This window comes from Triticum urartu, chromosome 2A (genome assembly GCF_056163025.1).
Source record: "Triticum urartu cultivar PI428250 chromosome 2A, HENAU_Tu73, whole genome shotgun sequence".
In the NCBI taxonomy this organism is placed as follows: Eukaryota; Viridiplantae; Streptophyta; class Magnoliopsida; order Poales; family Poaceae; genus Triticum; species Triticum urartu.
In genome coordinates, this window is record NC_141874.1 from 146,071,548 (window position 1) to 146,143,636 (window position 72,089).

At 47.6% G+C, this 72,089-nt stretch overlaps 1 pseudogene; it reads left to right on the forward strand.

The window, feature by feature from the left end:
* The first annotated feature begins 25,201 nt into the window (after window positions 1–25,201).
* Window positions 25,202–49,356, forward strand: LOC147984320 (uncharacterized; annotated as a pseudogene).
* Window positions 49,357–72,089: the final 22,733 nt, after the last annotated feature.

Here is a 72,089-nt window from a genome sequence, read left to right on the forward strand (position 1 = left end):
ATAGGAAAAGCCAATACTATCAAGGAGGGATGAGGTGTTGCTTAATGAGTCTCTTGCTCAAGTGCTTAATGATATGCTCCAAAATCCTCAGCTACTTTCCCACTTCCACATATGACCTAAACCCAAAGCCAAACTCGGACCTACCGATTATTCCTATCCAGCGCCACCGAGTTTCACCTGTCATAGCCACTGCCAGAAACCCTAATCAGTTCGGTCTCACCGATGGGATCTCGGTCTCACCGAGATGGGCTTGCAAACTCTCTGTTACCTATTGCAATATTTTCGGTCCCACCGAGATATGCAATCGGCACCACCGAGTTTGCTTGGCCAACTCTCTGTTTCACTTATTTCCCAAATCGGTCCCACCGAGTTTGAGTAATCGGTCAAACCGAGTTTTGGATTTACCCTAACCCTAGCACATCGGTCCCACCGAGTTGATCCAGTCGGTCCCACCGAAAATCTCTAACGGTCACTAGGTTTCCTATTTTGGTCTGACCGAGTTTGTTGTTTCGGTCCCACCGAGATTGGTAAATCGTGTGTAACGGTTGGATTTTGTGTGGAGGCTATATATACTCCTCCACCTCCTCTTCATTCATAGAGAGAGCCATCAGACTAAGCCTACACTTCCAGCATCCTATTTCTGAGAGAGAACTACCTACTCATGTGTTGAGGCCAAGATATTCCATTCCTACCATATGAATCTTGATCTCTAGCTTTCCCCAAGTTGCTTTCCACTCAAACCTTCTTTCCACCAGATCCAAATCCTATGAGAGAGAGTTGAGTGTTGGGGAGACTATCATTTGAAGCACAAGAGCAAGGAGTTCATTACCTACACACCATTTGTTACTTCTTGGAGAGTGGTGTCTCCTAGATTGGCTAGGTGTTACTTGAGAGCCTCCGACAAGATTGTGGAGTTGAACCAAGGAGTTTGTAAGGGCAAGGAGATCGCCTACTTCGTGAAGATCTACCGCTAGTGAGGCGAGTCCTTCGTGGGCGATGGCCATGGTGGGATAGACAAGGTTGCTTCTTCATGGACCCTTCGTGGGTGGTTGCTTCTTCGTGGACCCTTCGTGGGTGGAGCCCTCCGTGGACTCGCGCAACCATTACCCTTCGTGGGTGGATCCCTCCGTGGACTCGCGCAACCATTACCCTTCGTGGGTGGAGCCCTCTGTGGACTCGCGCAACCGTTACCCTTCGTGGGTTGAAGTCTCCATCAACGTGGATGTAGGATAGCACCACCTATCCGAACCATGGGAAAAACATCCGTGTCTCCAATTGCGTTTGAATTCTCCAAACCCTTCTCCTTACATTCTTGCAAGTTGCATGCTTTACTTTCCGCTGCTCATATACTCTTTGCATGCTTGCTTGATATGTATTGTGTATGTTGAAATTGTGCCTAAAACTCCACTCAAACCAAAAAGGCCTAAAAATTGCAACTTTAGCACTAAGTGTCTAATCACCCCCCCTCTAGACACATCTAATTCTAGATCCTACACCCACCTCTTGCCATGTTTAACAACATTGAAAATTGTTGGGTACTTAAACAGGAGTGAACTAAATAATTGATGTGGTGTTTCGTCAATATGTAACTCGTTGCATATTGAGCTCCACTTAATTTGTAGTGTTGGTTGTGCACTTTGCCATGCCATGCATATTTAAACCAGACATGCATCATACTTGGTTGTGCATCATGCCATGTTTATGTGATGGTTGTTTACTTTGTTGCTTGCTTCTTTCCGGGTTGCTTCTCTCGTTAGCTTCGGTTTCGTTTCGGAGTTGTCAGGATTCGTTCAAGTACGTCCATTTGTCTTCTTCATGGACTCGTTCTTCTTCCTTGCGGGATCTCAGGCAAGATGACCATGCCCTCGAAATCACTTCTATCTTTGCTTGCTAGTTGTTCGCTCTATTGCTATGCCGCGATACCTACCACTTGCTATATCATGCCTCCCATATTGCCATGTTAAGCCTCTAACCCTCCTTTCCTAGCAAACCGTTGTTTGGCTATGTTACCGCTTTGCTCAGCCCCTCTTATAGCATTGCTAGTTGCAGGTGAAGATGAAGTTTGTTCCATGTTGGAACATGGATATGTTGGGATATCACAATATCTCTTATTTAATTAATGCATCTATATACTTGGTAAAGGGTGGAAGGCTCGGCCTTATGCCTGGTGTTTTGTTCCACTCTTGCCGCCCTAGTTTCCGTCATACCAATGTTATGTTCCTTGATTTTGCGTTCCTTACACGGTTGGGTGTTATGGGAACCCCTTGACAGTTTGCTTTAAATAAAACTCCTCCAGCAAGGCCCAACCTTGGTTTTACATTTTCCTAACAACCTATTACCCTTCCCTTGGGTCGGCCAACCCAAGGGTCATCTTTATTTTAACCCCCCCCGGGCCAGTGCTTGTCTAAGTGTTGGTCCGAACCGGGTAGCCTGCGGGGCCACCTCGGGGCAACTCGAGGGTTGGTTTTACTTGTAGCTTGACCTATCCGGTGTGCCCTGAGAATGAGATACGTGCGACTCCTATCGGGATTTGTCGGCACATCGGGTGGCTTTGCTAGTCTTGTTTTACCATTGTCGAGATGTCTTGTAACCGGGATTCCGAGACTGATCGGATCTTCTCAGGAGAAGGAATATCCTTCGTTGACCGTGAGAGCTTGTGATGAGCTAAGTTGGGACACCCCTGCAGGGTTTTGAACTTTCGGAAGCCATGCCCGCGGTTATGGGTAGATGGGAATTTGTTAATGTCTGGTTGTAGAGAACTTGACATTTAACTTAATTAAAATGCATCAACCGCGTTTGTAGCCGTGATGGTCTCTTTTCGGCGGAGTCCGGGAAGTGAACACGGTTCTTGTGTTATGTTTGTGCGTAAGTAGTTTCAGGATCACTTCTTGATCACTTCTAGCTTCACGACCGTTGCATTGCTTCTCTTCTCGCTCTTATTTGCGTATGTTAGCCACCATATATGCTTAGTGCTTGCTGCAGCTCCACCTCATTACCCTATCCTACCCATAAGCTTAAATAGTCTTGATCTCGCGGGTGTGAGATTGCTGAGTCCTTGTGACTCACAGATACTTCCAAAACAGTTGCAGGTGTCGACGATGCCAGCACAGATGACGCGACCGAGCTCAAGTGGGAGCCCGATGAAGATCGTGTTCGTTGTGTCGTTTCCAGTTGATCAGTAGTGGAGCCCAGTTGGGAGGATTGGGGATCTATGCATTTGGGGTTGTCTTTCTTTATTTGGTTCCGTAGTCGGACCTCGATTGTAATCTGGATGCACTACAAAAAAATACACTTCCGTGATGATACGTGTTTGTCACAGTAGGTCACATTTTTTGTCATGCATGTACATCCATGATGATTTTATGACAGAATCAAGATAGTCATACCTGTGCTGTCGTAGAAGTGTTCCATGACATTACCAAAATTATCATCATGGAAGTGTCCACTTCCATGATGATAAATCGCGCATCACAGAAGTGCTTTCGTCAAGGGTGACCGACACGTGGCATCCACCGTAACGGAACGCCGTTAAGCTATCGGGTCGGATTTTGGATCCAATAACCCGTTAACAGCCCTGACCAATGGGAAATTTCCACGTGTAAAATTCTAATTGGCGAAGGGAACACCTGTCAGCTCGTCAGTGGGCCAGATGTCGCCCGTCCATTGGAGCAGACCTGCCTATGATACGTCGACACGTGGCCGGGCCCAACAGAGGCCCATATAGGTTAAAAAGGCCGGCCTAGTCAAAGGCCCGTAGAACTTAATCAGGTACTAGTGGGCCAGCCCAATAACGGCCTGCTTAATAAAGGCCCATTTATGGCCCGAAGCCAGATCTGGCCCGTTAATTGTTCGCCCAATATTTGGGCCCATTTATGGCCTGAAGCCAGATCTGGCCCGTTAATTGTTCGCCCAATATTTGGGCCCATTTGCGGCCCGAAGCCAGATCTGGCCCATTAATTATTCGCCGAATATTTGGGCCCAACTACAGCCCAGTGACTTTCGGCCTGTTAGAGGCCCGATGTAGACATGGGCCCATTTCTGCCCGGTGTGACTTTCGGCCTGGGAATGGCCCGTGCTGCCCATGGGCCATATATGGTCCGATGGGACATCGGGCCCACTAACGGCCCGTGCTAAAGGTGGCAACAGTTATGCCCAGCGTGACTTTGGGCCTGTTAAAGGCCTGTCGCGTAATTCGGCCCATTGATGCCTGTGCTAAGCTTTTGGCCTCTTAAAGGCCCATGATATTTGTGGGCCAACTAAGGCCCGAGATATGTTTCGGCCTGGTAATGGCCCGTGAGCTAACTGGGCCCAAAACGGCCCGATCTACATTTCGGCCTGCTGAAGGCCCGTCGACGACTAGTGAAAATTGAGGCCCAATATGCATTTTGGCTTGCTAAAGGCCCGTGGTTTCATCTCGGCCGTAACAGGACAGTACAATATTCAGCCTGTTAATGGCCCAACGCTACCTGGGCCAAACTAAGCGCTGGGTCGACAAAAGGCCCAACAAAAATATAGGCCAGTGTAAGTTTGGGCCTGGCGCAATGTGTGAAGGCCCCAATCATTCGAGCCCAAGAAAGACGTAGGCCGGCCCAATTGTGGCCCGCTAAAAACCTGGCCTGTTAGAGTCGAATGTTTCGGTCCGGTCGACTACATCTGATTTTTTTCAGATAGCGAATGATGGTAGTAACTAGTCGGAATTAAGAACAAACCTACTCTATACAATAAGGAAATTACGGCATAGTAACTAAGAATAAACCTACACTATACAATAAAGGATTTAAGGTATATTACATCCACTGGGCATCGAAGTTCGCCACCAGTGATCATAAAGCGCAACGAAGAAGCAGATTACAAAAACTGTGCACCATTACAGCGTAACAAAATAATACTGAACCGAGACCACTTCCAAAACAGTTCAAGAAAGGTTAGCCTTGCGGGGGAACTGCTGCGCAAGCTGCTGAGCAAGGCTGTGAGACCGGCCTAACATGTTGGTCATAGCTTCTAGGTGTAGCTGTTTAGCGATGAGGTTCTCATTGGTTTTCTCTGCAATCTTTCTTAGAGATAGGACTTCAAGTCGAAGTTGATTTGCAGAATGCCTTTCTGCAAGAACTTGGGACTGAAGAAGTCGAACTGATTCAGACAACGAATTCTGTGAGCTTGTCTGACTGTTAGTCTCAAGTAACTTGAACACTGCATCAAGACAAGACTTTGGGGTTGTCTTGCTGTCTTGAAGATGTTTTGCCTTCTTTGCTGCAATATATGTTGGGTTTGTCTCACAGCCTTCCGCAGACTTGTGCATGCCATCAGGCATATCACCCTGAAACAAAGCAGAGAGATGACAGGTTTTGCACGTGTATAAACAAAGATGATAACTGTTCTGTCAATTCTATCCAATTTCAAATTAGAAAATAAAGAGTAAGTTCAAAATATCAATAGCATAATTTGGCATTGTTCATAATGCGGGGAGCTTCACCACACTACTAGATTACCATGTCAACATAACAAGCATAGATGAAGGGCAAAGAAAATCATTGTATCTATTTTGGATAATGTGCATGGCATGTTGTTCATATCATCAGCCACATCAGTAAGATAAAACAGGAGATGACAAGGTGCAAACGTGGGCTGCTTCACCACACACTGGATTATAGATCCACAAAAACAAGCATACATATAGGGAGTATTAAGTAATGTGCATGGTATGAATAAGGAATTTTGTTTTACAAGTAAAACTTAGAACTTATGGTTCTTACGAACATGCATTTTGGTAGAAACAACAAACTAAACAGCAGTAAATGATAGGGAGTATGAGCAAATTAAACAGCAGTTGAGGATAAAGGCTTTAGAAGGACTGACTTACATTAACAGTTAACACCGGCTTTATAATGCCCTTCTCCATGTCAAGGGAAGGATAACTCAATAATTTTAGCACATAATCTTCTTCATAAGCATTGCTTGTACTCTACATTTTGTAGAGAGTAATTATAGATATGATAATACTGCAAGGGATAGAGGATAATGAAGATAAGATGCAGATTGATGCTACATAATCAACTACCAATCCCTGGAAGTACAAGCGTTACAGGACAAAATGTACTAACAAGAGCAATGGGCTACACTTCTGCACTGGCATTGTCTGTGTATTCTACTTGTTGGTAAGATTAAATATAGATCTGATCTTTTTTAGTAAATGGTGGGCGAGGGAGATAAGATGCAGAATGCTACAAAATGAACCAATCCCTCTTCCCATAATACAAGAGTGTTTTGAACACTGGTGTACTGTACAAAACGTTCTTATATTATGGGACGGAGGGAGTAGCTGTTAATGTAAGTACAGTGATAGACCACATTCAGTCCTTACAAGAGGACTGCAGAGCTAAACCTCTTCAAAAGCATTGGGTTGATTCTAAATTTATGTAAGAGTCCATACGGATCTTATAATGTCCACCAAATGGACGATTACAAGGCTCACATGTGCAGTGATGCTACATAATCGAACAACTATGAAAGTAAGTATGGTCATACAGGGCAAGAGGTACTCACAAGAGCAATGCAGTGTGCAATATAGTTGTGAGATTCTGTGGTCCCTTGAGAACGAATGTTCTTCTGCTAACAGTTTTCGTACAAGTGAGACATTAAGGAAAATGCAGAAATGTAGTTCAAATTGTGATGTGATATCATACAGTACCTTACACTGCAGCCGAGACCAATGTGTAACAAGATTATTCCAGTCACCGTCGGATAAATGTAGCACCGGAGACTTTACAGAAATTTTGTTCAGAGGCTTGCCATCGAAGTGCGCTTGCCTAAGGTAGGAACGATACTTCATCAACGGGTGCTTGAAAATCGCAAACAACCCTTGCTCGTCATCACAATCCAGTTTGCTCCTCGCCTATTTAAAAGAATGAAATCTTGTGTCTTCTGTCAGCGGAAACATATGCAGTAATGACCATGAATAACATTAGTACATTACTTACGCGTAAGTTGCAGAGGAAGACTGAAAATTGTTCTGTGTTTGCGGTATAATCTTTCCATGAAGGAAAGATGCGCACAAAGTTCCTGACAACAACATAAGCTTCGTCTTCTAAACTGGGAAGAAATGGAACAGGGGTCCTATTTGCTGCAATTGGGGCTCTCTCTGGTTCGAAAAGGGATTTGGCAACTGGATTTGGTGTACTCTTTGCTGGAATGGGGGTTTTGCGTCGTACAGCTGGTGCTATGTTAACTGGCATAATCATACTGTTTGCTGCAGTTGGGGTGTGCTGAGTTGGGGCATCAGAAATGACCAGTGTAGTAGGGCTAGAGTTTGCTAGAGTTGGGGTATTTTGTGGGTCAGGTGATATTGCAACTACACCTAATGGGCTATTTGATTTATCAGGTGCCACTACCTTTTCCAAATACTTTGGTTGTGCTCCTCCACGATCAGCAATCGCCCTCTTCCTTTTGAACGTCTGATACACAAGAACTACATTTGAATGGATAAATATGGTATGATGACAGATGGAATATGTACTGAAAATGGATAGGCAGGGCGTATTCACATACACGATGTGTAAACTAAGCTAATGGCAGTTCAACAAAGTAGAAGCAATGAAAAGCATCAGTTGCAAGATATGTGCGAGCAATGTAACCATGGAAAGTTAGAGCAAGTACCTTGATGGGTGAATAAGATAGGGCATCTTCCTCAGACTCCTCCACTAGGGAGCTACATTGACTTAGGTCTCCCCCTAGCTCAGAATCACTGTTAGGATCACATTCTAAGCTGAATCTGTAGGTGGAGAGCGTTTGCATTGCATTGCATCCAGACTTGATTTCAGTCCCTTAATGCCAAGGTTGACATCCATGGCATTGTTCTGCTTTATTCTTTTCATGCGCGCAAGCTCATAATCATTATGATGCTGTTCAGAATCTGAGATTCATGAAAACATAAAAAGTAGTCAGATTATCTATGGAATGCATTGCAGATTCAACTCGGAGAGTGTCTCCCTATAAACCCCTGCATATGCAAAGTTCGCCTCCCCAACCATACTGACCAGACCACACACTGAAATACAAACCCCTTATGTCTCTATAACAGGCAGGCACACATTTCAAAACTGAAGTAGGAACATTAGAATCATATGAAATTCGTATTTGAACAAATAAACTAAGCAATTATGAGTGGCGTAATGTTTAGCTTCAAGGGTGGAGTGTTGGTAGTGCAACACAAAGCAAGTAGGCAGATTGTATTCCATGTAAAAGATCGAAACCTATGTAAAAGCTGGAAATGACACTTTCTTTCTATACAATGAGGTGTTCGTTACCCACACATGATGGAAGAGATCACATAAAGAAATACTATTCACTCATGTCTACGGTTCCAGTATTTAGAAACAGGGTGGTCCACCTAAAAGAATATTGACAACAAATATGACAAGGCAAGCATAGATGTAGTGAATCAATCATTTACTTGTGAGCTTACTAGGACAAGTATGCAGAACTGTAACTGCAGTAAGAGACCGTCCAAAATCTAAATGAAGAAGTTTGTCTAGCACTTATTGTTTGCAACTAATCGACGTGAATAATTGGATATTATATCGAATGAGTAAGAAAGACAAGTAAAATTGTCAACAAACCTGGCTTGCAGTAGTAATCTGGGTCAATGTCACTATGACCAACAATCCAAAATGACTAGTTTCTGTTCCGAGGGCCAGAATTTTGAAAACCTTGTGAACTTTAGAGGTACTAAAGATTACCGAAATACATCTGAACCATTAAGTGTAGGTAGCACTGAGCACACAACAAACCCTAATGACAGTCCTGCCTAATTTGTAATGAATCAATTAGAAAATGGGTGATGAGGAGTGGCTGTTGAGTGTTGAGGACGTATCTCAGGATAAATCGGGTTGGCTTGGTGGGTGCTGCACGCCTGAGTCCTGAACGGACTGGTAAGGTAGGCACGGCGGCGCGCCCGGGCAGCGGTGACGCTGTTGGGCGAGCAGCTCCTAGCCTCCTGTTAGTACGGCGTCTCCTCCTAGAGTCATGCCGTCCGGGGACGGCAAGTCGCCAGCGAGGCAGGCGGCTGGGGGCGAGTAGAGATCGGAAGCGCGCAGCAGAATAGAGGGGAATCGGGGCCTGGGACGACCCAAAATCCCAGGGTGGGCCGGCCCATCATGGGCACCCTGTAGAGATACACACCCGAGCGGTGAACATGCATTTTCGAAACTAATTTAGGAACATTTAGCTGACCAATTAAACAACTCTGTTTTAATAATATCAGATTCGTATTTGAACAACTAAGCTTGTTTAGCTTAATGGGTAGAGCAGTGTTATTATGACACGAAGCACGTATTCTGATCGTATAGTGATCATAAAAGGGGGAAACTCTAAGCATATTTTTTAGCAAAAGAGGGTTTCCCCTCCGATTTCTATTAAAGAAACCACCACTAAACCAACATGATCAATTAAACCCTAAGCATGATCAATTAAATCGTATTATGGCTGTGCCATGGCATATTTGAAGCTGCAAACCGGAGAAATGATTGTTTGCTTCGAACTAAGAACTAAATTCTAAGAGCTGAAAAGAAAGTAGAGTAACCAAGTTAAGATCTATTTTCTGGTTGAGATCAAAAAGTTGAGGAGATATGAAGTACCACCTCTCTTGCGGCGCCGTGTAGGCATCGGGGGTGCGATGGCTGTCAGTGGCGTTGAAGCAGATCTGCGACGGTAGATGGGTGCATCGGGGGATAAGTCCCGTTGCGGTGGAAGAGAAGGTCATGTGAGCGGCCCCGACAAAGAGGATGACGGCGCCGATGAAGCGAGAGGACGTGATGCAAGGCTATTGGTCCATCGCCGTGGATGAGAAACGTCCATCTCTAGCAATGGACGACGCGGTCTTGGTAGGCGCTCCGACATGGTGGAGGACGATGGTGATGGATGTGGTGGAGGACGACGGTGATGGATGGGGTGGCGGACGGAGGCTGGTGTGGGGACGGGGTGTTCTAGCGCGGACGGTGTATGAATGGGAAAATGGAGGGAGAGGTACGGGGAACCATGTTTTTGGGACGCGCCTGTCTGAAATATGGGAAAGTTACGAACTTAGCCCCCATTTAAAATTTGGACGTCTCGTCGGTTGGGGATAGGAAGGTAATCTCGCATCTCGCCAATATTTGCCCAGAGCGATTTCGGGAGATGAGAGGGTGGTTGGCGCCCATGGTTGGCACCCACGGTGTATGAACGAGGCTAACAGGTAGGGCGGTTGTGTCACGTCTGAGTGAAGTTACAAACCTGCCCCTATTGAAAATATTTGCCTACATCGATTTCGGCCGAGTCGAGTTTGTTTTGCAGCCCACCGTGTATGAATGGGGAATTGAGGGAGAAACAGAGGTCTTTCGGACGAGCTTGAATCAAATGAGTTTTCCCGCCCATGTTTTATTCCCACCGTGTCGGAATGGGCTCAGAGGCGGTCGTGTCATGTCTAATTGAAGTTACTAACCTACCCCTATTTTGCGCAGTGGAAATCGGGCCGATGGATTGTCTGTGTAATGGGTAGACAGCAATTTCCATCTCCCAAACACTTGGCTTCGGATAGCCAACGTGGGAGTGGACATTTTGCTGCTTCTTTCGAATTTTGGGACAATAAGCATCCACGTTTACCCTGGCAACTAAATTCGAATCCATTTTGTATTCCTATATGAATCTTTATAAATCATTCTATGTGTTTTTATATATCTTCAAAAGGACGACAAAGATGTATTCCACTGTCATATATGAATATGGTTTACAAATGCCGATACTCAAATTCATAAACTAGAATCCAGTTTAAGGTGAATTCGAATATTTGGAACACTTCATGTCCAACTCAAATGTCACACGTAGCATAATGTGTACTACCATTTAGATATGTACACAAGCGATGTATCAAGATTCAAATACTGAGTCAATCAACCAAGAATGTACAGAACTAACAGACATATAAACACTTATAGAGTATATGGATCAATAATATCAACTAACATACATAAGCCAGGCCGCTGTACTTTTTTTGGCTACAACAACATCCTTTTTTTAGCCAGCATCTTGGCCCTTTCCGATGCGTGCCACTTATGGTCCATCTATACTACTACTATTGCTGAATGCACGTTCAGCCCGATTGGCATATTTGTAGGTCTGGCACGGCAATCCAAATGAAATGTCTCCGAGTCTTATCAATTAATACAGACTTGTGCTCAAATAAAATTACAAACCAAAAAAACAATTATTACATGATCTCTAAAACAAATGGTTTGATTGATTACATGAACAGACAACACAAAGGTTATTCAACTATGGAAAGAACATTTCACCTATGATTTACCAAGTAGGAATTTAATTTCCTTTTTTCCTTTAGGACCTTAACAATCTGGTCAGTCTCAGCTTGCTTCGTTTTGAAATCCACCAAATATTTAATGGTTGTCTTAAGTACTGCTTGTGATTGTGCTGTTTGCTTCCTCAACATGTCAACTTCATCTCTAAGTGCAGAAGCAGAATCTCTTTCTACCACTAGTTTAGCCTCTAGAGCATCAGCAGTTGGCAATTCATAATGCACGATTGGGCCGGTGCCACTTCTGTGGGATGATGCAACGTCCATGGGGACCTCGCTCTTTGATCTTGGGCTAACCTATTTTGCCATTAAAGTTCCGATTGGATTCAGAAAAGTTAAAGTTAGAAAAACATCTCAACTGGGAGTTATAACAGCAAACCAGTTAAACAGACAAGGAATTAAAGAGTTTCAATTGGATGCTGAAAAGTAGTTATTAACATCATTGTAACCCGCTGTTGCAGCAGCAAAGCAGTTAAACAAACAAGTAGATATTTAAGTTAAGGCAAACAGGTAATTCTTAACAGTAAGTATCAAAAACATAGATAGGCGTAGTCTACAATATGATTAACAGGCTGTGCCATTATGTAATCAGTAGAAACTAAATTAAGCCAAGCAACGTAATTGAACAATTTTGCAATAAGTTGCTAACTAAAATTCCAAGAAGCGGGTAACTAAACTTATGCTAGTTCTTTGTACAGGCACACTGCAACTTCTTTTTCGCTTACAAGGTTGTACGAAGGAGTCCATGGCATCAATTGCTTGGATACGCAGTCCCAATACTTCTTTCTTTCCACACTGCATGGGTAAGTCAAATGGTTAATCTGGTAAGATGGTGCGTCCTTGATATGTTATATGAGGACGTCTAGTCAGACTAGTTGTAGCCAAACACATCACACTGGCTTTTACTGTATATTTCATGCGATTACTTTTGGCATATCGAGATCTAAGCAATCTACAATAGGATGAAAAGACTAGCATCCTTCACATTATTGGCGAACTCAGTTCATAGAAACAAGCAATTCAACCATTCTGTGGGTAAATCAAAAGCACCACTGGAATATTTTTCACTATCCAATCATACACACAAAAAGGGGCGACGCCACCATAGGGGCTGGTATGGGCGGCCGCCTCAGGTGGCTGGAAAGTGTGCACCTAGTTTGAGTCGTCCAGGTTGACCCACGCTAGTTTTGTTCGTCCCAACGCACGAGCAGGCAATGTAAAAAATGAAGAAAAATGTTTCAATTTTGATGGGCCAATAACATAAGTGCAAGGCAGACCCTATAGCAGGCTCGCGGCCCAAACGAGCGCCTCCCATATCAATCGACAACAGGAAAAATCCCAATTCATTCGCTCCAGCCTCTAGTCTGGCTCGCTCCTAACCTAGCCGCCGCTGGACAGACCGACACAGCACTTCCTCGCGCCCTCGTTGGAGGGTGGTCGCCGGGCTTCAAGCGAACGGAAGGACAAGAAGATGAAGATCCAACCCTGGGTGTAGCCTGTGTGGGAGGCAGCGGTGGCAGCACGAGCATGGCATCGAGCTTGCGCAAACGGACAGTCGTAGCTTGCAAGAGTAGCATGCACAACGAGCAGGTACATCACATCCATGATTATATCTAATTCAACTCTTCAATTTCTGGCCAATAGTTAAACCTGACGGTGTTGTAAAACTGCTTGTATGTAGGGAATCTATGAGAAAATGAAACCAATTTCTACTTATTTTATAACTCCCCCAATCAATGTTGAACTAACTGAATCTGATGTATCTAATCAAGTTTCCGGTGCAAACATACAAGCTAATGTTGTTCTTGAGCCTGAAGTGTCTAATGAACAGACTGCTAATGAAGGATTTGATGCAAACATTTTACATGCTCCTGGTGATGAACATATAGTGTCTAATGAGGGATCTAATGCAAGCATTTTGTAAGCACATTGAAGGATTTAGTGTCTAATGATGATCTACTATGTTGAGAGAGATAGAGATTTGCAGGCATTGATGACAAGCAAATTATAGTGCATTTTCATAGCATGAGGAAACGTCGAGGCCATCTACCAGAAAGTCCCCGTATCATGACAACATAGCATAAATACTTTTCTAATCTGTTGTTTGAAACTATTGGCATACTTGTGCAGGATAGATATATTGATATGCATTTTGCGCACTGGTTATACGTGCAATTACACTTCGATATTTTCAGCCAGAGAACGAATAATTCAAGAAGGTACAGACCATGTTTGTAGTCCTTGTACACCATGTTGCATTTTGTGTTTTTGGTGCTTACATCATTTAGTGTTTATAATCTGAACTACTTTGGATCATTAGCTGGTTTTCAAAGTGCATGTAGCTTCACACTTCCCAAGTTATGTTGATTTCCGGAGTGCAAGTGCCTTCGTATTTTTTAAGTTAAATGTTCGCCCTTGGTAACTTGAATTCGTGGATCAGCCACTGCACACAAATCATACACGAATGCCAGTACAAATTAAATGAAATGGAGGGACTTACACTAGCTCGTTGTACAGGCTCACTACAGCTCTGCTTGCGCTTGGGATGTTCCATGTACAAGTCCATGTTACCACTTGCTTGGATGTGCAGGCCTTGTGCTCCTTGCATCCACCTCTGCATTTTTGACACGGCGAATGGTTGATGAAATAAGAGGAATCGACCTTGATGTTGTACTGGAGGATATATACTTACAAGGTTATACGGGTGTGCAGGATGTGTACCAGATCCCGTAGCGCCGTCATGCTTTGGTAAAAAATGGATTTGCTTGTTTCAGATCCCGTAGCGCCGTCATGCGCCGTCATGCTCCAGAAGAAATAAGAGTTAAAGTCAGAGTTGCATAGGCGTGTAAGCTAAGAGAGTAGTGAAAGGATATCCAAACATCATCGAAACTGTGCACAAGGGAGTGATGTGTGGATACCTAGTTCGGGCCGGCGTTTGGGCATGATCGCCTAGCTAGAGTGTGGGTCACTTCAGAGCTGTTGAGGGTGATGCGCTGGCGTTGGCTGGCCGTGCACGGATGCAGATCTTGAGTGGCAGCGGAGCGCTATGATGCGGTGGACGAGACCGTTGGTGAAGCCCCAAAGGCCTCGGGGGGCGGAGCTGCGACGATGTGCTCGGTGAAGTAGCCCCGGTGAGCTGGGAGATGGCGTCGGTGAAGCGCACCTGATGCGGTGGAACTCGGTGTCTGTGAGGCACGTCCGTTGTGGCGGCCGACGTTGTCGGTGGACCACTCGGTGCGGTGGACGAGGGCGTAGATGAGGTAGCTCCGGTGCGGTGGTGAAGCGCGACCGTCGTCTTCATCGTCGTCGTCCGGCACAGAGGTGGGGAAAGAGACGAGACGAGGGGCGATTTGAGGGTTGGCGGCGAATTAGGGATTTGAGCAATCTGGGCGCGGAAGGGGAAGGTGGAGAAGAGAGATTTTGCAGGGCTGGAATTGGGGCCGCCAGATATTTCAATCTGAAACGTGGAAGCGCGAACTTATATTGTCATCGTGGCGCCGAAGCATTGTCCTATCGGGGTGGTCGCGTGTGTCGGATGGACACGTAGCACCCAGCCACCCACCACCCCTCCCCCCCAAAAAAGGACGACGACAATATAAGTTCACGCTTCCATGTTTTGGACTATGCTTCGGTGCCTTAAGGCACCTACCTTTGTGTCCATGACATGTGGGCCCAACAGGTGGCTGGCCCACATGTCAGTGACCCAAAGGCAGTTGCCTTTAAGGCACCGAAGCAGCGTCCACCCCGACATGACCCTAGTGTGCCTGCTGCGCCTACATTTGAGAATGCAAATGAATCTTCTTTCATTTCCAAACGAATCTGTATGTATTACCATGCCCGTGTTTTCCTTGCAATAATTAGTCATTCAAAACGATATACTCCATCCGTTCACTTTTGTAAGTCGTTTCAGACAACTTAAAATGAACTGTTTTGCACATTGTTTGAAATGTCTTCAAGGTCTTATAAAAGTGAACAAAGGGAGTACTATAAATTAATTAATGAGGAGTTATTTGAAAAAAATTCGAAACGGTACCCACACTAACGTGGATTAGAGTGTGTGTCACATACTTAGTTATTTGAATTATAGTGTGTGTCACGTAGTTAGTTATTTGAATTAGAGTTTGTGTCACGTAGCGATCTCCAATTCTAACATGGATTTCGCATTTCACTGTATCCATGCTACTTTTTAATACAAATTCATATGTATATGATGAACACCATGGTAGTGAGAAAACTTTTGGATGGATTCAAACATATGACCTACAAAATAGCACAACAAACTGAGTCAATGTCAACTTTTCGAAACTTAGTATGGCACGAATTCGAAATAATTACCCGTATGCCTGGTCCTTGGTTCAAATCTTACAATGTACACCGAATTGAAACATCGATATTAAGTCTCATACTATGTACATTCAAATGTTGTTTTTAGCCCCCCTCCCGCACAAATGCTACATAGTTCGTGTATCGATCAATCTTCCTCTCCTAACCACCTTAGGAAGCTATTGGTTTCCAACACACATTCATTCTTTCTCTCCATGTTTCGATCTCTAAGTCTCTCAACTACACAACCCCTTTCTCCACTCTGTTACCAAATGTATTTACCTCACACACCCGCCATTGCACCCCATGTCGAGATCTCTCTCTCCCCCTCTCCCTCTCACCCTCTCGCGCTAAATACATGCATTGCCTATCTAGCCCCCCAACCTCTCGTGCGCACGCACGCATGTTGTATATCTAGGTCACTCCCTCGAGACTGTCTCACTCTTTCTTCCACACAGCGGGCCACATTCGTTCAATCTCGCTCTGTTTATATGAGTCTTGTTTAACCTCGTTTTCTTTCACACACAAATGATATATCTCCCTGTTCGGGCCTCGATCAACACACTCTATACTCTCTCATGCAAATTGTCTATCTAGGTCAGTCCATCCAAGCCGCCGCCATTCTTTTGACCTCATGGTGGGCCACGCTCACTCAATCTCTCTTTCTCTCTCTCTCGCTCACTCTCTCTCTCTCTCTCGCTCTCTCTCTCTCCGTATGTCTTGATTGACCTCGCTCTTTCTTGAACAAAAACGATATATCACCAGGTTTGAGCCCAATTCGACCTATTCACATTGTATACTCTCTCACACACATCGTATATCTAGGTCACTCTCTCCAACCCGTCTCACTCTTTCGATCGCACGGCGACCCTATGTGATCGGTTGACCTTGCTTCCTCCCACACACAAAATATATCTACACGTCTGTGACTGGATCATCTCTCAAGATCTATCTTACAACCCTCACCCTTGAGAAAAATCTCAATCGGACAATATCTCTCCAGAGCATATATATTTGTTCAATGAATGTCGGACCACACTCACTTTGTCTCTCTATCTATATGTCTCTCGATTGACCTCGCTTTCTCACACCGTATCTTCCATGCGTTGAAGCTACTACCTCTCCATCCCTCGCAAAGCCGGAGCTATTTACATTGCGAGGGGCACTCCAACCTTGGATTAATTTGTGTAGGAATTTGTTCCGGTAGGTTTAGATTATATTTTCATAGCATTCGGCCCACAACTACTCCAAACATCGTTGCAACCCACGCAACCCCCCTAGTTGATTTTCCTCTCGCTCAGTCATCGCTCTCTCGCACGTCCTTTCTCGCCTTCAACGTCGCACCATGGTATTATTGAAAAAACTATGTTGTTCTCTTTAATTATTATAAATAAGCTACAAAACTACACACTGATAGTCCACTTGGAATGGAACAAATTTCGACCCACAAATTAAAGTGCTACAAACTACACACCGAGGGGCCCACATGTCATGAAACAAAATTGGACCCATATACAAATTAAAAAATAAAGGACGAGGATCAAACATGCGACCGGGGCTTCAAGCCGCATGCCAATAGGCAACATACGTAGAATAGCAATGTTTGTTGTACCCCCTTTGTTCACATAATGTTTTTATATTACCACAGCCTAATTAATGGATAACATGTAATATTATTTTTAGTACTATTCGCCTTCACTTACTGGTGGGTTCCATGTGTGCTCTCTCTCTCCTCCCCTTCTGTGTTTAGACGCACGGGCAAACAGGAAGAACTCGCGGGCGATGTTGCCGATGACCATACCTGGACGCGTTCACAAGTCACGGCACCAGTTTCACATACTAGCAGCATTAGTCAGTGTGTACGTGCAATGCACGTTAATTTGGAAGTATATTAAGGGCATGCGGATATTAACTACTAGGATATTATTTGCGTGTTGTCATGTGATTTGCACTATTTTTGGCATGAAATTAACTGCACGCTAAACGTGTTGAGCGCTCGACATTGAAGCAGTCTAGGTCGTTGGATGACAAGGAATACATGTGGTTTGATGACGTTTTATATTTAATTTGATACGGCTCTAGCAGAACATTCAATCGATCAAACCATACATTTCGTTCAGTCTGACTCTGACTTTAAATTATACGACGATCGATATAAAATAAACGGAAATGATAAACATTCAGATTTTAAGCATGGCAATCCGAACGTTTTTCATGGCAACTTTAGATTACGCGGCGGTGGCGGGGGCTAATCAGGGTGGGAAGCGGCTCCTCTGCCGTGCTCTGTGTGTCGTCGGGCCACTAACTGACAGCGACGGCGGCGTCTTGCGCCGTTGTTGGCGTACTCCTGGACATTGGCCTAGCTTCAAGGAAGGCCAAAATGTTTTGGACTTCGGAGCGAGTCAATTGGCGGGAGGAGGCGACTGGCGTTGGTGCAAGGAAGCGGTCGATGGCGGCCATCCATGCCGCTGAGGGGGGCACTGGCACCCGCGCGGGGACATGCGCTGTCAACGGCGTGGCGGAGACATTCGTGTGCACGGGCACCAGCACGGGCGCGCATGTCAGTGCACGTGCAGGCGCATGCGTGCACGGGCACCGGCACAGGCGTGCACGTCAGTGCATGCACAGGCGCATGCGCTGGCAGGTGCACGGGGATGGGCGCTGGCGCAGTTGGGGCGACGGGAGCCAGAACGGGAGCAGGGACAGGCGCGGCGTCTTCCCGGAAGGCCAGTTCAAACTCGTCCCAAAGCGCCTTATGTTATTGAGACTCCGGCTGGGTGTATTCCTCAGGAAACTGGAACACTAAGGGCAGACCATTGTGATGCGGCATGGCGTACATTTAGGTCAGGCTAGTTGGAGGTAGACGACAGGAGAATCGGAGAGGAAGAGAGAGGATTGTAGCGATACCGGGTAGTGCGGGGTTGATTTTAAACTGCGGCGCCGGCGACGTTAAAAGTGGGAGCAGTTGGGATGATGGTGGGCGGCGGAGCCTGGTCAAAGGGCTCGCCTCCCGGTGAGCCTGCACAGTGGTCTGCTCACACGCCTCCCTGACAGCCGGCGCAGCTGTCTGCTCGCACGCCTCCCGTCGACTCACACGCTTGCTCGGACGGCACTTGCCGATGAGAAGCGGGGACTCGTGGCGGCATGTAAACACCCACGGTTTCTATAGTGAAAGCGTTTGCCTTAATGTGACAGGTCTTTGTTCCAAAATACCTTGGCTCTTCATTTGTGCAACTTGTCATAAGCAGCTTGTCTCAAATTAAAGAAAAAACTTACGAAGTAATATTTGTGCCATATCACGTGACCATGCTTAGTTTCAAGAATTTATGCTCACTTTTGGATTTTCTGAAATTTAAGATCCAGGATTCGAAACAATATCATAACCTGCATCATGTAATAAATTTTCGAGCCGTACATCTGTCCTGTTGTATTTCTTAAGAAAGGATTTGGTCAAACATTTTGCTTAGTTAGACTTCAGAGAAGTTATGTATGCAGAGTAAAAGGATAATCCCTCTGTACCAGTGCATTGCCTGATATATTAACTCAAGTACTAGGCACGAACAAATGGGCTCAATTCTGTGCTCATCCTGGTGTAGTAGTAGTAGTAGTAGTACTAGGCAATGCAGTTGACGGGTGACCTTGACGAGCGGCGACCGAGGGAGTTGAACCGTGCTCGGCACGGTAGGTAACGTTGTCTAGTTACTAAAGCATCCCTCCGTTGTTCATCGGTAGTCATTATGGATTGGGGACATGAGGGAAATTTCCTAGGGATGGAATTCTGGCCGCCAGATATTTCGACTTGAAACGACGAGGCTCGACTGGTTGGGGTTGCCTAATGTGCGTACCACGCACGCCACCAAAGGACACGAGCCTGGTTTCTTTTTAGGATCAACACGAGCCAAGGTCTGGCTGGTACGCCGTTGGGTCCTACCATTTGAGAATACGAAAGGAACCTTTTAAATTGCCGAACGAATCTATGTGTATTACAATACCCGTATTTTCCTTGCAAATACTAATCTCAACGTGGTAATTGATTTATGACGAGTTGTTGAAAATAGAGTGAGTTTGTGATATAGTGATCTCAACGTGGATTTCACATTTCATGGTATCCCTAGTAAGTTTTCCAATGCAAATTCAAATTTAAAAGATGAACAATATGGAGGTGAGAAAACTTTGTATGTATCAAGCATATGACCACACACAAACACATAGAGACACACGCATGAACACAACAACAATCCAATAAGTATAGTGCATCTATTTTTCCAAACCATGCATGTATGACCCAAACTCAAAAATACTCCTTCTATTCCTAAATATTAGTCTTTTAGAGAGTTCAACAAGTGACTACATATGGAGCAAAATGAGTGAATCTAGACTCTAAAATATGTCTATATACATCTGTATGTGCCAGTCCATTTGAAGCCTCTAAAAAGACTAATTTTTAGGAATGAAGGGAGTAAAATGTAAGACATCCATGGTCCTCAGTTCAATATTTAAAATGAACATGAAACTGAAACATGAATATTAAGTCTAGTACTACAGTTCATGCAAATGTTGTGTTTAGGCGGAGGTATGATTGTCGGGGGTCAACCCCTCGACCTTAGATAAAATTATGGAGCTCTGTTTAGGGTTGTTTAGATTATATTTGTGCACCCCCACCCCTCCTCCCCGGGAGAATATCATGTGCCCCATACCTTAGATGCTATATGCTGATACAAGTTGCTTGGAGCTTGTAGATCTGAGATATAGTAGCTCACATGATGTGTCTTAATATTTTTGCAGGAAACCTTGATGTGTTTGAGAATTGCACACAATTTGTACAAAAACTACTTAGATGCCCTTTGATCCCATATCCAACGACCTCGAAGCTCGTATCACCGTAGCATCTAAGATGAAGGAGGACATCATATTCTCCTGTATGTAAGAGTATCATGTGCTACCACACCTTAGATGATTTGGTGATACAAGGTCTTCGGAGGCGTTGGATTTGTGACCCAACACCTCCTCGGTGGTTCGAATGGTTTTTTGTAGAAAAGCCCCAAAAGAGTTCGGCCACTGCTTACAAGCACAAAGACTGCTCAGATGCCATTGGATCTCAGATCAAACGACCTCCAAGATCGTATCACCGTAGCATCCAAGCTGCAATAGCACCTTATGTTTTCTCGCATGGGACAGTATGAGGTGCTCCCGCACCGTAGATTCTATGGTGATACAAGTTCACTGAGATCTAATGGCCCATAGTAGGAGGTTTGAATGTTTTTGCAATATACGGCTGATAGAGTTTGGGAAATGCGTAGAAAGTACAAGTACTACGCATGTGCCATCTGGTCACTGATCATACGACCTAGATGCTCATATCACCATAGCGGGTAATTAAGATACGGGGAGCACCTAATATGAGCACCGGGGAGCCGTTGGATCGAAGATGCAGCGGCACACATGAGGCCTGAATGTTTTATTTGCAAAAAAACCTTTGGAGAGTTTGGAAATTGCTCATAATTAGAAAGACTACTCCCAAGCCATTGGATCTCACTTCCAACGGTGTAAAAACTTGTATCACCATAGTATCTAAGATGCGGGGTGGATGTGATATTCTATGCCGCTGTCATTTTTGTTCGTAAACTTGCAAAATACATGTAACTCGTGCCATTACTTGTCTAACCGCGCAAAGTGTTTGTTCAAAAAACCATCCTACACTAAAATATTGGAACAACACACGGGGGTCCCACTTGTCATTAATCAAATTTGGACCTAAAACTAACAAATCTGAACGACGAGATTCGAACTAGCAACCTGGACTACAAAGCGTAAGTTGATAGCCTGAAAAAACGAACGGTGGTTGGCTTTGTCCCATAACTTGATTTTATACAATACTTGCATTGAGTAGAGTAGAGGGAGTGCCTCGTCAACACGTGCATGACCGTTGTCTCACTTACTGGTGGGTCCCAGGTCTGCAATCTCAATCTCTCTTCTCTCCATCGTCTAACCTTTGCACGGGCACACACAAAGAGCGGCGCTAGCTTGCCGTGGTGTTATTACAACTAAAAAAATCTTGGAAAATAGAAGAATCGCCTAGAACAAGAGACGTTGTGGCTGGTCGAGACGGAGCTAACCACATCTATCCTCCGTGCCACGTTTGCATTATGAAGCTTTGTGGCCAGTGTGGTGTTTTCGACCGACTGGCTGGGTCCCGAGGTCGAACCATAGGTACTACGTCTGATACAGTATATTTTTACACGCACATTTTTCCTCCGCGCCGAGACGTGGCACACCCTACCGCGTGGTTTTGGGGTCCTCCCGGGTCGTGCACGCATATATTCTTCCTGACTTGGACGCCCTACCGCGCATTTTCTGGGTCCTCCTCGGTCGTAGCGCCGAAGCAAGTAAATGAGTCGTCAAATCACGAAAGACCACCTTTCCCGCCGAGTACATCAGTGAAGCACGGTGGCTAGCTAGTTGGGCTAGTTCGACCGATTAGCTAGGCTGCCGCCACATTTATTTTTTCACCCCTTTTTTATCTACTTGTCGGCAGGTAAATTTAAATATCCACCGCGGCGTTGCTCTGTTGTTTGGGTGCGGTAGGATTTTTAATTTTTTGATTGACGGGAGCAGGCGCGGCAGGTTTTTTTAATTTTTTGATTGACGGGAGCAGGCGCGGCAGCAATTAGTCACGATGACTCCGCCTGTAAAAACCCACTGCTCCCAGATGTGAGAAGTCGCCGACTGGTGTTTTACCGTGGTAAAAAACAAAAGATTCCCCTCTCCCTCCACCTTCCCGTAGAGTGCATTGCCTTTCAGCCGTTTCGCCCCCTTTGCTTCCTATCCCCATTGCTTCTACCTGGTGCCATGGCGGCGCAGCAGATCACAGAGTCCGAGGTGAGGTGCCTGACACTGGCTCCCGTCGACCCGGAGCGGGTGATTGCACCCTGCATCACCAACGTTGTGCGCCTCGAGAAGCAGAGGGACTTCAGTGGTGTTTAGGCGCCCTCTGCATGGGCATGTCCATGTCTCGGCGCAACATGACCATTGGATCAAACTCAGACGGTGCAGATCAGTCACTGTAGCACAAAGCGTGTGGGTGTGTTTGGTTGCATTCTCATCTCAATATAGTTGTTTCCTCTTCGTGTATTTTTGTCAACCTACTAGTGTGGACTCATGCACCCTTCATGCACTCTGCCAAACACCCAAAAGTGGGTCGAGAAGGGAACTTTTGCTCCCATTCCATGCACCCTTCATACACCCTGCCTAACACTATTCGTGCTTCATATGATTCATGTTTCGTGGAGTACGGTAGCACCGTACTCTCCGTGCGCTATGGACCTAGTTCTGTTAACATTAATCTCACCGTTCATTCTCGACCGGACAGTCGAAAAAGTGGTACTATGTTACATATAGGAGTAGTTGACATGCGCACAACATCATTTGTTATCATCATATCTTACTACACTAGCAACAAGATTGTGTAGTACTGACGTATGAACCACTGCACATGCCTAGTAGTAGGAGCACTATGTATGTTCAAGTGGTTGCCGTGTTTCGCACTCCTTTGTCGTAAGAGTGAAAACGCTTGCTGTAATCATTTTTTTCTTCAGAAAAACAGTGGACACGCTCTACCGTGCGGATCCTCCTCCAGCCATGCACTAAATTACTCACTTTCACCGACGTGTGGGACAGCCAGCACCTGGGTCCACCAGCCATGCACTAAATTACTCTGTAGTAGAGTGACGGTAGACTACCCGATCGAACCGCCACAGTAATGCCTAATGAGCCATCAAATCACAAAACCCCCCCCTTTCCAGCAGTAAGTTGGACGGACGAAGAAACCATCATTTCACTCTTCTCTCTCACCTTCCTCTCTTTAAGAAAACCCCCACTCGCTTCGCTTCTCCCTCATCTCGTTCCTCCTTTCACTCTTCTCTCTCAGCTTCCTCTCTTGGATGGACGCCGGAGCACCGGTCGACGTGATGTCTATGGCTCTGGCCAAAACCATTGAGGCTCATGGTACGAAGAAGCGCAAGCACCTCGTCGAGACTACCGCAGACAAGCTCAAAGCCATCGCCCTATCCAAGCCCACCTCTCCGGGATCCCTCATTAAGCAAGTCCAGGTAATGTCTCTTGTTGACGATCTTTTTCTCGATCTTGATCATGTTTTTTCATCTAACACGTAGTACTAGTACTGGTAGTATAACTTTCTGGGTGATCTTGCATGTGATTTTAGTGTGCCAAATGACAGTTCTAAATTCCTCTTTTGACCAAAACATGCGAGAGGTTGACCCTGATTTTGTCGGATTTCAGGTTCCGGCAGACCCTTGAGGTTCGAACACTGGGGTGCACGCAGAGATCTATCCCCTACCGATCTACGTCTCATCTCCTCGCGTGATCTAAACTGGAAACAATGAACAACACAAGGGACACGAGGTTTATACTGGTTCGGGCCACCGTTGTGGTGTAATACCCTACTCTAGTGTGTGGTGTGGTGGATTGCCTCAGGGGCTGCTGATGAACAGTACGCGGGAAGAGCAACCTCGCGAGAGGTGTTCTTGAGCTGGTGCGATGAACTGCTAGGGTAAGTTCAGTCGCCTCTCTCTCTCTCTCTCTGCTAGGGCTCTACCAGATTTCTAGATCTCTAGGTGTGTTGATCTCTCCGGGGGGTGTCTCTCTCTACTCTGTGGTGACTAGCTCTATTTATAGAGGCCCTCGGCCTCTCCCCAAATAATGAGCGGGAAGGGCGCCAACAATTGGCCATTTTGAAGGGGAACATCTAGTAGAAGTTATCCTGACCAAAGGTGGTCTTCGGCTGCCAAAAGTACTGGTGATGACGCCATCTTGGGCTCCATGGTGACCTCCGTCCTGCCGCTCTGCTGGTCTTGGTCTCGTTGCACCGGAATGGCAACCTTTGCTCGATGCCTCGGCCTGTGCTTGCCCCCTTTGCACCAAAGGGGAAACAAGGACACTGCACACGCCGACGCCCGCCTGCCGACCGCCTGGTCTCGATCGTCATGGCTTGCGTCACGGGTTCTTCGCGAGGTACCCTTGCCTTGATCTCTCCGCCTCCTCACGAGCCTGCCTGATGAGGCTGCCTCTGAGGAAGCTTTCTGGTCGTCCGCCCCGCAAGGCTTGGCCCCTCGCGAGGGTATTGAGCTTGAGCTGATGAAGACGGGCCGTGCTGGGGCCCCACTTGAGCCACGCCGCAGGCCGCAGGCAGGCAAGTCTGGGGACCCACGTTCCCAGAACACCGACAGTAGCCCCCGGGACCAAGGCACATCCGGGCTTGGCCTAGCAGGAAAGCGAAGGGGCAAGCGTGAAGTGCCGCGGGCCCTAACAGCCTGCAGCCTTGGGCGCCGCATGGCGATTGATTGGACGTGGGCGGCCCCCACGACGCCTCAGCAACTGTCCATCTGACAAAAGAGGTGCCCGGGCCAGACTTACTTGCTTTGTTCTCGTTTGCCTCGCTCCAGATCCCCTTTCTCGCTCTCCTCTTTCTTGCTTCCGAAATCCTCCTGATCTGTCTCAATCCTTCTCGCCCAGCACGCCATGGCGCCTCGCAAGTTCCCGAGCGAGGCCTGGTACTCGCTGGCCCTAGATTCCCCGAACCTGCCGGAGAAGAACCTCGCCCTCACGCGCCTGATGACGGTGGCGCAGCGCAGCAAGGGGGTGACTGTGCTCAAGGCCGGCTCCGACCAGCCTGAAGGCAGGGGGAGCACCTTCTATCCGCTCTTTGTGAGCGCCATCGTCGCTGGTCTGGTGCCTCCTTTCTCCGAGTTCTTCTTTGCTGTTCTCCGCCAGTACAACTTGCAGGCTCTACATCTCCACCCCAACTCTGTTCTTCTCCTGGCGATTTTTGCTTACTACTGTGAGGCTCATGTCGGGGTAAAGCCCTCGGTGGCCTTGTTGCGCCACTATTTTTCCCTCTGGGTTTCTGGTGGCCATGTATCCGCATGTGCGAGCTTCATCGCATACTCCAATTCTAATGCTATCTCGAAGCCTGGGAAGAGAATCGAAGGCTTCCGGAGCAAGTGGGTCATGGTGGACGTCGGGCGTCTCCACCCCCGTCTGGTGTTGCCTACGGGGCAGCCCAAGGCTGTCGATGCGTGGTCCCGCACGGAGCTCGTCGACCCCTGGAGCTCGTCGACCCCTGGCCGCCGCTGGTATGACAGGTCGCGATGCCGTGGGTTAAGGCCAGGGGGTGAGGGCTGGAGAGCCAGTAGGAGCCCATGAGTCGAGATTCTCAAGTACCCCCCTTTTAACGTGTAAGTGCTTTCCATGAAAGCAGAGAAGTCCACGATGAGCAGCAGGTGACAAGTGAGCGCGAAAGAGCAAATTCATTTTAAGTAGACGCGGGAAAAGCAAACGCCGTTGGGCCAGGCCCGAGCAGCTCGGGGATGATGCAGCCCGAGGGGCGCCCCCAACAAGGTAAGTAAAGAGGATAAGCAAAACGGATACATGCTGCAGGGACGGACCCACGCGGCCTGGGAATGATGCGGCCCTTTGGGCGCTCCTAGCTAAAAATGGAACTTAGAAAGATGTCACCTGGTGTCGTTGAAGATGGAGTGATGTTGAAGAAGCGGACGATGCGCGGTGAAGACGTCGATCCTCACGAGCCCCCAGGCCTAGGAGCCTCGAGAGGATCCGGGGGCACTGGTGGGTTTCCGAGGGACATCTCCATCTCCGCCAGGACCGCACAATGCCTGACCTACTGAGCCTCCAGAATGCTCCTCAGTAGGCGCTGATAAGCGGCAACCGTGCTCGGCAGGCCGAAAGGCATGCGAACGTAGCTGTGAGGTGGACCCTCGCAACACCCCACGCGTGAAGGCCAGAGGCGCTCCTGAGACGCGGCTCAGTTGAGTCCTGGCATGTTGATGCAGACGCGCAACCCACCATCCTCGCCTGGATGTGGGGCTACGGCGGGCAAGCGGTGGCTGTCGCGCATGACTCTCGACTCATGTAGCTCCTGAGTGTTGCTTGCGATGAACTCTTGAGGGTTTGGTCTTCCTTTCCTTGTACCTTCCTGAGGGAAACGTGCCTGGAAGCACCCCTCCAAGTGGTGCCCGAGCGCCTCCCTCGCGACCTCAGCAAGGTCGGTGGCTTTCCAATAAAGAGCCCCCGAGCCCTGCCTGAGGAGCGTGCTGGGCGCGCCTTCCTATGCGAGAGAGGGTGGCGCTCCCTGATTGGGCGCAGATCCTGACCCAACACCTCCGGAGGCGCCTGCCTCCTTATGGCTTAGGCCAGGCGAAACCTTCTTCTTCTTGGGGGTCACCTCGGGAAGTCTTCCGTTTCTGTGGTCCGGGTCTTCGATTGCTGCGGCATGGAACGCGCGCTCGAGTGAACACACTGCGTCCCTTTCTTCACAGGGTACAGTGATGATTCCACCGCTTCCTGGCATCTTGAGGACATTGTATCCATGGTGAGTCACTGCCATGAACTTGGCCAGGGCTGGGTACCCGAGGATGGCGTTGTATGGCAGACGGATGTGGGTGACGTCGAAGCGATGAGCTCGGTGCGGTAGTTGTTGCGCTGCCCGAAGGTGACTGGAAGGCGAACCGGCCCTATGGGAACGGTGGAACCATCAGTGACTCCTGAGAAGGGCTTGGTTGGTTGAAGTTGATCGTACGACACTTGGAGATTGTCGAACGTCTCGGCGGACATGACGTTGAGTCCTGCTCCGCCATCAATGAGGGTCCTGGTGACCTGCACGTTGCTGATGACTGGGGAGCAAAGCATCGGGAGGACCCCGGCCGTTGCCGCGCACTTGAGCTGATCCACTAAGCTGAATGTGATAGCGCACGCGGACCACCTGAGAGGGCGCGTGGCCTCAAGCTTGGGGAGGACTGCATTCACCTCGCGAGCAAACTACTTGAAGATGCGCTGTGAGGCTGGGGCCTGCGCGCCACCCAAGATGCAAGCGATTGCGCGCGGCTCCTGGAAGCCCCCAGCTCCCTCATATTGATGTTGGTCTTCGATCCTCCTTGGCGGTGGCGGCAGAGGAGGAAGGCCTGCGTTGCCGTGCGGGAGATCCTCATGAGGCTGAACTCTCCAGCCTCCCTCGCGAGGCTGGTCCTGGCAGTGATCCTCGCGAGGTCGGTCACACCACCCTTGGCGAGGGCCACAGTCTTCCCATCGTCCGCCACCTCTTCCTCCTCCTCGGCCATAGCCCCTGTCGTTGCGCTCGGAGCGTCGGCCGACACGTCCATCTCTCACGGCCCTGAGCTCTTGACATTCGTTGGTGTTGTGGGTGTGGAGGTCAGGGTACACGCAGTACCGGCTGCCCTTGGATGACTTAGGCTGATCCCTACCTCGCTTGGTGTCTGGCTCCGCTGCAAGCACGGCAGCCCCCTAGCGCTTCACGTCCTTGGCCTCGGGCTTCTTCTCTTCTGGGTCGGCAACTGGGAGTTCGAGGAAGGAAATGCATCCTTCCTCAGCCCTGGCGCACTTGGTCACCAAGTTGAACAGCTCCAGGGATGTGCACATGTCTTCATGGATAGCTAGCTCCTCCTTCATCTTGATGTCGCGTATGCCATCGGAGAAGGCCGAGATGATGGCTTCTTCAGTTACCTTTGGGATCTTGAGGCGAGCATTGTTGAAGCGCTGGATGTATTTCTGCAGGGTTTCCCCTTGCTGCTGCTTGATGCGGCATAGATCGCTCACGGCCGGGGGCCGGTCGCGATTGCCCTGGAGGTTGGCGATGAAGCGAGTGCGCATCTTGTCCCAGGAGGAGATCGTGCCAGGAGCCAGGTTCAGGAGCTAGGTGCGGGCCCCGTCCTTGAGCGCCATGGGAAACTAGTTCGCCATGACCCTTTCGTCTCCGTTGGTGGCTTCGATGCATAGCTCGTAGAGCAGTAGGAACTCCGCGGGGTCCGCCGTGCCATCGTAGCGAGGGGGCAGGTCAGGCTTGAACTTGCCTGGCCATGCGACGTCACCTAGCTCGGGGGTGAGAGCGCGGCAGCCTGCCATGGCCACCGGTGCCTTTTGCTGGTACTGGGCTTGTTCCTGGGGATTACCGCGCGCCGCCGCTTGGAGCAGCGCTCGATCTTGGCGTGGAGGTGCAGGGACGCGATCTTGGCGCGCCGGCGCTGGGAGCGCGCGAGCACCTTCTTGGGACGAGGGATCTCTTGGCAGCTCCTTTCTTGCTGCGCATGCGCCGGACGTGGAGGGTCTTTCCCTAAGGCTGCGCGCCTTGGAGCCAGGGCGCCTTCTTGGGGAGGAGGTGGTGGAGGTGCCTCCTGATCCCCGCCTCCTGCGCGGAATGGAGGGCGAGGCAGCGAGAGGGACGGCAAGGGGGAGCCCCCTGTGGCGCTGACGAGCTCGGTGATGCGGGCGAGCCAGTCCTCGTAGAGGTCATCGACGGGGCGGTAGTGCAAGAGCTCTCTTGCCAGGAGCAGCGCGGCACGCGCGTCTGTGGGGGCGCGACGAGTGTGGGACGACGAAGCGGCTGGATTCAGCGACGGTGTGGCGGTGTGGCCCTCCCGCCGTACCGAAGGATGCTGGGATGAGGCCTGCTGCTCGTTCCCCGCCAGGACGGTGGCAGCGTTGGTGGCAGGCGACGGGGAACGACGAGGACGTCCACTGACGGGCGCCGTCTGGACGACGCGGGTTGCGAGAGCAGCCCGGCGCTCGGCGCGAGCCCGACGAGTGTTAGCCATGGATACGACGGAAGATCACACGTGAACAGCAGAAGAAAGATTCTGGCGCACTCCTACCTGGCGTGCTAAATGTCGGATTTCGGGTTCCGGTAGACCCTTGAGGTTCGAACACTAGGGTCGGTGGCTTTCCAATAAAGAGCCCCCGAGCCCTGCCTGAGGAGCGCGCCGGGCGCGCCTTCCTATGAGAGAGAGGGTGGCGCTCCCTGATTGGGCGCAGATCCTGACCCAACACCTCCGGAGGTGCCTGCCTCCTTATGGCTTAGGCCAGGCGAAACCTTCTTATTCTTGGGGGTCGCCTCGGGAAGTCTTCCGTTTCTGTGGTCCGGGTCTTCGATTGCTGCGGCTTGGAATGCGCGCTCGAGTGAACACACTGCGTCCCTTTCTTCACAGGGTACAGTGATGATTCCACCGCTTCCTGGCATCTTGAGGACATTGTATCCATGGTGAGTCACTGCCATGAACTTGGCCAGGGCTGGGTACCTGAGGATGGTGTTGTATGGCAGACGGATGTGGGTGACGTCGAAGGGATGAGCTCGGTGCGGTAGTTGTTGCGCTGCCCGAAGGTGACTGGAAGGCGAACCTGCCCTATCGGAACGGTGGAACCATGAGTGACTCCTGAGAAGGGATTGGTTGGCTGAAGTTGTTCATACGACACTTGGAGATTGTCGAACGTCTCGACGGACATGACGTTGAGTCCTGCTCCGCCGTCAATGAGGGTCTTGGTGACCTGCACGGTGCTGATGACTAGGGAGCAAAGCATCGGGAGGACCCCGGCCGTTGCCGCGTACTTGAGCTGATCCGCTGAGCTGAACGTGATAGCGCACGCGAACCACCTGAGAGGGTGCGTGGCCTCAAGCTTGGGGAGGACTGCATTCACCCCGCGAGCAAACTACTTGAAGATGCGCTGTGAGGCTGGGGCCTGCGCGCCACCCAAGATGCAAGCGATTGCGCACGGCTCCTGGAAACCCCCATCTCCCTCATATTGATGTTGGTCTTCGTTCCTCCTTGGCGGTGGCAGCAGAGGAGGAAGGCCTGCGTTGCCGTGCGGGCGATCCTCATGAGGCTGACCTCTCCAGCCTCCCTCGCGAGGCTGGTCCTGGCAGTGATCCTCGCGAGGTCGGTCACGCCACCCTTGGCGAGGGCCACGGTCTTCCCATCGTCCGCCACCTCTTCCTCCTCCTCGGCCATAGCCCCTGTCGTTGCGCTCGGGGCGTCGGTCGACACGTCCATCTCTCACGGCCCTGAGCTCTTGACATTCGTTGGTGTTGTGGGTGTGGAGGTCATGGTACACGCAGTACCTGCTGCCCTTGGATGACTCAGGCTGATCCCTGCCTCGCTTGGTGTCTGGCTCCGCTGCAAGAACGGCAGCCCCCTAGCGCTTCACGTCCTTGGCCTTGGGCTTCTTCTCTTCTGGGTCGGCAACCGGGAGTTCGAGGAGGGAAAGGCGCCCTTCCTCAGCCCTGGCGCACTTGGTCGCCATGTTGAACAGCTCCAGGGATGTGCACAGGTCTTCATGGATTTCTAGCTCCTCCTTCATCTTGATGTCGCGTACGCCATCGGAGAAGGCCGAGATGATGGCTTCTTCAGTTACCTTGGGGATCTTGAGGCGAGCGTTGTTGAAGCGGTGGATGTATTTCTGCAGGGTTTCCCCTTGCTGCTGCTTGATGCAGCGTAGATCGCTCAAGGCCGGGGGCCGGTCGCGAGTGCCCTGGAAGTTGGCGACGAAGCGAGTGCGCATCTTGTCCGAGGAGGAGATCGTGCCAGGAGCCAGGTGCGGGCCCCGTCCTTGAGCTCCATGCGAAACTAGTTCGCCATGACCCTTTCGTCTCTGTTGGCGGCTTCGATGCACAGCTCGTAGAGTAGTAGGAACTCCGCGGGGTCTGCCGTGCCATCATAGCGAGGGGGCAGGTCAGGCTTGATCTTGCCTGGCCATGCGACGTCACGTAGCTTGGGGGTGAGAGCGCGGCAGCCTGCCGTGGCCACCGGTGCCTTTTGCTGGTACTGGGCTTGTTCCTGGGGATTACCGAGCGCCGCCGCTTGGAGCAGCGCTCGGTCTTGGCGTGGAGGTGCAGGGACGCGATCATGGCGCGCCGGCGCTGGGAGCGCGCGAGCACCTTCTTGGGGACGTGGGATCTCTTGGCAGCTCCTTTCTTGCTGCGTAGGCGCCGGACGCGGAGGGTCTCGCCCTGAGGCTGCGTGCCTTGGAGCTAGGGTGCCTTCTTGGGGAGGAGGTGGTGGAGGTGCCTCCTGATCCCTGCCTCCTACACGGAATGGAGGGCGAGGCAGCGAGAGGGACGGCAAGGGGGAGCCCCCTGCGGCGCTGACGAGCTCGGTGATGCGGGCAAGCCAGTCCTTGTAGAGGTCATCGACGGGGCGGTAGTGCAAGAGCTCTCTTGCCAGGAGCAGTGCGGCATGCACGTCCGTGGGGGCGCGACGAGCGTGGGACGACGAAGCGGCTGGATTCAGCGACGGTGTGGCGGTGTGGCCCTCCCACCGTACCGAAGGATGCTGGGATGAGGCCTGCTGCTCGTTCCCCGCCGTGCCGGTGGCGGCGTTGGCGGCAGGCGACGGGGAACGACGAGGACGTCCGCCGACGGGCGCCGTCTAGGCGACGCGGGTGGCGAGAGCAGCCCGGCGCTCGGTGCGAGCCCGATGAGTGTCATCCATGGACACGACGGAAGATCACACGTGAATAGCGGAAGAAAGACTCCGGCGCACTCCTACCTGGCGCCAAATGTCGGATTTCGGGTTCCGGCAGACCCTTGAGGTTCGAACACTCGGGTGCGCGCGGAGATCTCTCCCCTACCGATCTACATCCGATCTCCTCGCGTGATCTAATCTGGAAACAACGAACATCACAAGGGACATGAGGTTTGTACTGGTTCGGGCCACCATTGTGGTGTAATACCCTACTCTAGTGTGTGGTGTGGTGGATTGCCTCAGGGGCTGCTGATGAACAGTACATGGGAAGAACAGCCTCGCGAGAGGTGTTCTTGAGCTGGTGCGATGAACTGGTAGGGTGAGTTCAGTCGCCTCTCTCTCTCTCTCTCTGCTAGGGCCCTACCAGATTTCTAGATCTCTGGGTGTGTTGATCTCTCCGGGGGGTGTCTCTCTCTACTCTGTGGTGACTAGCTCTATTTATAGAGGCCCTGGGCCTCTCCCCAAATAATGAGCGGGAAGGGCGCCAACAATTGGCCATTTTGAAGGGGAACATCTAGTACAAGTTATCCTGACCAAAGGTGGTCTTCGGCTGCCAAAAGTACTGGTGATGACGCCGTCTTGGGCTCCACGGTGACCTCCGTCCTGCCGCTCTGCTGTTCTTGGTCTCGTTGCACCGGAATGGCAACCTTTGCTCGATGCCTCGGCCTTTGCTTGCCCCCTTTGCACCAAAGGGGAAACAAGGACACTGCGCAGGCCGGCGCCCGCCTGGCGTCCACCTGGTCTTGATCGTCATGGCTTGCACCACGGGTTCCTCGCGAGGCACCCTTGCCTTGATCTCTCTGCCTCCTCGCGAGTCTGCCTGATGAGGCTGCCTCTGAGGAAGCTTTCTGGTCGTCCGCCCCACGAGGCTTGGCCCCTCGTGAGGGTCTTGAGCTTGAGCTGATGAAGACATGCCGTGCTGGGCCCCCACTTGAGCCACGCCGCAGGCCGCAGGCAGGCAAGTCTGGGGACCCCCATTCCCAGAACACCGACAGATTTCTTATAGACTACTTTCAACTACTCCCTCTGTCAAAAATTTCTTATAGACTACTTTCAACTACTCCCTCTTTCAACTACTTTCAACTACTCACGCATACGTACGGCCAGGGCTCGTGTACATGGCTGGGTCAGAACGGAGAAATAGCATCGTCGTCATGTTCATGGGGAGGCAACGAAATGCCTCGTGTTCATGGGGAGGTAACAGAATGCGTTGTGTTCATCGGGAGGCAACGGAACGCGTGGGAGCAAACCGGCTGGGTTAGAATGGAATGCGTGGTCGTGTTCATCGGGAGGGCTTGGACGGAACAGGCGATGAAAACGAGGCCTGGCGTACCGCACAATGGAGGAAACGGACCTCCTACGTTCGGAACGGGGTCCTGTTGATCGGGAGGGGTTTGGCGTACCGCAAAACGGAGGAAACGGACCTCCTACGGTCGAAACGGGGGTCCTGTTGATTGGGAGGGGTGTGGCGTACCGCAAAAAGGAAGAAACAGACCTCCTACGGTCAAAACGGGGGTCCTGTTGATCGGAAGGGGTGTGGCGTACCGCAAAACGGACGAAACAGACTTGTGTTGGAGCGCTACGGTCGAAACGGGGGTCCTGTTCATTGGGAGGGGTGTGGCGTACCGCAAAACGGGACTCCACGAGATACTGTTCATCTCCACCGTCAACCTCCTCCAGCCTCCACGGGCTACCGTCGACCTCCTCCAGCCTCCACGGGCTACCGTCGACCTCCTCCAGCCTCCACGGGCTCCTGTTCATCCAGCCTCCACCGCGCGCTACTCCACCGGCTACTGTTCAACCACCCCTCCACGGGCAACCCTCCACCGTCTACTGTTTATCTAGCCCTCCACCACACCACGGGGTCCTGTTCATCCAGAGGCAACGCCACCGCTCACTGTTCATCCAAACCCCCCCCCGTAACGCTCACTGTTCATCCCAGAGGCAGCATCGATCGGCTTCAGTTAGCACCAGTAGCGAAGGAATTGCTCGATCGGGTTCAGTTAGCAGCCATCGATCGATCGCTCGGGTTCAGTAACGCGTAGCCTGCAGTGCAATCGCTCGGGTTCAGTTAGAGCCCAACGCCTCGCTCGGGTTCAGTTAGAGCCAATGCCTCGCTCGGGTTCAGTTAGAGCCAACGCCTCGCACATACGCGCGTACGTGTACGAGAGAAACGCGCATCGCTCGGCCCCCGACCTCCCACCATAACCGGGAACTCCCCGAAATTTTCCTCGCCCTCGCTTCTACCATGGTTTTTTTCCGTCATGGATGGCCCAAAGAATGTCATGCAGCTGCGTCTCCGGCCCGCCCAGGACGAAAAGCCCATTTTCGGTCATGATTTTTTGTCGTAGAAGTAGGATCCCACCACATCTATGACGATACCGGGTTTTGTCACAATTATCGTCATAGAAGTGTCATATGTATGACAGAAAAAAATTTCGTTCGGCCCAAAATGTCACAGATGTGTCTTTTTTTTGTAGTGCAAGTCCCTCCCACCGGAGGATATAATACCTAAGGAAGAGTTCCAACGAGGAGCTTCGTCGTGGCATGCAGATCTTCATCAAGGCTTTCAACATTATCATACAAGACAACACCCAAGGTCATTCGACAGCAAGATTGGGGCTGCGAACGCGCTCGGGAACGGAGCCGTCCGGCAACGACTATTCCAGTCAACCCCCCAAGCGGCCCAGGCCATGATGACCTACGCGTGGCACATAAGTTCTGCCCTTATAGACCTTTGGTGACACGTTGTGAGCGGGCCATTTGGGCGGTGGAATTACGGCGGTGCAGAGGTCGAGTCATCCACCTACCTACCGTAGTGAGGACACCTACACCAATGCGTGTCGCAACAAGACCAAGTCACCACCTTGAGTGACGGTGAAAAGATAGGCATATGTTCCTGGGAGCCAAAAGACGATGACACTTCACCGTACATTCAATGCACATACCTACCTTGTCAGGGTAGGCATTATTTCCAATAGCACAACCATTGTGGTGCCCCTTGAGCTATAAAAGGAGGACCAGACTACTGAGAAAATTGTTGGGCACTTGGTAGAATCCAGATAGGAGTGACGCTGCTAACTCCGTTCCCGGAGAAACTTGTAAGATCATTGTCCACCAAATCAAGAGCGCACAAAGCAGAAGTAGGGTATTACGCAACCATGCGGCCCAAACCTGGGCAAATCCTTGTCCTTTTGCACATTCTTTGTTCAGATAGATCCACACCTTGCACCCCGTCTACGAATTGGCAATGGATGTCTGCAGTCCCTAGTGTCTTGCATGTGTTTTTCACACATGACGATAGAGAGGGCTAGAGCTCCAAGACCCATTCAAAGAGCTCTATGTTGGGATCTACGGTAGGGTGCGTCGACTGCAAATTAAAATTTCCTTTGCGCAGAACAACAAAGAACATGCTACGGAAGATGGATCACAGTTCGTTACCACTAGACGTGCAGTGCCATGCAGCGGAAGAAGAGTTGGGGCAGCGCGTCCGCGTGGATCTTCTCCTGCACGTCTGATTTCCCTCGTACAACCGATGGTCAGTTCCCATGTACACGTTTGCTAGAGCGGCGCAAGTGCACCACCTCTAACGATATCCGCACGTGCAGGAGGAACGTCGTGCGGCGGACTGCTAGGTCTGATCACACAACCGGCGGCGAGTGGAGGTGTCTATTCGCAACACATGCAAACCCTAGTGACAGCGCCGAAGTGATCAACCCCATGAGTGTGCCGCACCTCCACTATATATATAGGCGTCCGTCATGGACTCAACACTTGGGCCTCGCACGGACCCTAAAGCCCATAAGTCTACTCGGCCACAATCCGAATACAGTTCGGATCACATCCGACCAGTGTCCTCGGATCCGACCTCGTAGGTTCCTTCCCTTAAGCGCGTGACCCCTTAGGTTCAAGTCGGCTTGGTCATAGTTCGGATCACCTCCGAACTGCACGGTTGGTAGCGGCCTCTAGCAAGGCATACCGAATACCAAGCAGACTATGAAGCTGGTTAGCGAACCTGTACATCACACTTCCATTCCTTTTGCCACACGATATATGTTGTCGAGCTCAAGGCGAGTCTGTCATGCTTGTGCTAGCCCGACCTCTTTCTCGTTCCAGTGATGCTGACCACAAACCGGATTATCTCATAATTCTTGTCGCATGGCCATGCTTATCCTGGTCGGATCACACGAGGGGCCCAGATTATATCTCTCCTGATCGAAGGGGCAAATCCCATCTTGCTCGACCATGTCTCGCAGCATGGTTCTGGACAAACCCGAAACCTACCTTTATAACTACCCAGTTACGGAGTAGCATTTGATCGGCCCAAAGCAAGTCTGTCACCATCCCGAGTACATGAGTCAGCTTAGGTCTTAGGACATAGAACATATGTTGTACTAGAGACTCACAGATGACATATCGCTGCGTCTCATAGTTGGGTCTGTCCGACTCGGACCTTATCTCGACTCGGATCCGACTACGTCGAATCCGACCAAATCCTTCCAAGTCCATATTATCCGGTTAGCATCCAATGCTCCATGGCTAGTGAGAGCAAGCCATCGACCGTGCCATATGCTAGTCTAGTTCGCTGCGCATCCACACAGCCCTTTCGACCAGGGACCTTTTAGGACAATCATCATACAATGCATAGTCCCACAAACAAGTCACGTACTTGCTGATACACATCATTGATAATGTCCAAGGACTATCTTTATTCATAAACACATATGAAATATCATCATACATGATTGCCTCTAGGGCATATCTCCAACACTCTAGTCCTGAATTTGGGAAGTGGTGTATGACTCGGACTATTGTCGCTGAAGAAAAGTTTGGGGTCGACCTTGGGAAGTCTCTTATGGCCATGTCAATGATTAATCAAACTTCCCCCAGAGCTTTCGAAACGACTAGGCCTATGCAAAAACATAAATGTGCCAATTTTATCTATGTACGAGTGAAGGCTGTCGTACACTCCTACTACTACATACTTTATGGTTGCAGTTATGTTAAAGATGCGACTGGATGTGGGCTGTCAAATTGGATTTCGTATTTGATCTAGGCCCAATACAAGTGTTTGGATGTACTCTAAATCAATGGACTAAAACAGAAATGAATACACAGGCTTGCAGCTCTGATTTCAGCTGAATTGGCTCACTCCCGCAAAAAGAAACCTTTTGGGCCTCTTCTTTCCACTCCACCACGAGACAAAGAAAGGGAGCAAGAGAGGATAGTGGCGCCAACTAGATTGACGGTGGCGCCCAGGCAGATTCTCCATGATGGAGAAGGTATGGTCACCGGCTTTCCATTCCTTTCTTCCTCCACCGCCGGTCCTTCCCCTTCTCTGTGGCGCAGCTCACCACTGTCAGGTCCCATCTGACCTTGCAGTCCCATTCACCGCCGCCCTTCCCTTCCTTCATGGACCCATGGTGGCTCTTCTCCCTTGGCTCTACTTCTCAGCCGCCCCATCTTCTCTGGCCATAGAACCCCTCACTGCCGCAGACCGTAACCACAAGGGTGCCTGAGGGAGTCCTGGATTAGGGGGTATCCGGACATCCAGATTATATCCTTTGGCTGGACTGTTGGACCATGAAGATACAAGATTGAAGACTTCGTCCCGTGTCCGGATGGGACTCTACTTGGCGTAGAAGGCAAGCTAGGCAATACGGATATATATATCTCCTCCTTTGTAACCGACCTTGGGTAACCCTAGCCCCCTCCGGTGTCTATATAAACCGGAGGGTTTTAGTCCGTAGGACAACAGACAATCATACCATATGCTAGCTTCTAGGGTTTAGCCTCTCCGATCTCGTGGTAGATCAACTCTTGTACTACTCATATTATCAAGAATAATCAAGTAGGACATAGGGTTTTACCTCCATCAAGAGGGCCCGAACCTGGGTAAAACATCGTGTCCCCTGCCTCCTATTACCATCCGCCTTAGACGCACAGTTCGGGACCCCCTACCCGAGATCCGCCGGTTTTGACACCGACATTGGTGCTTTCATTGAGAGTTCCTCTATGCCGTCACCATAAGGAAGGATGCCTCGTCTCGTTGTTAAGAACAACATCACCGCCGGGGGAGCCCTGGCTGTCGGCCAAACTCTCCGGCTAGGCAGTTTCATCATGACCGCCCGTTCGGCTACTGCCCCGACGATGACTTCTCGGGTCATCGAAAACAACCTCCACGTCGGCTCAGAATTCGCCGAGCAGATGGATCAAATGGAGCTCTCTTCCCTAAACGAGCTCTTGGATCGCATCGCCGCCTTGGGAGTCGCTACGGACTATGATCGGATTGGGCTTAAGCCCGATCAAAGGGAGATTAACTCTCCACCGGTCACCCACCATGTTGCGGTGGTGGAGGAAAAATGCGGCGATTCCTCTTCTATCTTGAGGACTAACTATGTCCAGATTCCTGAGCTCTCCGAGCCGGATACCCGTTTACGGGAGGACATCACCCAAGCCCTGAACCTAGAGTCAGGCAGCGGGCCAGACTTATCGGGCAACATACCGGAACCCAAAATTACAATATTGGAAACACCTCGGCCCCTGGGTCTCAGATTGGGTAGGGGTTTGGACTCAATTCCACCCACTCACCCAGACATAAACGATCTTTCCCACATCAGGCAAGAGCCCCATGAAACAGTACATCTTTATTGGGCCAGATTCCTCCTTGTGATGAACAAGGATAAGGACTGTCGCGAGGAAGACGCAGTCTCATTTTTCTGCAATAATTGCACGAACAAGGGAATCCTTAACGCCTTAAGTCGCCGTGACATATCACGCTTCGCTGACTTGGCGTCCATAGTACAAAAGTATTGTTCGATGGAAAGCGCCTGGAAAACCGAAACGAAATTTTGGGATAATCCGGCTAGGAATATACACCCAGTCCGAAGTAAAAGGGTGCACTATCATAAGACACCCGAGTTAGTTACAAAGAAACAAAAACCCTCTACACGGCATGGAACCGTATTGGAGGGATGGCTTAACAGACCCTGCAAAATTCATAGCACATCGGATACCATACCAACGCACAGCCTTAGAGCATGTTGGATACTCCGGCAGGTGGCCAAAAGTGGTGAGGATCTTCTTATCCCAAATGCCACAGAGCACCATCCCGTGGATAACAATACGTTATTAACAGTTTTTGAAACCTTCGCATCAAATAATAGGCGCAAGCGAACACTCCGCAGCCTCGCCGAAATCTGCCACGTAGTAGCAATGAATCCATGGAGTGACACAGCTATTACCTTCAATGCCAGTTACGAACCTAAATTCTGAACTGCCCGAGCACCAGCTGAACTGGTCCTCAGTCCAATTGTGGACGGCTTTCGACTCACCAAAGTACTCATGGACGGCGGCAGTGGATTAAATCTCATCTATGAGGAAACCCTTCAAAAAATGGAAATAGACTGGAACCGCATTGAGCAAAGCAGCACAACCTTCAGAGGAATCATCCCCAGTAGGGAAGCACGCTGTGCTAGGAAAATCACACTAGATGTGGTATTCGGCACGCGGGAGAACTATAGGTCCGAAGAAATTACAATCCAAGTGGCCCCGTTCAGTAGTGGATACCACGCCCTTTTAGGACAGGAGGCGTTCACGATCTTCCAAGCCATACCCCATTATGGGTACATGAAGCTCAAAATGCCCGGGCCCAATGGAATCATCACTCTTGCTAGTGATCCGGACACAACACTCCGCGCTGAAAACAAAACAGCTGCATTGGCCCTCGAGGCATTATCCGAAGCCCTCTCGGCCAAGGAATTAACTGCGCTACGCTCCACGGTGGACAGGGACGACATAATACTTGACAAGAGATCCAAGACCACCTCTTTTAAACCAGCGGATGAAATAGTCAAATTCCAAGTCCACCCAACGGATCCTACAAAAACAGCCTCCATCAGGGCACAGTTAAACCCCGCCGTGGACGCCACACTACGAGAGTTCCTGCGCGAGAATTGGGACATATTCGCCTGGCACCCCTCAGACATGCCGGGAATCCCACGCAGGCTGGCAGAGCACAGCCTCAATATCCTAAAGGGATTCAAGCCGGTCAAGCAGGCTCTTCGGCATTTCTCTGAACCTAAGAGACATGCTATGGGAGAGGAACTAGCCAAGTTATTGGAGGCTGGATTCATTAGAGAAATAAAACAACCGGACTGGCTAGCAAACCTGGTGATGGTACCAAAGAAGGACAAATCCTGGCGCCTATGTGTCGATTTCAAGGACCTCAACAAGGCTTGGCCAAAGGATCCCTCCCCCCTCCCCCGCATTGATCAAATTATCGATGCTACCGCAGGACACGAGTCATTGTGTTTCCTCGACGCATACTCCGGCTACCACCAAATTAAGATGGCGGAGTCCGACCAAGATGCAACGGCATTTATCACACCATACGGACCCTTCTATTTCAACACAATGCCTTTTGGGCTCAAAAACGCCGGTGCAACATATCAGCGCATGATCCAGACATGTCTGGAGAAACAGATCAACAAAATAGTAGAGGCATACGTAGATGATGTGGTCGTTAAAACCAAACATGTCGACTCTCTAATAGACGACTTGAGGCTCACATTCGACAACCTCTGAACATACGACATCAAGCTCAATCCAGAAAAATGCGTTTTCGGCGTACCAGCCGGAAAGCTCCTGGGCTTCATTGTCTCCAGTAGAGGAATTGAAGCTAAGCCGGCCAAAATCCGAGCTCTGTCATAGTTGGCTATCCCAACGGACCTCAAACAAATCCAGAAACTAACTGGATGTGTGGCGGTTCTAAGCCGCTTTATCTCCCGCTTAGGAGAAAAGGAATTACCCCTTTATCACCTCCTTCGGCGCACCGAACACTTCGAGTGGACGGATGCTGCCACAGCCGGATTGGAAGAAATAAAAGCCATACTGGCAACCAACCCAATCCTGGCTGCGCCAAACATCGGCGAACCAATGCTGTTGTACATTGCGGCAACTCATCAAGTTGTAAGCGCAATGCTCGTCGTTGAATGAGAAGCTGACGGACATAAATTCCCTCTTCAAAAGCCGGTATACTATGTATCCACTGTCCTCACACCGTGCAAATCACAGTACCCACATTATCAAAAGATAGCATATGCGATATTCATGGCATCCCAGAAGCTGCAACACTACTTTCAAGAGTGTTCAATTACAGTAGCCTCGGAAGTGCCACTTAATGATATTATAAACAACCGCGACGCCACGGGCCGGATTGCCAAATGGGCCATTGAGCTCCTCCCGTTCGAGATAACATACAAACCTCGGCAAGCCATTAAGTCGCAAGTATTGGCTGACTTTGTCGCCGAATGGGCAGAAGCCGAACTCCCTAAAGAGTACGGCGCATACTCCAATTGGATCATGCACTTCGACGGCTCCAAAATCCTGGCTGGTCTGGGGGCTGGCATCGTCCTGACGTCCCCAACCGGAGATACCATTCAGTATGTACTGCAGATACTGTATACAGACTCCAACACCGGAGCCGAATACAAAGCCCTGTTGCATGGTCTTCGGATGGCAGTCTCCATGGGCATTCAACGCCTGGAGGTGCATGGGGATTCGAACCTCGCAATATCCCAAATAAATGGAGACTTTGATCCCAAGGATCCGAAGATGGCGGCCTATCGAAACGCCATCCTGAAGATGTCAGCTCGGTTCGAGGGGCTCAAATTTCTCCATGTGGCTCGGGAAAACAATCAGGCGGCGGATATCCTCGCCCACATCGGCGCAAAACGTGACGTGGTCCCCCCCAACATATTTTTGGAAAGATTGTTTAAGCCATCGGTGGTATGGGAAGGGGACACAGGTAACAATAGTCCGGACCCGGCCAAAACGCCCGATACCGAACACTCTGACATAATCGGAGGCTCTGCCACCGAAATAACACCTTCATCCCACGTAATAACGGCCGTCATCGCCCTGTGCACAGAACCATTCCTGGCCTACCTAACGAGGCAAGAAATTCCTGAGGATCAAAATGAGGCACGCTGCATAGTGCGGTGATCTAAAGCCTACATGGTCCACGAGGGAGAGCTGTATAAGAAAAGTACTAACGGAGTCCTTCAAAGGTGCATCTCCGAAGAGGAAGGGCGGAAGCTTTTGGCAGAAATTCACGCCGGACTCAGCGGCCACCACGCCGCAGCCCGAGCCCTTGTAAGCAAGGCCTTCCGTACAGGTTTTTATTGGCCGACGGCCCGGGCAGACGCGCAGGACTTGGTCCAACGTTGCGCCGGTTGCCAGCTTTTTGCAAAACAAAGCCATATGCCACCCACCGCCCGCCAAACAATCCCCATTATCTGGCCTTTCGCGGTCTAGCGGCTTGAAATAGTTGGACCCCTTAAAGGGGGAACCCACAAGAAAAAAATACGTATTGGTCATGGTAGGTAAATTCACCAAATGGATAGAAGCCAAACCTGTTAAAACAGCTGAATCCGGGCCAGTGATAGACTTCATATCCAGGGTTGTACACCGTTATGGCGTCCCCCACAGCATGATCACTGACGACGGTACGAACTTCATGGCTGACGAGGTAAAACTCTGGTGCACCAACATGGGCATCAAGCTCAATTATGCTTCCGTCTATCACCCACAAACCAACGGCCAAGTTGAGCGTGCAAATGGTCTTATCATGAGCGGCATTAAACCTAGATTAGTGCGGTCCTTAAAGGAGTCTAACACGCACTGGGTAGAGGAGCTCGACTCCGTACTCTGGGGGCTGCGGACCACGCCGAATCACACTACCGGATATACACCCTTCTTTATGGTGTACGGTGCAGAGACAGTTTTGCCATGCGACATAATTCATGACTCGCCTCGAGTGCGCATGTACGAAGAAAGAGAAGCCGAGCTTGATCGGCAGGACAGTCTGGACACCCTGGAGGAGGAGCGCGACGTGGCTAAAGCCCGTTCCGCATTTTATCAGCAACAGGGACGCAGATACCAAAGCAGAGAAGTACGGGCCAAAACTTATAACGTTGGTGAGTTAGTTCTCCGCCTGCCGGAGAAGAAAAAGTCCAAGCTCGAGCCCAAATGGGAAGGTCCCTTCATTATTGACCAAGTTCTGACCGGTGGAGCATACCGTCTGTGGGATGCATCGAATAATCAACTTGAGACGAACCCATGGAACGCAGCCAGGCTCTGAAGATTCTACGCCTAGCGCCGGACTCTATGTTTGTCTCCTTCCTCTGTCCATTTTTTGCATATACATTATCTGTCTTTTTTCTCTTTCCTTCTTTTACTCTTTCTCTAGGCCTTCAAGGGCCACCTTGTGCCTCGCTTGCACATTATAGACGCGCTAACCGCGCTCATTATACCTAGGGGCTTCTTACACAGAAGCTTAATTATCTATATGGGCTTCGCGCCTCGCAAATGTGTTATTCTCCTGCATGTACCTTTTCTCCGCCACTATATGCATCGATATGACTTAAGTTTTGGCCAAGCTGGGTTGCCTGGCTCTTGTATTTATGCCCTACGTTCTCGTTAATTCGGCTAGGGCATAAGGGGAGCACCTCTGCGATTGTTACTGCCGGGTCAGCCGGATGTGTACCTCAGACTGGGTGAAGCCGAAAGCTAGCATTCTTAAGGGAATATTCAGTCGGCGAACAAAAGATGATTTTTATTTATTTTCCTTATGTGCCCCCAGATGTTTTTTCCTGTGTTTCCTCTCGCAATCCGGACATGCACTTTAGGGCATGCGTACCCAGGGAAAGGAACCCTTAACGAAACTATTCTCCCTGGAAGATGTTTCTTACTACCCATGTAATATAACATAACTAGTTGGGCACTTGTCTGTTCAAGCACTAATGACCCCTACGCCTGGTCTCCACGCATACCCCGGTTCTTATATAACTGAGCGGGTATTCGGATACACTCCGGACTATCAGGTCCCGAGGTTGAAGCGAAAAGGCCCGCCATGACAAATGATCTACAATACGGCTAGTAGGAATTATACATGTCACTTTAATTACATAGTCATGTAGACTGACTAAATTCCTCTTCTATACCATCCAACAGGCGGTCTAGCCTACAATCCTGTTGGGAATACTTTGCGGCTAATTCTACTTGCCCATAGACTAAGCTAACGGGGATCTCTTTCCCGTCGGGCCCCATAGGTCCGACCTCGGCCATGTGATTTGGGTCAGCCTTGGTATACCGCATCTTCACCATGGCACAGGCTTCCCTGGCACCTTGACGGCAAGCAGATATCTTCCATAATCAGAAGCGCCGCCGTGCTCCCTTAAGCTTCTCTACAAGCTCTCCAACACCTTCTGGCAAGGAGACGGATGGCCACAAGGCCTGGGCAATACCTTGCATCACCTGTCGAAATTGTTCATGCAGTTGTGAGAGCTCGAATAGAAGATCACCCGCAGACCCGTGCATCTCCTCCGCGAGACGACCCGTCAGCATACCTGCAGACATAACTCTGTTAGCCGGCTTCTCCGTTGTCCCCTTTATTAAGGGTTTGTTCAAACACTTACTAAATATGCCGCGTCGAAGCCGCTTATTCTCCTTCTCGGAGTCCGCAAGCTGGGCTCGAACATCTTTCAGTTCCATGCTCAGCTTGGTATTAGCGTCTTGGAGATTGTTTTTCACCCGCCTGACCTCAGTCATCACGTGTTCGCCAGCCTTTAGCTGTCGTACGGCGTGCTGCTCCTCCGGATTCTCTCCGGATTCATCTGCAACATCTATTATTAGATCTGCAGCCATGTCGCACGCTATATGGTACCTATCATTCTTTGAAAGAAATGTTACCAGTTGGGGACTTTTTAGGTTCCTTCAATGCGGCAACAGCGGCCCGAAGTTGGGTCTTGCATTCCTCTAGCTCCTGCGATAGTCGACTATTCTTCTCTGTAAGAACCTGCACAATAAGATGATCCTTAAATCAGTTCTGCTAACTGTTTCAAGTCTCAGAGGCTACTGATACATATAATCGTCAAATTTTCTTACCCGTACATCCTTTACATACTGGTCCGTGGCTCTGGCTAGACCATTTTGAGCAGCACGGAGGTACGCCTCTCCAGAATTGAAGGCATCAAATGCCTCTGGTGAGAAGCAAGCATCACGGAGTACGGCCCGACGACGCCTCTGATTCATGGCGCTCTCCACTTCTGAATGTGTAGCGGATGGCCTATCCGCATCCTCTGTAGGGTGACTATCCGGCGTCCGCCCCATGTCGGCTTCCGCCTCTATGTCCGGTCCTGGAGCCCGACTGGTGGAAGCATGATCGGCAGCCTCACCAGACATATTCCGGCGAGCGTTTTTTCTATTAAAGAAATATGGACGCCATTACATTTCAAGAAAGACGACAACCACGGAGCGGGGTTTCTGTCATACCTCTGCGCCGGCGTCTCCGTCCTGACCGCCTTCCTTGTTGGCCTGCCCGGCCTCGGTGCCTCTTGTTGGCGAGTTGCTGCGAGTTCGGCATGGCGTCCCGAATGCCTTCCCTGTAAAAACACCATATTTATATGGTAGGTGAAGTGTCTAAAAGGGGATACTAGTTTTTGGAGTTGGGATTTTTGGTTTTTCTTACGTGCGACACAGGAAGCAGTCTGGGATAGTCGGCCGTAATGGCCACCATGGCGTCATCACAGCTTAATTGATAGAACTGCCGGTCTATCAGCTCCACGAATATGTCCGGATCTTCTTCGAGTCCGGCACCGAGGGCCCGGTCAGGGTCCTCTGGTTGTGGAGATGGGCTGCTGACCTCCCTTATGGCTTTTCACAGTTCCTGCCGCAAAATGGCAAGGTGAGTACCTACGACAAAGAATACGGGAAGAACGGGAGTAAGGAGATATAACTCACCCAGCTTGGAGGGTTGTACATGGAGAATCCATCCCGTGGCTTGATGCAGATGAACTCCTCTTCCTCTCCCTTGAACAATTCGGAGAGGATTTTTGCTAAAGCGGCAGTGTTGTCCGGACCCTTACGCCCGCAACGGGTGGCGTCATCTTCCCCGTTAAAACATCACAAGGGGTGCCCTCGATATTGAAGTGGTTGCACTCCCCGCATTATGCATATTGACATAACCTCGATTACTGTCAATCCTGATTGAGCCAGCGCTTTAATCCGGTTCATCAGGTAAAGGACTTCTCCGTTGTCTTCCTCCCGGGGGGCTCCATGGGCGCTAACTTCGGCGTTTCTTCAGAGGAGCATTGCTGAACTCAGGAAGACCCCCCGAACAGGGTCCGGAAGAGGGACGTCCTCCATATAAAACCATTCCGAAGGCCAGTCTTCGGACGTCTTCTTCGGAGTACCGGACATGTATCCGGTTTCAGCGATGCGCCATATTTCGGCTCCGCCCACTTGACAAAGTGACCCCTTCTGTGTGCGAGGGACGAGGCAAAATAACCTTTTCCACAGCTCGAAATGAGCCTCGTAGCCCAGGAATAACTCGCAGAGGGCAACATAGCCGGCGATGTGTAAAATGGAAGCAGGGGTGAAATTATGCAGTTGGAGGCCGTAAAACTCCAGGAGCCCGCGGAGGAATGGATGAATTGGAAATCCGAGTCCCCTCAATAAACAAGGAACAAGGCATACCCAATCCCCTATAGAGGGGCGGGGGAAGCTCTCCGCTTGCTCTCCGCTATTGTAGGTGGCGAGCCCGGCTCGGACGGGCACCATATACGCTAGAGGGAGAAATCCCTTAGTCTGCAGTTCGACTAATCGACTGTGTGGGACTGAACACCTCTCCCAATCACCGGACATAGGGCTATGGGGGCGGGAGGAGGAGTTGCGGAGGTCGGCCATGCTGGAATGGATCTTTCTGAAACACGCTCCGATGGATTCTCGCTGGGGGAAGATGGTATGGATCGGATCTAAGAATCTCCATCCCTTTAATAGAAAATTTATTTATCTAGCTAGGGGGGCGAATGTAAAAATGCACTGGCTCCTCGTATTCATTGAATGTGTGGAAGATAGCCCTTATTGGGCGCGGGAGCCAAGAAGCCCAACATTTATTGTGCCGGACACTACTTGACAAACGTTCAAAATTTGGAGAGGAACCCACCTTGCAATGCCGAAGACAACACTGTGCGCCAGACTCATCGTCATTGAAGCCTGGTTCAGGGGCTACTGAGGGAGTCCTGGATTAGGGGGTATCCGGACATCCGGATTATATCCTTTGGCCGGACTGTTGGACCATGAAGATACAAGATTGAAGACTTCGTCCCGTGTCCGGATGGGACTCTACTTGGCGTAGAAGGCAAGCTAGGCAATACGGATATGTATATCTCCTCCTTTGTAACCGACCTTGGGTAACCCTAGCCCCCTCGGGTGTCTATATAAACCGGAGGGTTTTAGTCCATAGGACAGCAGACAATCATACCATAGGCTAGCTTCTAGGGTTTAGCCTCTCCGATCTCGTGGTAGATCAACTCTTGTACTACTCATATTATCAAGAATAATCAAGCAGGACGTAGGGTTTTACCTCCATCAAGAGGGCCCAAACCTGGGTAAAACATCGTGTCCCCTGCCTCCTGTTACCATCCACCTTAGACGCACAGTTCGGGACCCCCTACCCGAGATCCGCCGGTTTTGACACCGACAGTGCCCCTTCTTGGTCCACCACAATGGCTCCCCTTCTTCCTCCACCCTCTTCCTTATCTCCTGGTCCTCCTCTAGCCAGCCAACCCTCTATTTATTCTCCTTCCTTCCCCTAGTTCTCTTGTTCATATTCATTTGCTAACCACTATTGTGTTCTTTTGTTGTAGGTTGGCTAAAAAAATGGAACCCTTGAGGCCGATCTGAGGTACCATCATGATGCAAATTTGTGCACCAATAAGACCATAGATACGATGCATGGTTATGCGGTCTGATGCATGCTTATGTGGTGGTCTAATGGATATGATGCTTGCTTATGTGTGATATGATGCATGTTATATGGTATATATTGAATGATGCATGGTTATACTGAATTTAGCCCAAAATTAACATGATATATGTGCATTGTAGCTGCATCATGTCACACATGGATTTGATTTCTTCCATTACTGAAGAGAACAAAAGATGAAAAAGGAAAAAGGATCATCTTGACAACGATGTATGTTGAGTCGGTTTGTCTTGGCCTAGCTTTTCTTAGCACACAGAGAGCACATAAGAGTTTAGGATGCTTTAGTGATGATGAGCTTCAATATGTTGGAAGTACTTGCTGAAAGAAATGTACAATGGATCAGAAGTAACTTGCTATGATGAGTTGCCCTTAACCAAAATAAATTTTCATGATCTTTGCATGATGTTGCTTATGAAGTGTGGTCTGAAAGATAGTGTATATGTCACTGTAGAAGAAAATGTTGCTATGTTCCTATTGGTGGTTGGACATGGTATTAAAATGAGATTGTTGTGTGGCACTTAAAAGTGTTCTTTACTATCAGTAGGCACTTCTCGAATGTGTTAACAACCATTCTTTCCCTAACTGGGGAGTTTATCAAGCTTCCTGATCCTTCTATTGAACCTCTGGATGATTACAAATGGAAGTGGTTTGGAAATGACTTGGGAGCACCAGATGGGTGTCATGTTGATGTTTCTGTCATTGCAGCTGATGAATGGAGGTATAGGAACAGAAAGAAAGATATCACCACTGACATTCTAGGTGTTGTTGATTGGAACATGAAATTTCTTTATGTTCTAACTGGCTAGGAGGGACCTGCATCTGACTCCAGAGTGTTGCGTGATGCAATGAGAAACAATCATCAAGATGCATTTGTTATACCTCATGCTATGGTCGTATCTCTTGGCATTTCGTTTCTTTTCTATGTTAATGTTAGCTAACTCCAACTAGTACACCATAGGAAAATACTACTCAGCGGATGTTGGCTACACCAATGGACCTGGCTTTTTTGGCCCCATTATCGACTAGGTACCACTTGAAAGAGTGGGTTTCAAGTCAACAACAATCCCAAAATGACAAAGAGTTGAATAACTTGTATCATTCTCGTGCTAGAAGTGTTGTGGAGAGAACTTTTGGCTTATGGAAGAAAAAATGGGCCATTCTATGAATTCAATCTTTCTTTCACATAAAGTACCAGCTGGTAACAAATGTCCATATAGTTTTGAATAACATATGGACTGTATGACATGCTAATCTAAATATAAAGCATTAAAAATTCAAATTATTAATGCTTGTTGTGTGTTACACAACTTTGCAAGGGTGAGGCATCATATGATGGATGGTTTATTGTTGCAAGAAGTTGATGTTGACCTAGAAAATTTGGAACATGAGCCCCTGGACGATGTTGACTTGATTACATCCGTTCAAGTCACTAATGAATGGACCAACTTTAGCAACAATTATCGCAAGACATGTATGCCGAATACCTGCTCAGGCATGCTGAATTAGAGATAGTTAGTTGATGGTGGATTAGTTAGTGGATGTGCTGAGGTGGTGGTCATCTCATTTTTTGTAGTGCCTAGGTGATGATGGTAGTTTGTTGTTTGTCTTCTGTGTGATAGCTTGATTGACCTGATGGTGCCTTGTGTGGTCTTTTGTACATGCGTCATCTTTATATTAATATATAGGGCCAATTCCATCCCCCCTAACTTTGGCCTAATCTCATCATTAACCCTAAAAAATAGTGCTCAACTATAGCCCTCTTCCATTAGATGGCGTTATGGAAATACCCCTCTACTCCATTTTCTTCCGGTTAAAGAGGTTTGACCGTCGTTGAGACATTTTGTGGAAATTTTTACCCCTGTATGCATATGCCACTGACATATGGGGCCTACCTGTAACGCCCCAAGACCGGAGCTTGAGATGCCTTCCATGGATTCCAAGTTTCGCCGTGTGTTTTATTTGTCTGTTGCACTCATCTTTGCGTCATGTGCATTGCATCATGTCATCATGCCAATAATTTTTTTTCCAGCTCAACTAAATAAATTGCATAGATCGTTGATCTATTTAAATCGAGGGAACTCACATGGTGGTTTCTCTTTAAAACATACCCTCCCAATATTTAGGGAGCTATTATAAAGTATTCCATTAATTTGGAATTATCCGCAACCCACTTGCATGTTAAATCCTTGACCTTTCCTTCTTCCGGTTTTCGACTCTCAACTTTGTCGATAATTCTTTTGTCCTTTTTTCCAAGCTCCACCAAAAAATCCGAACATTTTTTGCCACACCAAACCTAGTCCCAATTCAAAACCATTTGAATTATATTCAAATGAATTTGAATTTAACTCCTGCAATCGTGCCACTTCTATTTTTTGGTGAACAAGCACGTTTTTATGAGTCCAGAAAAATTACCCACATGCTCAAATACGTTCCGTAAACCCCTCTTCCTTTTGTTCCTTTCCATCTAATGTTTTTTCGGTTATAGTAGTATTAAGAGAGGTTAAGAGAGAGAGAGCCCAGCGGCCAGGCGGCCTGCTTCCCCGCAGCCCAGTTGGGCCTCAGCAGCCCATCCGCGTGCTCTAAGGCCCAGCCAGCGCCCCCACCAGTTCTAACCTAAGCCTCTTCCCTTCGTTCCTCTAGCCCCGCCAGAGGAGCCTCACGCGATCCTATTCTCGCTCGCTGGCCCGCAGTCACTCCCCCTCGATCCCTCTCCTCCTCTCGTCAGTCTTCCGCTCGCAGGCGCGGCCATCTCCCCGACCCCCCTGCTCGATCCCCGTCGCCCTCCTCTCCTACCTCGCGCCTCTGCTTCTCCTCGCATCGCCCCGAGCGCTCTCGCGCCGCCACCGCGGCTCTGCCGGACACCGGCGACCCGGAGCGCCACGTCTCCACCCCTGCCATGTGCACCGCGCCTATCTTCGTCGACACCAATAGGTGCAGGAGCCCCCATGGCCGTCGCCGCCGTCCTGCCTACTCCATTGGAGCTCCGCGCCACCGGATTGGGTCACCTCCACCTCGGTGCTCTCCGTCAGCTTCCTCCCGTGCTAAGAAGCTCCTGCCCGAGCCGTTCTAATCAGCCGCGCCGCCGCCGTTTTGCAGGAGCTCCGCCTCCCTGCTTTGCCAGTGCCTGCATCCCCATCGCCCCCGAGGACAAGCCCCTCGAGCAGGAGGTCTTCTCCTGCCCGAACCCTCAAGGAAGAGCTGTTGCCGTGCGCACCTCCTCCCGTCCACAGCACCCGTCATTGCCCCGCACCTCACCCCGCGTCCAAGCCGTGCTATCGTCGTTGTTGCACCTACGGCCTCCTGTCTTGCTTCTTTTTGGACCAGCAAGAACGTCACCAAGAACCCTATGCGGACGCATCGTCTCTAGGATTTTCGCCAAGTACCTCTACATGCGGACTCGCCAAGTACACGACTCGGATGTGCCAAGTTTGACTATGAACAGCTACACGTCTGACCCCGTATTCGAACCTCAAACGTCAAGTTCCACTACCGATGTCGCGAATCCGACAAGACCAAGTGTACGACTACGCCCAGCGATGCAACAAGTACCTCTACCGTCGACGTGTACGACGACCTTCGACATGTACCCCTACACCGCACCAAAACATCGAGTTCCTCGTCGTGACCCCGAACATCTACGGAACCTTGTGCGACTATCGATGTGAACGACCACCGTCGACCCCAAGTTACTCGGATTCGTCAAGTCCCTCTACGAAAATGTGTGCCACTACCGACGAGGACCGACAGTACCACTACTTCCACTACGAACATCCTGAGAACGTCTACTTCCTCTACTTTGCACCGAACTTGATGCGCTTCGAAACGCACGCTTCGAAGGTATAACACCAAGACGACCACCCGTGGAACGTATGCATTTGACGTGTGTTTGAGAAGGTTTCATGTAACTATTGCTCGCCGCGTATGATGTCTACTACACAACCTTCTTCTTGTAGAAGTTGTTGGGCCTCCAAGTGCAGAGGTTTGTAGGACAGTAGCAAATTTTCCTCAAGTGGATGACCTAAGGTTTATCAATCCGTAGGAGGCGTAGGATGAAGATAGTCTCTCTCAAGCAACCCTGCTACCAAATAACAAAGAGTCTCTTGTGTCCCCAACACACCCAGTACAATGGTAAATTGTATAGGTGCACTAGTTCGGCGAAGAGATGGTGAGACAAGTGCAATATGGATGGTAGATAAAGGTATTTGTAATACGAAATTATAAAAACAGCAAGGTAACTAATGATAAAAGTGAGCGTAAACGGTATTGCAATGCGTTGAAACAAGGCCTAGGGTTCATACTTTCACTAGTGCAAGTCCTCTCAACAATACTAACATAATTGGATCATAAAACTACCCCTCAACATGCAATAAAGAGTCACTCCAAAGTCACTAATAGCGGAGAACGAATGAAGAGATTATGGTAGGGTACGAAACCACCTCAAAGTTATTCTTTCCAATCAATCCGTTGGGCTATTCCTATAAGTGTCACAGACAGCCCTAGAGTTCGTACTAGAATAACACCTTAAGACACAAATCAACCAAAACCCTAATGTCACCTAGATACTCCAATGTCACCTCAAATATCCGTGGGTATGATTATACGATATGCGTCACACAATCTTAGATTCATCTATTCAACCAACACAAAGGACCTCAAAGAGTGCCCCAAAGTTCTATCGGAGAATCACGACGAAAACGTGTGCCAACCCCTATGCATAGGTTCATGGGCGGAACCCGCAAGTTGATCACCAAAACATACATCAAGTGAATCATGTGGTATCCCATTGTCACCACAGATACGCACGACAAGACATACATCAAGTGTTCTCAAATTTTTAAAGACTCAATCCGATAAGATAACTTCAAAGGGGAAACTCAATCCATTACAAGAGAGTAGAGGGGGGAAGAAACATCATAGGACCCAAATATAATAGCAAAGCTCGCGATACATCAAGATTGTATCACCTCAAGAACACGAGAGAGAGAGAGATCAAACACATAGCTACTGGTACATACCCTCAGCCCCGAGGGAGAACTACTCCCTCCTCATCATGGAGAGCACCGGGATGATGAGGATGGACACCGGAGAAGCATTCCCCCCTCCGGCAGGGTGCCGGAACGGGTCTAGATTGGCTTTTGGTGGCTACGGAGGCTTTTGGCGGTGGAACTCCTGATCTAATCTCTCTTCTGGAAGTTTTAGGATACGTGGGCATATATGGGTGAAAGGAGTACGTCGGTGGACCGAAGGGGGGGCCATGAGGCAGGGGGCGCACCCCAGGGGGGTGGGCGCGCCCCTACCCTCGTGAGCTCCTCCTTCATCTTCTGACGTAGGGTCCAAGTCTATCCGGTAGGTTTCCTTCCAAAAATAACTTCTCCAGTTGATTTCGTTCCGTTTCGACTCCGTTTGATATTCCTTTTCTTCGAAACACTGAAATAGGCATAAAACAACAAATCTGGGCTGGGCCTCCGGTTAATAGGTGAGTCCCAAAAATAATATAAAAGTGGAAAATAAAGCCCAATATTGCCCAAAACAGTAGATAATATAGCATGGAGCAATCAAAAATTATAGATACGTTGGAGACGTATCAGCATCCCCAAGTTTAATTCCTGCTCGTCCTTGAGTAGGTAAATGATAAAAACAGAATTTTTGATGCGGAGTGCTACTTGGCATAATTTCAATGTAATTCTTCTTAATTGTGGCATGAATATTCAGATCCATATGATTCAAGACAAAAGTTCATATTGACATAGAAATAATAATAATACTTCAAGCATACTAACTAAGCAATTATGTCTTCTCAAAATAACATGGCCAAAGAAAGCTATCCCTACAAAATCATATAGTCTGGCTATGCTCTATCTTCACCACACAAAATATTTAAATCATGCACAACCCCGATGACAAGCCCAATAATTGTTTCATACTTTTGATGTTCTCAAACTTTTTCAATCTACACGCAATACATGAGCGTGAGCCATGGATATAGCACTATAGGTGGAATAGAGTGGTGGTTGTGGAGAAGAAAAAAGGGGGAAGATAGTCTCACATCAACTAGGCGTATCAACGAGCTATGGAGATGCCCATCAATAGATATCAATGTGAGTGAGTAGGGATTGCCATGCAACAGATGCACTAGAGCTATAAATGTATGAAAGCTCAACAAAAGAAACTAGCGGGTGTGCATCCAACTCGCTTGCTCACGAAGACCTAGGGAATTTTGAGGAAGCCCATTATTGGAATATACAAGCCAAGTTCTATAATGAAAGATTCCCACTAGTATATGAAAGTGACAACATAGGAGACTCTCTATCATGAAGATCATGGTGCTACTTTGAAGCACAAGTGTGGTAAAAGGATAGTTGCATTGTCCCTTCTCTCTTTTTCTCTCATTTTTTTATTTGGGCCTTTTCTCTTTTTTATGGCCTCTTTTTTTGGGCTTCTTTGGCCTCTTTTATTTATTTTTTGTCTGGAGTCTCATCCCGACTTGTGGGGGAATCATAGTCTCCATCATCCTATCCTCACTGGGGCAATGCTCTAATAATGATGAACATCACACTTTTATTTACTTACAACTCAAGAATTACAACTCGATACTTAGAACAAGATACGACTCTATATGAATGCCTCCGGCGGTGTACCGGGATGTGCAATGACTCATGAGTGACATGTATGAAAGAATTATGGATGGTGGCTTTGCCACAAATATGATGTCAACTACATGATCATGCTAAGAAATATGACAATGATGGAGTGTGTCATAATAAACGGAACGGTGGAAAGTTGCATGTCAATATATCTCGGAATGGTTATGGAAATGCCATAATAGGTAGGTATGATGGCTGTTTTGAGGAAGGTATATGGTGGGTTTATGGTACCGGCAAAAGTTGCGCGGTACTAGAGAGGCTAGCAATGGTGGAAGGGTGAGAGTGCGTATAATCCATGGACTCAACATTAGTCATAAAGAACTCACATACTTATTGCAAAAATCTATTAGTTATCGAAACAAAGTACTATGTGCATGCTCCTTGGGGGATAGATTGGTAGGAAAGACCATCGCTCGTCCCCGACCGCCACTCATAAGGAAGACAATCAATAAATAAATCATGCTCCGACTTCATCACATAACGGTTCACCATACGTGCATGCTACGGGAATCACAAACTTCAACACAAGTATTTCTCAAATTCATAACCACTCAACTAGCATGACTCTAATATCACCATCTCCATATCTCAAAACAATTATCAAGTATCAAACTTCTCATAGTATTCAACAGACTCATAAGAGAATTTTATTATTCTTGAATACCTAGCATATTAGGATTTTAAGCAAATCACCATGCTATTTAAGACTCTCAAAATAATCTAAGTGAAGCATGAGAGTTCATCTATTTCTATAAAATAAAACCACCACCGTGCTCTAAAAGGATATAAGTGAAGCACTAGAGCAAATGACAAACTACTCCGAAAGATAAAAGTGAAGATCAATGAGTAGTCGAATAATTATGGAACTATGTGAAGACTCTCTAACATTTAATAATTTCAGATCTTGGTAATTTATTCAAACAGCAAGCAAAGCAAAATAAAATGACATCTAAGAATAGCAAACATCATGTGAAGAAGCAAAAACTTAGGATCAACCGGTACTAACCGATAGTTGTTGAAGAAGAAAGGTGGGATGCCAACCGGGCATCCCCAAGCTTAGATGCTTGAGACTTCTTGAAATATTATCTTGGGGTGCCTTGGGCATCCCCAAGCTTGAGCTTTTGTGTCTCCTTAATTCCTCTCATATCAAGGTCTCCCTAAATCTCAAAAGCTTCATCCACACAAAACTCAACAAGGACTCGTGAGATAAGTTAGTATAACACATTGCAAAAACCTTATCATACTCTACTGTAGAAAATCACTAAAATTATTATTCAACATTGCATACTAAATGCCTCTGCATATTTAATAGTCCTATGCTCAAATAGAATCATTAAAGAAGCAAACATATGCAAACAATGCAAACATAACAGCAATCTGCCTAAACAGCACAGACTGTAAAGAATGCAGCAACATCCATACTTCCCTAGCTCAAAAAATTATGAAGGAAAATTCCCACTGTATTAAATTTATCAGAGCTTAATATGCAAAAGGTTTCAACATTTTATCACATTCTGACTTTTCTAGGGAATTATTGCAACAGAGGTAAACTTTCTGTTTTCAAACAGCATCATGTATACTTGTAACATAGGCATAGTAAGGGCTATCAATGCCACTTTTATTGAAATAAAAGATGCAGAACATTGTTCTAAATAACAGAAAGAAAATTCTAAGAAAATAAATTGATGCTCCAAGCAAAACACATATCATGTGGCGAATAAAAATATGGCTCCAAGTAAAGTTACCGATGAACGAAGACGAAAGAGGGGATGCCTTCCGGGGCATCCCCAAGCTTAGGCTCTTGGATATCCTTGAATATTACCTTGGGGTGCCTTGGGCATCCCCAATCTTAGGCTATTGCCACTCCTTATTCCATAGTCCATCGAATCCTTACCCAAAACTTGGAAACTTCACAACACAAAACTTAAAGTAGAAAACTCGTGAGCTCCGTTAGTATAAGAAAGTAAATCACCACTTCGAGGTACTGTAGTGAACTAATTATTTATTTATATTGGTGTTAAACCTACTGTATTCCAACTTCTCTATGGTTTATAAACTATTTTACTAGCCATAGATTCATCAAAATAAGCAAACAACACACGAAAAACAGAATCTGTCAAAAACAGAACAGTCTGTAGTAATCTGTAACTAACGCAAACTTCTGGAACCCAAAAAATTATAAAATAAATTTCTGGACCTGAGGAATTTATCTATTAATCATATGAAAAAAGAATTAACTAAATAGCACTTTCCAAATAAAAATGGCAGCAATTCTCGTGAGCGCTAAAGTTTCTGTTTTTTTACAGCATGATCAACAAGACTTTCCCCAAGTCTTCCCAACGGTTCTACTTGGCACAAAAACTAATTAAAAGAATAAAACCACATCTAAACATAGGCTAGATGAATTATTTATTACTAAACATGAGAAAAATCAAGGAACAAAAATGAAGTTGGGTTCCCTCCCAACAAGCGCTGTCGTTTAATGCCCCTAGCTAGGCATGATGATTTCAATGATGCTCACATAAAGGATAAGAATTGAAACATAAAGAGAGCATCATGAATAATATGACTAGAACATTTAAGTCTAACATGCTTCCTATGCATAGGGATTTTGTGAGCAAACAACTTATGGGCGCAATAATCAACTTGCATAGGAAGGTAAAACAAGCATAACTTCAAAACTTTAAGCACATAGAGAGGAAACTTGATATTATTGCAATTCCTACAAGCATATATTCCTCCCTCATAATAATTTTCAGTAGCATCATGAATGAATTCAACAATATAACCAGCACCTAAATAATTCTTTTCATGATCTACTTGCATAGAAAATTTACTACTCTCCACATAAGCAAAATTCTTCTCATGAATAATAGTGGGAGCAAACTCAACAAAATAATTATCATGTGAGGCATAATCCAATTGAAAACTAAAATCATGATGACAAGTTTCATGGATATCATTATTCTTTATAACATACAAGTCATCACAATAATCATCATAGATAGCAACTTTGTTCTCATAATCAATTGGAACCTCTTCCGGAATAGTGGATTCATCACAAAATAAAGTCATGACCTCTCCAAATCCACTTTCATCAATATAATCATCATAAATAGGAGGCATGATTTCATCATAATAAATTTGCTCATCAAAACTTGGGGGACAAAAAAATCATCTTCATCAAACATAGCTTCCCCAAGCTTGTGGCTTTGCATATCATTAGCATCATGGATATTCAAGGAATTCATGCTAACAACATTGCAATCATGCTCATCATTCACATATTTAGCGCCAAACATTTTATAGATTTCTTCTTCTAGCACTTGAGCACAATTATCGTTTCCATCATACTCACGAAAGATATTAAAAAGGTGAAGCGTATGAGACAAACTCAATTCCATTTTTTTATAGTTTTCTTTTATAAACTAAACTAGTGATAAAACAAGAAACTAAAAGACTCGATTGCAAGATCTAAAGATATACCTTTAAGCGCTAACCTCCCCGGCAACAGCGCCAGAAAAGAGCTTGATGTCTACTACACAACCTTCTTCTTGTAGACGTTGTTGGGCCTCCAAGTGTAGAGGTTTGTAGGACAGTAGAAAATTTCCCTCAAGTGGATGACCTAAGGTTTATCAATCGGTAGGAGGCGTAGGATGAAGATGGTCTCTCTCAAGCAACCCTGCAACCAAATAACAAAGAGTCTCTTGTGTCCCCAACACACCCAATACAATGGTAAATTGTATAGGTGCACTAGTTCGGCGAAGAGATGGTGATACAAGTGCAATATGGATGGTAGATAAAGGTATTTGTAATACGAAATTATAAAAACAGCAAGGTAACTAATGATAAAAGTGAGCGTAAACGGTATTGCAATGCGTTGAAACAAGGCCTAGGGTTCATACTTTCACTAGTGCAAGTCCTCTCAACAATACTAACATAATTGGATCATAAAACTATCCCTCAACATGCAACAAAGAGTCACTCCAAAGTCACTCATAGCGGAGAATGAACGAAGAGATTATGGTAGGGTACGAAACCACCTCAAAGTTATTCTTTCCAATCAATCCGTTGGGCTATTCCTATAAGTGTCACAAACAGCCCTAGAGTTCGTACTAGAATAACACCTTAAGACACAAATCAACCAAAACCCTAATGTCACCTAGATACTCCAATGTCACCTCAACTATCCGTGGGTATGATTATACGATATGCGTTACACAATCTCAGATTCATCTATTCAACCAACACAAAGGACCTCACAGAGTGCCCCAAAGTTCTACCGGAGAATCACGACGAAAACGTGTGCCAACCCCTATGCATAGGTTCATGGGCGGAACCCGCAAGTTGATCACCAAAACATACATCAAGTGAATCACGTGGTATCCCATTGTCACCACAGATACGCACGACAAGACATACATCAAGTGTTCTCAAATCTTTAAAGACTCAATCTGATAAGATAACTTCAAAGGGGAAACTCAATCCATTACAAGAGAGTAGAGGGGGAAAGAAACATCATAGGACCCAAATATAATAGCAAAGCTCGCGATACATCAAGATTGTATCACCTCAAGAACACGAGAGAGAGAGAGAGAGAGATCAAACACATAGCTACTGGTACATACCCTCAGCCCCGAGGGAGAACTACTCCCTCCTCGTCATGGAGAGCACCGGGATGATGAAGATGGCCACCGGAGAAGGATTCCCCCCTCCGGCAGGGTGCCGGAACGGGTCTAGATTGGCTTTCGGTGGCTACGGAGGCTTCTGGCGGCGGAACTCCCGATCTAATCTCTGTTCTGGAAGTTTTAGGATACGTGGGTATATATGGGTGAAAGGAGTACGTCGTGTTGGAAATATGCCCTAGAGGCAATAATAAATTAGTTATTATTATATTTCCTTGTTCATTATAATCGTTTATTATCCATGCTATAATTGTATTGATAGGAAACTCAGATACATGTGTGGATACATAGACAACACCATGTCCCTAGTAAGCCTCTAGTTGACTTGCTCGTTGATCAATAGATGGTTACGGTTTCCTGACCATGGACATTGGATGTCGTTGATAACGGGATCACATCATTAGGAGAATGATGTGATGGACAAGACCCAATCCTAAGCCTAGCACAAGATCATGTAGTTCGTATGCTAAAGCTTTTCTAATGTCAAGTATCATTTCCTTAGACCATGAGATTGTGCAACTCCCGGATACCGTAGGAATGCTTTGGGTGTACCAAACGTCACAACGTAACTGGGTGACTATAAAGGTGCACTACAGGTATCTCCGAACGTGTCTGTTGGGTTAGCACGAATCGAGACTGGGATTTGTCACTCCGTGTAAGCGGAGAGGTATCTCTGGGCCCACTCGGTAGGACATCATCATAATGTGCACAATGTGATCAAGGAGTTGATCACGGGATGATGTGTTACGGAACGAGTAAAGAGACTTGCCGGTAACGAGATTGAACAAGGTATCGGGATACCGACGATCGAATCTCGGGCAAGTATCGTACCGCTAGACAAAGGGAATTGAATACGGGATTGATTAAGTCCTTGACATCATGGTTCATCTGATGAGATCATCGTGGAACATGTGGGAGCCAACATGGGTATCCAGATCCTGCTGTTGGTTATTGACCGGAGAACGTCTCGGTCATGTCTGCATGTCTCCCGAACCCGTAGGGTCTACACACTTAAGGTTCGGTGACGCTAGGGTTATAGAGATATTAGTATGCGGTAACCCGAAAGTTGTTCGGAGTCCCGGATGAGATCCCGGACATCACGAGGAGTTCCGGAATGATCCGGAGGTAAATAATTATATATAGGAAGTGCTATTTCGGCCATCGGGACAAGTTTCGGGGTCACCGGTATTGTACCGGGACCACCGGAAGGGTCCCGGGGGTCCACCGGGTGCGGCCACCTGCCCCGGGGGGCCACATGGGCTGTAGGGGGTGTGCCTTGGCCTATATGGGCCAAGGGCACCAGCCCCAAGAGGCCCATGCGCCAAGAGAGAGAAAAAAGGGGAGAGTCCTAAAAGGGGAAGGCACCTCCGAGGTGCCTTGGGGAGGATGGACTCCTCCCCCCCTTGGCCGCATCCTTCCTTGGAGGAAGGGGCAAGGGCTGCGCCTCCCCCCTATCCCTTGGCCCTATATATAGTGGGGAAAAGGAGGAGCAACCAACCCTAAGCCCTGGCGCCTCCCTCTCCCTCCCATGACACATCTCCCTCCTCCCGCAGCGCTTAGCGAAGCCCTGTTGGAGTCCCGCTACTTCCACCACGCCGTCGTGCTGTTGGATCTCCATCAACCTCTCCCTCCTCCTTTCTGGATCAAGGCGTGGGAGACGTCTCCGTTCCGTACGTGTGTTGAACGCGGAGGTGCCGTCCGTTCGGCACTAGGATCATCGGTGATTTGAATCACGACGAGTACGACTCCATCAACCCCGTTCTCTTGAACGCTTCCGCGCGCGATCTACAAGGGTATGTAGATCCACTCCTCCCTCGTTGCTAGATGACTTCATAGATTGATCTTGGTGACACATAGGAAAATTTTGAATTTCTGCTACGTTCCCCAACAGTGGCATCATGAGCTAAGTCTATGCGTAGTTACTATGCACGAGTAGAACACAAAGTAGTTGTGGGCGTTGATTTTGTTCAATATGCTTGCCGTTACTAGTCTTATCTTGATTCGGCGGCATCGTGGGATGAAGCGTCCCAGACCAACCTTACACGTATGCTTACGTGAGATCGGTTCCACCGACTGACATGCACTAGTTGCATTAGGTGGCTGGCGGGTGTCTGTCTCTCCCACTTTAGTCGGATCAGATTCGATGAAAAGGGTCCTTATGAAGGGTAAATAGCAATTGGCATATCACGTTGTGGTTTTTGCGTAGGTAAGAAACGTTCTTGCTAGAAACCCATAGCAGCCACGTAAAACAAGCAAACAACAATTAGAGGACGTCTAACTTGTTTTTGTAGGGTATGCTATGTGATGTGATATGGCCAAAGGATGTGATGAATGATATATGTGATGTATGAAATGATCATGTTCTTGTAATAAGAATCACGACTTGCATGTCGATGAATATGACAACCGGCAGGAGCCATAGGAGTTGTCTTAATTTATTTATGACCTGCGTGTCAACATAAACGTCATGTAATTACTTTACTTTATTGCTAACCGTTAGCTGTAGTAGTAGAAGTAATAGTTGACGTGACAACTTCAAGAAGACACGATGATGGAGATCATGATGATGGAGATCATGGTGTCATGCCGGTGACGATGATGATCATGGAGCCCCGAAGATGGAGATCAAAAGGAGCAATATGATATTGGCCATATCATGTCACTATTTGATTGCATGTGATGTTTATCATGTTTATACATCTTATTTGCTTAGAACGACGGTGGTAAATAAGATGATCCCTCATTAAAATTTCAAGAAAGTGTTCCCCCTAACTGTGCACCGCTGCGACAGTTCGTTGTTTCGAAGCACCACGTGATGATCGGGTGTTAGATTCTTACGTTCACATACAACGGGTGTAAGACAGATTTACACATGCAAACACTTAGGTTGACTTGACGAGCCTAGCATGTACAGACATGGCCTTGGAACACAGAAGACCGAAAGGTCGAGCATGAGTCGTATAGAAGATACGATCAACATGAAGATGTTCACCGAGGTTGACTAGTCCGTCTCACGTGATGATCGGACACGGCCTAGTTGACTCGGATCATGTAATCACTTAGATGACTAGAGGGATGTCTATCTGAGTGGGAGTTCATAAGATGAACTTAATTATCCTGAACATAGTCAAAAGATCTTTGCAAATTATGTCGTAAGCTCGCGCTTTAGTTCTACTGTTTAGATATGTTCCTAGAGAAAAAATAGTTGAAAGTTGATAGTAGCAATTATACGGACTAGGTCTGTAAACTGAGGATTGTCCTCATTGCTTCTTAGAAGGCTTATGTCCTTAATGCACCGCTCAGTGTGCTGAACCTCGAACGTTGTTTGTGGATGTTGCGAACATCTACATACACATTTTGATAACTACATGATAGTTCAGTTAAACGGTTTAGAGTTGAGGCACCAAAGACATTTTTGAAACGTCGCGAAACATATGAGATGTTTTGAGGGCTGAAATTGGGATTTCAGGCTCGTGGGCACATCAAGAGGTATACGACCTCCGACGATTTTCTTAGCCTACAAACTAAGGAGAAAAGCTCAATTGTTGAGCTTGTGCTCAGATTTTATGAGTACAACAATCATTTGAATCGAGTGGGAGTTGATCTTCCAGATGAGATAGTGATGTTTCTCCGAAGTTATTACCACCAAGCTGCTAGAGCTTCGTGATGAACTATAATGTATCAGGGACATATATGATGATCCTTGAGATATTCGTGATGTTTGACACCGCGAAAGTAGAAATCAAGAAGGAGCATCAATTGTTGATGGTTAGTGAAACCACTAGTTTCAAGAAGGGCAAGGGCAAGAAGGGATACTTCATGACACGGCAATTCAGCTGCTGCTCTAGTGAAGAAACCCAAGGTTGAACCCAAACCCGAGACTAAGTGCTTCTGTAATAAGGGGAACAACCACTGGAGCAGAATTACCCTAGATACTTGGTAGATTAGAAGGCTGGCAAGGTCGATAGAAGTATATTGGATATACATTGTGTTGATGTGTACTTTCCTAGTAGCACCAGGGTATTAGATACCGGTTCGGTTGCTAAGTGTTAGTAACTCGAAATAAAAGCTACGGAATAAACAGAGACTAGCTAAAGGTGAGCTGATGATATGTGTTGGAAGTGTTTCCAATGTTGATATAATCAAATATCGTACTCTCCTTCTACCATTGAGATTGGTGTTTGTGTTGAGCATAGACATGATTGGATTATGTCTATCGCAATACGGTTATTCATTTAAGGAGAATAATGGTTACTCTGTTTATTTGAATAATACCTTCAATGGTCTTACACCTAAAATGAATGGTTTATTGAATCTCGATCGTAGTGATACACATGTTCATGCCAAAAGATAGTAATGATAGTACCACCTACTTGTGGCACAGCCACGTAAGTCATATCGGTATAAAACGCATGAAGAAGCTCCATGTTGATGGATCTTTGGACTCACTCATTTTTGAAAAGTTTGAGACATGCGAACCATGTCTATTGGTGTGTATGCATGAAGAAACTCCATGCAAATGGACCGTTTGGACTCACTTGATTTTGAATCACTTGAGGCATGCAAATCATACCACATGGGCAAAATGACTGAAAGCCTCGGTTTCAGTAAAATGGAACTAGAAAGCAAATTGTTGGAAGTAATACATTTTGATGTGTGCAGTCCAATGAGTGCTGAGGCATGTAGTGGATATTGTTATGTTCTTTCTTCACAGATGATTTGAGTAGATGTTGAGTACATTTACTTGATGAATCACGAGTCTGAATTATTGAAAGGTTCAAGTAATTTCAGTGTGAAGTTGAAAGATCGTCGTGACAAGAGGATAAAAGATCTATGATATGATCATAGAGATGAATATCTGAATTACGAGTTTGGCACAAAATTAAGACATTGTGGAAATCGTTTCACAACTAATACAGCCTGGAACACCATAGTACGATGGTGTGTCCGAACATCATAACTGCACCCTATTGGATATGATGCATACCATGATGTCTCTTATCGAATTGCCACGATAGTTTATGGGTTAGGCATTGGAGACAACCACATTCACTTTAAATAGGGCACCACGTAATTCCGATGATATGACACCGTATGAACTATGGTTTAGAGAAACCTAAGCTGTCATTTCTTAAAAGTTGGGGCTGCGACGCTTATGTGAACAGGTTTCAGGTTGATAAGCTCGAACCCAAAGCGGATAAATGCATCTTCATAGGACACCCAAAACAGTTGGGTATACCTCCTGTCTCAGATCCGAAAGCAATAAGGGATTGTTTCTAGAATCGGGTCCTTTCTCGAGGAAAAGTTTCTCTTGAAAGAATTGAGTGGGAGCATGGTGGAGACTTGATGAGGTTATTGAACCGTCCATACAACTAGTGTATAGCAGGGCACAAAGAGTTGTTCCTGTGGCACCTACACCAATTGAAGTGGAAGCTTATGATATTGATCATGAAACTTCAGATCAAGTCACTACCAAACCTCGTGGGATGACAAGGATGCGCACTACTTCAGAGTGGTACGTAATCCTGTCTTGGAAGTCATGTTGCTAGACAACAATGAACCTACGAGCTATGGAGAAGCGATGGTGGGCCCGGATTCCGATAAATGGCTCGAGGCCATAAAATCCGAGAGAGGATCCATGTATGAAAACAAAGTGTAGACTTTGGCAGAACAGCTCGATGGTCGTAAGGCTGTTGAGTACAGATGGATTTTAAAAGGAAGACGGACAATGATGGTAAGTATCACCATTAAGAAAGCCCGACTTGTCGTTAAGATGTTTTCCGACAAGTTCAAGGAGTTGACTATGATGAGACTTTCTCACTCGTAGCGATGCTAAGAGTCTGTTGGAATTATATTAGCAATTACTGCATTATTTATGAAATCTTGCAGATAGGATGTCAAAACATTGTTTCCTCGACGATTTTCTTGAGGAAAGGTTGTATGTGATACAACCGGAAGGTTTTGTCAATCCTAAAAGATGCTAATAAGTATGCAAAGCTCCAGCAATCCTTCTAAGGACTGGAGTAAGTATCTCGGAGTTGGAATGTATGCTTTGATGATGATCAAAGATTTTGGGTGTATACAAAGTTTATGAGAAACTTGTATTTCCAAAGAAGTGAGTGGGAGCACTATAGAATTTCTGATGAGTATATGTTGTTGACATATTAAGGATCAGAAATGATGTAGAATTTCTGGAAAGCATATAGGGTTATTTGAAAGCGTTTTTCAATGGAAAGCCTGGATTAAGCTACTTGAGCATTGAGCATCAAGATCTATAAGGATAGATCAAAACGCTTAATGGTACTTTCAAATGAGCACATACCTTGACATGATCTTGAAGGTGTTCAAGATGGATCAGTCAAAGAAGGAGTTCTTGCCTGAGTTGTGAGGTATGAAGTTAAGACTTAAAGCTCGACCACGGCAGAATAGAGAGAAAGGACGAAGGTCGTCCCCTATGCTTAAGACATAGGCTCTACAGTATGCTATGCTGTGTACCGCACCTGAAATGTGCCTTTCCATGAGTCAGTCAAGGGGTACAAGAGTGATCCAAGAATGGATCACAGGACAGCGGTCAAAGTTATCCTTAGTAACTAGTGGACTAAGGAATTTTCTCGATTATGGAGGTGGTAAAAGAGTTCGTTGTAAAGGGTTACATCGATGCAAGCTTAACACCTATCCGGATAGCTCTGAGTAGAGATACCGGATACGTATAATGGAGCAATAATTTAGAATAACTCCAAGTAGAACAGTTATTTGGAATAGCTCCAAATAGAACGTGGTAGCTGCATCTAGGAGATGACATAGAGATTTGTGAAGCACACACGGATCTGAAAGGTTCAGACCCGTTGACTAAAACCTCTCTCACAAGCAACATGATCAAACCCAGAACTCATTGAGTGTTAATCACATAGTGATGTGAACTAGATTATTGACTCTAGCAAACTCTTTGGATGTTGGTTACATGGCGATGTGACCTGTGAGTGTTAATCACATGGCGATGTGAACTAGATTATTGACTCTAGTGCAAGTGGGAGACTGTTGGAAATATGCCCTAGAGGCAATAATAAATTAGTTATTATTATATTTCCTTGTTCATTATAATCGTTTATTATCCATGCTATAATTGTATTGATAGGAAACTCAGATACATGTGTGGATACATAGACAACACCATGTCCCTAGTAAGCCTCTAGTAGACTAGCTCGTTGATCAATAGATGGTTACGGTTTCCTAACCATGGACATTGGATGTCGTTGATAACGGGATCACATCATTAGGAGAATGATGTGATGGACAAGACCCAATCCTAAGCCTAGCACAAGATCATGTAGTTCGTATGCTAAAGCTTTTCTAATGTCAAGTATCATTTCCTTAGACCATGAGATTGTGCAACTCCCGGATACCGTAGGAATGCTTTGGGTGTACCAAACGTCACAACATAACTGGGTGACTATAAAGGTGCACTACAGGTATCTCCGAAAGTGTCTGTTGGGTTAGCACGAATCGAGACTGGGATTTGTCACTCCGTGAAGCGGAGAGGTATCTCTGGGCCCACTCGGTAGGACATCATCATAATGTGCACAATGTGATCAAGGAGTTGATCATGGGATGATGTGTTACGGAACGAGTAAAGAGACTTGCCGGTAACGAGATTGAACAAGGTATCGGGATACCGACGATCGAATCTCGGGCAAGTATCGTACCGCTAGACAAAGGGAATTGAATACGGGATTGATTAAGTCCTTGACATCGTGGTTCATCCGATGAGATCATCGTGGAACATGTGGGAGCCAACATGGGTATCCAGATCCCGCTGTTGGTTATTGACCGGAGAACGTCTCGGTTATGTCTGCATGTCTCCCGAACCCGTAGGGTCTACACACTTAAGGTTCGGTGACGCTAGGGTTATAGAGATATTAGTATGCGGTAACCCGAAAGTTTTTCGGAGTCCCGGATGAGATCCCGGACGTCATGAGGAGTTCCGAAATGGTCCGGAGGTAAAGAATTATATATAGGAAGTGCTATTTCGGCCATCGGGACAAGTTTCGGGGTCACCGGTATTGTACCGGGACCACCGGAAGGGTCCCGGGGGTCCACCGTGTGGGGCCACCTGCCCCGGGGGGGCACATGGGCTTTAGGGGGTGTGCCTTGGCCTATATGGGCCAAGGGCACCAGCCCTAAGAGGCCCATGCGCTAAGAGAGAGAAAAAAGGGGAGAGTCCTAAAAGGGGAAGGCACCTCCGAGGTGCGTTGGGGAGGATGGACTCCTCCCCCCTTGGCCGCACCCTTCCTTGGAGGAAGGGAAAAGGGCTGCGCCTCCCCCCTCTCCCTTGGCCCTATATATAGTGAGGAAAAGGAGGAGCAACCAAACCTAAGCCCTGGCGCCACCCTCTCCCTCCCATGACACATCTCCCTCCTCCCGCAGCGCTTAGCGAAGCCCTGTTGGAGTCCCGCTACTTCCACCACGCCGTCGTGCTGTTGGATCTCCATCAACCTCTCCCTCCTCCTTGCTGGATCAAGGCGTGGGAGACGTCTCCGTTCCGTACGTGTGTTGAACGCGGAGGTGCCGTCCGTTCGGCACTAGGATCATCGGTGATTTGAATCACAACGAGTACGACTCCATCAACCCCGTTCTCTTGAACGCTTCCGCGCGCGATCTACAAGGGTATGTAGATCCACTCCTCCCTCGTTGCTAGATGACTTCATAGATTGTTCTTGGTGACACGTAGGAAAATTTTGAATTTCTGCTACGTTCCCCAACACGTCGGTGGACCGAAGGGGGGGCCACGAGGCAGGGGGGCGCGCCCGAGGGGGTGGGCGCGCCCCCTACCCTCGTGAGCTCCTCCTTCATCTTCTGACATAGGGTCCAAGTCTATCCGATAGGTTTCCTTCCAAAAATAACTTATCTAGTTGATTTCGTTCCATTTCGACTCCGTTTGATATTCCTTTTCTTCGAAACACTGAAATAGGCATAAAACAGCAAATCTGGGCTGGGCCTCCGGTTAATAGGTTAGTCCCAAAAATAATATAAAAGTGGAAAATAAAGCCCAATATTTCCCAAAACAGTAGATAATATAGCATGGAGCAATCAAAAATTATAGATACGTTGGAGACGTATCAGCGTACGATGTATCTCTTGCGCGTTACCCGTTTCTGAGCCATCAACACGTGGGAACCGGGTAACCAGGAGCACCCCACCGTTCATCGCATGACACTCTCCCATCACACTTTCTTTTGCACCGGCATCTCAATCGAGTTACCGGAACCAGAATGTTGCCGTGGCACCATTTCCGTTGTCGTTACCGTGGCTGCCCTTCCGTTCCCGCCACGATGACAAATGCTTCATAAGATGCTCATGTCAACTTTTTGCAAAAATTGTATAAAACTTGCACATGCCATCCGCATCATGATAATAACATTTAAAATGTTTAAAATTGTTGTTGCACCAAACTACTAAATGCATATGGGGATTACCGAAATTGTTGTTTGATGTTTCCGTCCCCATTTAAATTGGTTAGAATGTATAGTTTACTTTTTCCCCACCTCTTGCCATGTTTAACAACATTTAAAATTGTTGGGTACTTAAACGGGAGTGAACTAAATAATTGATGTGGTGTTTCATCAATATGCAACTCGTTGCATATTAAGCTCCACTTAATTTGTAGTGTTGGTTGTGCACTTTGCCATGCCATGCATATTTAAACCAGACATGCATCATACTTGGTTGTGCATCATGCCATGTTTATGTGATGGTTGTTTACTTTGTTGCTTGCTTATTTCCGGGTTGCTTCTCTCGTTAGCTTTGGTTTCATTCCGGAGTTGTGAGGATTCGTTCAACTACGTCCGGTTGTCTTCTTCGTGGACTCGTTCTTCTTCCTTGCGGGATCTCAGGCAAGATGATCGTACCCTCGAAATCACTTCTATCTTTGCTTGCTAGTTGTTCGCTCTATTGCTATGCCATGATACCTACCACTTGCTATATCATGCCTCCCATATTGCCATGTCAAGCCTCTAACCCTCCTTTTCTAGCAAACCGTTGTTTGGCTATGTTACCGCTTTGCTTAGCCCCTCTTATAGCGTTGCTAGTTGCAGGTGAAGATGAAGTTTGTTCAATGTTGGAACATGGATATGTTCGGATATCACAATATCTCTTATTTAATTAATGCATCTATATGATTGGTAAAGGGTGGAAGGCTCGGCCCTATGCCTAGAGTTTTGTTCCACTCTTGCCACCCTAGTTTCCGTCATACTAGTGTTATGTTCCTTGATTTTGCGTTCCTTACACGGTTGCGTGTTATGGGAACCCCTTGACAGTTCGCTTTGAATAAAAGTCCTCCAGCAAAGCCCAACCTTGGTTTTACATTTTCCTAACAACCTATTACCCTTCCCTTGGGTCGGCCAACCCAAGGGTCATCTTTATTTTAACCCCCCCGGGCCAGTGCTTGTCTAAGTGTTGGTCCGACTAGGGCAGCCTGCGGGGCCACCTCGGGGCAACTCGAGGGCTGGTTTTACTCGTAGCTTGACCTATTCGGTGTGCCCTAAGAACGAGATACGGGTGACTCCTATCGGGATTTGTCGGCACATCAGGCGGCTTTGCTGGTCTTGTTTTACCATTGTCGAGATGTCTTGTAATTGGGATTCCGAGACTGATCGGGTCTTCTCGGGAGAAGGAATATCCTTCGTTGACCGTGAGAGCTTGTGATGGGCTAAGTTGGGACACCACTGCATGGTTTTGAACTTTCGAAAGCCGTGCCCGCGGTTATGGGCAGATGGGAATTTGTTAATATCCGGTTGTAGAGAACTTGACACTTAGCTTAATTAAAATGCATCAACCGCGTGTGTAGCCGTGATGGTCTCTTTTCGGCGGAGTCCGGGAAGCGAACACGGTTCTTGTGTTATGTTTGTGCGTAAGTAGTTTCAGGATAACTTCTTGATCACTTCTAGCTTCACGACCATTGCGTTGCTTCTCTTCTCGCTCTTATTTGCGTATGTTAGCCACCATATATGCTTAGTGCTTGTTGTAGCTCCACCTCATTACCCTATCCTACCCAAAAGATTAAATAGTCTCGATCTCGCGAGTGTGAGATTGCTGGGTCCTCGTGACTCATAGATACTTCCAAAACAGTTGCAGGTGCCAACGATGCCAGCGCAGATGACGCGACTGAGCTCAAGTGGGACCTCGATGAAAATCGTGTTCATTGTGTTGTTTCGTTTCTAGTTGATCAGTAGTGGAGCCCAGTCAGGACGATCGGGGATCTATGCATTTGGGGTTGTCTTTCTTTATTTGGTTCCATAGTCGGACCTTGATTGTATTCTGGATGATGTAATGCTATATTTATGTATTGTGTGAAGTGGTGATTGTAAGCCCACTCTTTATCCCTTTCTTATTTAGTACATGGGATCTGTAAAGATTACCCCTCTTGCGACATGCCTACTATGCGGTTATGCCTCTAAGTTGTGCTCCAACACGTGGGAAATATAGCCGCAGCGTGGGTGTTACACTACCCTTCGAGAGAAAAACTCTCTCACTTACACATGGACGCCAACTAAAAATATCTCTCTCACACACAATCTCTCTCCCTGACAAGTGGGTCCTGATATGTCTCCAACGTATCTATAATTTTTATTGTTCCATGTTGTTGTATTATCAATCTTGGATGTTTTATAATCATTTTATAGTCATTTTATATCATTTTTTGGCACTAACCTATTGACACAGTGCCAAGTGCCAATTCCTGTTTTTTCCATATTTTTTACATCGCAGAAAATCAATATTAGACGGAGTCCAAATGCCATGAAACTTTATGGAGATTTTTTATGGACCAGAAGGAACATGTTGGGCCCTGCTTGCACCTGGGGGAGTCCTGGGGAGGGGACAACCCACCAGGGCACGCCAGGAGGCCCAAGCGTGCCCTGGCGGGTTGTGCCCACCTCGGGTGCCCCCCGGGCTGCCTCTTTGCTCTATAAATACCCCAATATTTCCAAAACCCTAGGGGAGTCGACGAAATATTCATCCAGCCGCGCAGAGTCCAGAACCACCAGATCCAATCTATACACCATCTCGGATGGGGTTCACCACCTCCATTGGTGCCTCTCCGATGATGCATGAGTAGTTCTTTGTAGACCTTCGGGTCCGTAGTTAGTAGCTAGATGGCTTCATCTCTCTCTCTCTCTTGATTCTCAATACGATGGTCTCTTGGAGATCCATATGATGTAACTCTTTTGCGGTGTGTTTGTTGGGATCCGATGAACTTCGAGTTTATGATCAGATCTACCTTTCTATATCCATGAAAGTATTTGAGTTTCTTTGATCTCTTTTATGCATGATTGCTTATAGCCTCGTATTTCTTCTTCGATATTTGGGTTTTGTTTGGACAACTTGATCTATTTATCTTGCAATGGGAAGAGGTGCTTTTTAGTGGGTTCGATCTTGCGGTGCTTGATCCCAGTGACAAAAGGGGAACCGACATGTCTGTATCGTTGCTATTAAGGATAAAACGATGGGGTCTATCTCTACATAGATAGATCTTGTCTACATCATGTCATCGTTCTTATTGCATTACTCCGTTTCTCCATGAACTTAATACATTAGATGCATGCTGGATAGCGGTCGATGTGTGGAGTAATAGTAGTAGATGCAGGCAGGAGTCGGTCTACTAATCTTGGACATGATGCCTATATAATGATCATTGCCCGAATATCGTCATAATTATTTGAAGTTCTATCAATTGCCCAACAGTAATTTGTTCACCCACCGCTTTGCATTTTTCTCGAGAGAAGCCACTAGTGAAACCTACGCCCCCCGGGTCTTCTTTCTCATATTATTGGCGTTTGCGATTTATTTTTATTTGCTTTTATTTTCAGATCTATTAATCTAAAAACCCAAAAATATGTTTCTACAATTTATTTTATTTGGCGTTCGATC